This window comes from Lonchura striata, chromosome 4A (genome assembly GCF_050655825.1).
Source record: "Lonchura striata isolate lonStrDom1 chromosome 4A, ASM5065582v1, whole genome shotgun sequence".
Classification (NCBI taxonomy): Eukaryota; Metazoa; Chordata; class Aves; order Passeriformes; family Estrildidae; genus Lonchura; species Lonchura striata.
Genome location: NC_140742.1, coordinates 5659064 through 5729500, shown reverse-complemented (window position 1 = coordinate 5729500; position 70437 = coordinate 5659064). Strand labels below are relative to the sequence as shown.

Genomic DNA, 70437 nt, shown 5'->3' with positions numbered 1-70437 from the left:
TCAACCCAAACCATTCCATGATTCCTTTTCTTTCTTTGAACTCCTTTTCAGACCCTGCCAGGCTCCTTTCCCCAGGGGCTGATCCAAACCTCCACCCATCACCTGGTCAAAACCTTTCCCTAATTCCCGCCCTAAATTAATTCTTCACCAATTTAGAACCATTTGATTTTGCACTGATATAACCACTGGAGTTAAATGCCTTCCCTGCCTATTTGTCTTTTTCTCCTCCAAATTTCAGGGGAGTGGTTCCATCTCTTCCATTTTGTGGAGCTGAGCGAACCTCTGTCCCTGCATCCCCTGTCACCAGGCAGATCCGGTGACACGGAGCTGGAATGAGCTCCCTGAGCCACAGGCAGGCGCCTGCAGCAGCCCAGGCTCAGCAGGGTCAGGTCCCAAGTTGCTCTGAGCATTCACTGCCCTAGTTCTACTCTGCACATTTATCTCATTTGCAGCTGGGCAGCTGATCCAAATGCGAATGTACCCAAAACGGCCAGTTCAGCATCCCTGCTCCCTGGAATGGGGCTTTTCCTCGTGCCTGTGCTGCAGAACAAGGGATTGCAGCTAACAGAGGGCTGGGGAAGGCCCAGGCAGAGATAAAGCACTATTAAAAAAACCCAAATGATCTAAATGTTAAGGGAGGAAAAACTTAATATATTAAATGTAAATCTATTTTTGTTACATCTGTTCAGATCCTTTAAGGAGCTTTAGGACAGCTGTTCCTATATCCCATTTAATCTTGATGTTATTGTAATGAGCTAAGGCTTGGGGGCTGAGCTGATTGTCTCTCCAGGCGAATTCCTGAGCACCAGTGAAAACGCTGCTCCCAGCCTCCAGCCACTTCCCCAGCTCCCATCCCAGGGATGGTTGGGTTTTTCCAGGCCAGGAGGGGCTTTGCCAGCCAGCAGCCCCCCAAAGCCCAGGGCACACAGGGGGGATGCTCCAGGCCTGGCTGATGAAGTGGGGACCCCCCACCAGTGCCCGGGGCTGAGCTCCAGCCCCACTCCCGCTCCTGCAGGCAGGGAGCGGAGGGCAGGGCAGGGGAGGCAGAGCTGCAGCCGGGTGCCTGTCCCAGCCTGCACAGCCAGCACACCCTGGGGGGCCAGGGCTGAGCCCCCCACCCTGCAGGCTCCCTTCCTTCCATCCCTCCTTCCATCCCTCCCTTCCTCCATCACCCCTCCTGGGCCAAGCTGCGGCTGCTCCTCCGATTTCCTCGCCCCAAGTTGTCACGTCCCCCTTCGCTCCTCAGCTCTTCCCCCACTTTGCTGGCAGAGTTATTCCTCTGACATGAGAGGCTTTGTTTTTAATTTCCTAAATTACAGCATAATTTAGGCTAATTATTGCTTTGTCCCTCTGATCTTATTAAACCTTTAATCCCTCGGTGATTCCCCACCCAGAGCAAAGTCTGCTTTTCTCACATTCATTCCTGCTCTGGGTCTGCTCTTGCCTCTTGCCCGGGGCAGCCTCACCTCCCAAACCGGCTGCCGGTGCCCTGGATGTTCCCTCCCCTGACTCCCTGTCCCTCCAGTGCCAGGGGAAGCCCTTCCACAGGCAGAGAGAGGCTTGGCACGAGGCAGGAACCCCTGGGAGGGATGTGCCCCCCCAGGCCGGTCGATATTCCTGGCACTGTAGGTTTAAACCTCCCTGGCCATTTTCCTGTGGGATGATGTCCAGCTGCCGTTTGATCCCAGGCCCTTTGGGGTGGCACATCCCGCTGAGCTCCATGGAGACCTCGCTGCTCCCCGGGGTCAAGGCCAGGCTGGACAGGACTTGGCCCAGTGGAAGGGGTCCCATGGCAGGGGGTGGAATGAGATGAGTTTTAAGGTCTCTTCAAACCCAAACCATGCTAGGATTCTATGATGAACAGCTTCTGGCAGGGATCAACCCTATTCCCTCCACACCAAGTCTACAAACAACTTTTAATAACCCCTTCCTGCCCCCCACCCAATTTTTATTGACTTCCCAACATCTGCAAGGCTCCTGTGGGCACCATCTTCCCAAATTACCCAAGGTTTTTCCATGCTGGGATGTGCAGAGAGTGTCACCTATCCATGGGCACCTGGGGTCACCCAAGCCGCTGCTTCCCAAGGAACGAGGCATGGGACGAGGGGAGACAGCCTTAAGCTGTGCCAGGGAGGTTTAGTTGGATTTTGGGAAAATTCCGTCGTGGAAAGTGTTGTCAAGGCCTGCCACAGGCTGCCCAGGGCAAGGGGGGTTTAAGAGATCTGGGGGTGTGGCACTTGGGGACACAATCAGTGGTGGCTTTGGCAGCACTGGGGAATGGTTGGACTCGAGGATCTCCGGGAGCTTTTCCCTCAGGTGACCCCTGGTTGAATCCAGCCAAGGCGCCAGCACAGAATGCTTACCTTCATTTGCTTGGGCAAAACAGATGATGGAAATTTACTTTTTATAGCTACAAAGTTGAAGGATTTTCTGACCACAGGCTGCAAAAATCCCCTTAATGAAGCCCCAGAGCTCTCCAGGGCTTTGGGAAGAGCTCTGGCCCCCGGCCCCCCTTTTCCACTTGAAGTATTGTTTCTGTCTTGAGTCTCCTGCCAAGAATCTCTTCAGCTCTGCAGCTGGATTTGATACAGGGGTGGGGAGAGGAGCTTAATCACAGCACTAAAGAGAGAAGCAGTTCTGGGGGAGTCTTTCAAGGAGCTGAGTTGAAAGAGTCCCTGGGAGTGAAGGGGCTCCCACTTGCACTGCCCAAACAGGGGGAAAAAACCCACCCCAGAAAGGCCAAACAAAACCTCGCCCAGGCTTTGCTGCCCCTAATTCATCACGGCCCTGGATTAAAAGTAGGTCATTAAAGCAGCTGTGGGAAGGGCTGAGGGCAGCCCTGCCTGTGGCACTGAGATGATGATTGTGGTAAATCTCAGCCCCGCCGAGGCTCCTGTGCCTGGACAGGAGCCCAGATCCCAGTGAGAGGCACCGCTGCAGCCCCAGCCCTGGGAGAAGGCACAGGGTGGGTACAGCCACGGAGACCTTCCAACATCCATGGCCTGAGAGGACCAGGAGGAGGTGGGGCCATGCAGGGATCAGCTGGGACTGAGCGATGGAAGCAGGACAAGGATGCTGTGACCTGGTTTTGGGGACTGAGCTGGTGCTGGGGCTCCAGAGACAGCCAGAGCACTGCTGGCTTCTCACCTCCTGCTCACCTGCACGGGGCATGCAGCAACCTGGGATAGTGGGAAGGGTCCCTGCCATGGCAGGGGGTGGAATGGGATGAGCTTTAAGGTTGCTTCCAACCCAAACTATTCCAGGATTCTACAATTCTATGCCCTGGCATTGCCCAGTGGCCCAGGCAAAAGCTGCTGCCCAGAATTGCAGGGTGGGATGAGGAACGCTGGTCCCTCCTCACAGGATGCCTGGCACTGGCAATGATTTCCAGATCCAATGAGCTCCAGCTTTGGTGCTGCCATCACCCAGGGCCAGCAGCAGCCAAACCCAGAGAATGTGGGACAGAACCCCTTTTTCTGCCCCCAAAATCACTGCGAGACCAGGGCTGCCTTTCCCACAGCCACATGAACCCTCTCTCCCCGCTCTGTGCAGCCCCTCCTGAGTTTTCCCTGTGTCCATCCTGCCCTGAGGGTACCAGCAGGATCCATGTCTGAATCCTGCTCTGGCACCATCCATCCTGGGAGCAGGACCCCAGCACCAGCAGCAGGGCAGGCTCAGAGGGTGACAACGGAGCAGCACGTGGCTCTCCCACATCCATTATTGCCACCAGAATTCTTGTGCCCCAAGAAGGACTGTGACACCTTTGCAGCCTGCAAAAGCTGAGGGGGAACGTGTTCCCTGTGGTCCCTGGGATGGGATTGGCACCTCCCCACACAGGGGGCTGTCGGGGCTCGATGACCAAGAATGTCACAGCTCCTCTTCTCCCAGGATGAGCAGAATCCCAGGGAGCCCGAAAGGCAGAGGAGAGTCAGGGGAGGGAGAGGACAGTGGGATGGCTCAGCCCCAGATCAATAATAATAATAATAATAATAAAAAAATTAAAAATAAAAATAAAAATAAAAAATAATAAAATAATAAAATATAATAATAAATAATAATAATTCTTTGCCTCAGCCATAGAAGGAAGTGCCTGTTGGATGCCATCAGCTGTGGCGCCCAGATTCTGGACTGGCTCCGTGGAGCTGCAGGGATCAGAGGAGAGGCTGAGATTCCCAGTAACACTGATTACAGTGAGCAGGGAGCTGGGGGAGGTGCAGGAGCTGCCACATTTCCCAGGCCTGCTCCAGGTCTCTCACCCCCCTCACCACACGCTGCAGCCCTGGTGAGCTCCGAGATTGGCCATGAAAGCTCCCAGCTGGATCTTGCTGGGGCTCAGAACCCACAGGAGTGGTGGGTCCTTGATGCTCCAGCTGGGAGCTGGACCCACTGACAGATGGATGAGACCCCATGGCACAGATGGGGACCACAGCACGAGGTGTCCATGTGGGAGCATTCTGCTCCTCGCCTCACCCAGAGATGTCAGCAGAGGTGGGGTGACTCTGTCCTGGGACACGATTACTCCCCAAATCCCCCTTGCCAGTGCCAAGAGGGCCAAGCCCCCTCCCCCAACCCCTGTGCAGGTGCAAGACATCCCAGGTGGGCAGACAGGATCCAAACTGCTCCAAACCAGGATGATTCCTGTCGTCTTCCAGGTGGCCGAGCTGCCAGCCAAGGAGGATGCTGAGATCTGCAGGACCCTTCTGCTCTTCCCGGAAGGAACCCGCAGCCTCCCACCAGGCCCGAGCATTTGGAGGCCGTGGAGGAGGAGGAGGGCTGTGGGGGCTCTCCGTGCCTGGTGCCATCCCCCTGTCCCCACTGTGGGGGACACAGCCCCTTCCTGCCCCCTGCCAGCTGATGGCTTGTCCCGTGGCCACCGGGATGGGGCTGCCTCCAATGGATATTTCATGCCAAGTCCAACCAGGCATTGAGGATCTTCAGCTGCCCATGAGCACTCCCCTCACCATTCCAGCTCCCCACCCCCTGCTCCGCGCCTGCCGCCAGCCTGGGGCAGGAGGATGTGGGGACAGGGAGGATGGAGATGGCTACAAACGCTTCCCTGAACCTGGAATGGCTTGGAGGTGTCTCTGTCCCAGCCTGGGGGGTGATCCCTGCCTGGCTCGGGGGTCTCTCCCGACCGAGCTGTGCCAGGCTCCAACATTCCAGGAGCACCGACAATAGCGAGGAAGAGCCGGCTCTGCTGGCGCCGCGGATCCTGGGCTGCCGGACTCGCCACCCACGGCACAAAAGCAATTAAAAGTTGCACACAGAGGCCACAGTGAAGAATGAGGACACGTCGCTGTGTCACCACCGCTCCGTTCACGCCTGTCACACCAGCCCAGCCGGTCCCGGGGGACGCACAGGGCACAGGGATGCCGGGGAGCTGCCGCTCCAGCCGGGCCAGGATCTGGGAAGTGGTGAGAAGCAGGGAAAAGGAGGCCTTGGACAAGCAAGGCTTCCTCCCCACCATCCTCTCCCTCAGCCACGGCTCGCTGCTCCCAGCCCGTAAGGCCAGTGACCGGCAGAGCATCCGCAGTGACCGGCACAGCATCCCCACGGAAAACCCCACGGAGCGGAGCGGGACGCGGAGCAGCCGGGCAGGACGAGGCACGGGGGTGTCCGTGGGGGGGTCCCGGTCCCCGCAGCCCCGGCCCCTCCCCAGCACAGCCCATTGTGTAACGTGGCCGGGCCGTCAGGACGCATCTCGTCACCGGCGGCGGCTGCCAGGACACATCAGGCACGGCCTGGGCAGGGACTCACGGGGGGAAGGGGAGCAGGGGATGAGTCTCAGCTCATGCAGGAACCCCCCGTTTGCTCCCCATGGAGAACCACCCGCCACCCAGCCCAGTATCGACACAGAATCCTGGAATTACTGAGCTTGGAAAAGACCTCGGAGATCTTCCAGAGCGCCCTGAGGAGAGGGTGAGTGGGTGGTGGAGCAGGACATCCCCTCAGCCTGGGCACACACACACACACACACACACCCTAAAACACCTAAAAAACCCCAAGGCACACAGCCCAAAAACATCCAACCACCCCACAAGGGTCCATCCATGGGAAGCGATGCCCCAAATCCCTCTTCCTGTTGGTGGGTAACAGGAAGGTGCTGGAGGAAAACCCACTGCAACAAGAGGTATGAAAATAAAGGATTTGGGGTTTCCTTCAGCCAGCAAATAATAACAAAACCCAAATCATTTCAAAGATCTCAGAACAAACAAGAAACACCACAAAAGCAAACGCCGTGGTCTGCATGAGGATAAACAAACAATCCCACGTTAAATACAGCCAGAGAAAAGGCCAAGTTTGTTTGGGAAGGCAGAGTTAGGTTGGAAAAAATGTTTTTAGAAGTGCTCCCTATGGCTTCACCTGATCTCCCAGTCCTGACTCCAAAGGCAAAGCCAAAATATTTGATTTAAAAAATGTTGAAGTGAGACATTTTTATATTTTTAAAAATCCAGTATTTTGGCCACGAACCCAGAACGAATGAATAGTCCAGGCCAGTCCAAAACTGCATATTTTTGTTGAGCACAGCATTAATCGGACACGTTTCACCCCACTCTGGTAAAAACAAAGCCACCACAGCAGAGCCAGTTCCAGGTTTGGTGCTGGAATTGGGGAGCCAGGCATGGGACAGTGGGCAGGACTGGCCTGCCCAGAGGATGCTGTGAAGTGGGAAATGTCAACTATGGGACTTCTAGGGCGAAACCATTCCTTTAAAAACCTGCTGCAGGGGAAGGAATGGTTTCCCCATTTTGTAGATGGAGGGTGAAAGCCAAGTTCCCCCAGGCCCTTCCAGTGCTCCCCAGCACCCCCCAGCTCCGGGGTGAGCTGGGAGCATTCCTGGCTGCTGCTCCTGCTCCTGGCAGGGTGAATCCCACACGGCTGAGGAGCCTTTTGCTGTGCCAGCTTCCCCTGATGATGGAGACAGGAGGGGCTCCACTGCCGAGGTGCCCATCCCAGCTGGAAAACCCCGCTCACAGTGGCATCCAAAGGGGCTCAGCAGATCCCACCGTGCTCCAGCTCCATCGTCCCTGCCCGTCCCGCCAGGGCTGCGGGGCCTCCCCCGGCTGCGGCCGCGCTCCGTGCTTGGCTGCACTCCCTGAAAGGGCCTTTCTCTCATTCAGGGCAGGATTCGCCCGCCCGTCCCTCCCCGCCTCTCTCCCACAGCCAGCGGTGCCGCAGGGAAGAGTGCAGGGAGCACGGGATGCAGTGGAGCCGGAGCATCCCATGGAGCATCCCATGGGTCATTCCATGGATCATCACATGGATCATCCCATGGGTCATCCCATGGGTTATCCCATGGATCATTCCATAGATCATCTAATGGGTCATCCCATGGATCATCCCATGGATTATCTCATGGATCATCCCATGGAATATCTCCTGGATCATCCCATGGAACATCTCATGGAGCATCCCATGGATCATTACATGGAGCATCCCATGGATCATCCCATGGAGAATGTCAAGGCAGGGCACACCCAAGACCCACTGCCCCTCCTGAAGAACCTTTTTTTGGCTCCTGCCAAGCCCCCTGTCCATCCCCAGTTAAATGAGGGTGTTCCAACATGCAACTGATCCACTTCATGGATCATCCCATGGATCATCCCATGGAGCATTCCTGGTGGGAACTCCTGCATCCCCCTCACACGCACAGGGGTTCTGTATTTGGAAATCCACCTCCAGCAGCTGGGATCACCGGGAAGGTATAAAACTGACTCTGGGAAATCCTGCAGGATTTTCTTCACTGAAAGGGTGGTCAGGCCCTGGAACAGGTTGCCCAGGGAAGCGATGGAATCAGCGATGAACATCCCTGGAAATGTTAAAAAAACATGTGGACTTGTCACCTGGGGATGCAGCAGTGATGGGAAAACAGTTGGACTCCATGATCTCAGTGGGATTTTCCCACTTTAATGATTCTGTGATCCTGTGATAAGATATGGAACAAAATCCCCATCCCCAGGCTTGGCTGCCTCTGCCTGAGCTGTGAGAGAGGTGCTCATAGCCTGGGAATTCCTGGGATTGGGGTGACCCCCCTCGGCCTCGCTGCCCCGTCACCACCCACCCCACGGCCCCCCAGCCCTCTGCACCCCCCAAGGACACCCAGGCTCATCTTTCCCGTTTATTAGGAGCTAATTACCCCTCTGTTGGTTTTGAGAAGGCTCTCGGGATGTTTGGAGGCTCAGCCTTCCTTAACCCTTTCCCCCCAGGCTGGGACGGGTTTCCGGGTGACCCGGGGGGTGCAGACACTGCGCCTTTGTTCGGCTGCTCCGGCTGCCGGGAGATCGGGATATCGCCTTACGAGCCGAGCGCTCCGGCCCCACTCCCGCGTCCAAGAGCAGCAAAGCCCAGCCGGCACCGGGATTATTGTTGGAAGCCCAGGGAGGGCGAGGAGAGCTGTCAGGCTCTGGCACAGGGATGGACACCCCGGCAGAACCCACCTCTGCCTGCTCAGAGCTGCCTTCTCCCGCTGGGATGAAGCTCAGCCCTTCCCATCCATCCCCTGGGAAACCTTTGCAAGTGGTTGCATGGTCCCCTCAAACCCAGCCCCTGCAGGTTCCCCCAGCCTGGCTCTGTAAAGTCCATAATTAATGGCCAATCCCATTTCACACCAAGCAGTGCGAAGCCACAGTTCATCCTGCATCCTCCTCACGAGCTTCTCTCTCGTTTCCAGCCAGGACAAAGTGATGGATGTAGGATGGGAGCTGCCATCCTTCCAAGTTCCTGCAGCCCTGGCACTGGAGTGAGCTGGGCATTGGCACAGTCACAGTTTGGGGGACACCAGGGGGTCCCACGAGCCATGGGAGCCCTCCACCCCATTTTTCCAAGGGCAGCTTTCCCTGCTGGGGCTGGGGCAGTGAGAAAGGTCCTTCATTGATGCAGAGGGAAATAACCCCACAGGCAGCGGGGTTAGCTCTGCTCCTGGCTGCAGGGTCACCCACTGGTTCATCTCCCCAGATATTCCCTGTATCCTTTCCCACCTCCACCTGCACCAGGAGAGGCTCATCTCCAGCTGGGGCTCCCTGGGAAGCCCTTTGCCTGCTCCTGGGCAGGACTGGCACCCCACAGCACCCCATCCCCTGCCACGGGGATGATCCCACCCCAGCTCGCAGCAGAATTCAGGGCTTTTCCCACCCCACTCCAGACACCAGCTGGGCCATGTCCCCACCTGAGCTCTTCCAGCCCCCAGGTGGAGGAGAGTGGAGTCCCCCCCCACAGCCCTTCAGAGTCTCCAGCTCTCTTTTCCTTCTGGCTCAGCTTCCCTACAAAGACCCCAGAGCCACAGCCAGAGCCAATTTCCAGCAGGAACCTGGCGCTGGGCTCGCTGGGGAGGATTACACCAGGCTGCAGGAATTAGGGGGGAGCTCGGCTGAAACCGAAGCCTCGCTTGGCCCTTCCCAGCCAGGGCAGGTCCAAGGCTGGAGGCGATCGCTGGGATGGGAACAGGAGCTGCAGGATGGGAGCAGCAGCCCAGCTTGTCCTGGCTCTGCCCAAATCCCATCCCTGAGCTCTGGGTGCTGGCCCTGGGACACGGGAGCTGACAAAGGCTCAGCCACATCTCTCCACGGGGCAGGGTGAAGCGATGGGAGCCTGGATCACACCTTCCCCTGGACACATCCACCCTGCAGTCACGGTGTCCTTATTCCCTGTGTCCTGGGGAACAGGGGAGAACAGAGTGATCAATGAAATGGGGCAACCTCCCAGCCAGACCCTGGGAGAACCCCTCACAGGGTCCTGGGATTAGTGAGAGGCAGAACAAGCCCTGCTGGGATCCCAGGATTGCTGAAAAGCCAGACAAGACCCGGTCAGACTCCCGGGATTGCAGAGAGGCAGAACACCCCAACACTAGTGGGATCCTGGGTTGGCTCAGCAGCAGCTCTCAGGGTGGCCCCAGCACTGATATTTCCCATTTTTCTCTCATCCTCCATGAAAAACAAAAGGAAAAACTCTGTGTTTCCTTCAGACCCCCTTCCAGCAGCTGGGGGACCCTCTCCAAGGGTTGAGTTTCAGGAACATTAAAACCTTGCACATAATTAACTGATGTTTGCTGTAGAGCCGTGTTCATTCCTTCTTAACGAACCAAAACCTACAGGATTTATCCCGAAGCTCCCTGTTTCCCCGGGACAAACTTTCCTCCTCATCCCTGCATGGCTTCCTAGCGCACTCCTTTGCCTTTCCCAGCCCTGTGACCCCTCCAGCCCAGCCCTTTCCTCTGGGTTATCCCAGCGGGTTGCTGGCAAAGCCAGGGAGGTCATTCACAGCAGCCTCTGCACATCCCGGCTGGCTGGGATATGACCAGGGAAGAGCCTTTTCAGGATGCTGGAAGCGCTGCCAGGGGAAAAAGGCTGCAACCATCCCTGCTGGCTCCGGGCCTGCCTGCGGAGGAAAAACCTTGGCAGCGCGTGATGCTTTTCTGCGAGCACTTGAGCTCCGCTGGGTCCGACTGCGGGGCCTTTGTGCGAGCGGCGCCGGGCCTGCTCCACCCGGATCTGCTCCGCCTCGGGCACAGATGGCTGCCCTGGCACAGGGATGGGGCTGGCAGAGGCACAGGAACACAGGGAGAGCGCTGGAGCCCGACCCACTGCCTTGCCAGCGCCAGCTGTGCTCTTTGCCTCCTCTTCTTCACCTTCTCCTCCTCCCATCCCGTTCAGCACGGAACACAGACACCACGGTCCACATTCCCACCTCCATCCCATCCCCTGCCTGTCCCCATCCCTGTCCCATCCCATCGCATCCCTGTGACAAACAGCCCCCCGGTGCATTCCCGTTATTGCTCTTATTATGGAGCCCGCGGGACTCGTTGCATTCCACGACAGCCTAATGGATCTTCCAGGCTCCTCTCCCTGGAAACCAGGTGCAGGCGAGCCAGTGGATGCGGCAGAAAGCCTGGCTGTGGGAAAAGCCCAGCGCCTCAACCAGGAAAACCTGTTAGTTATTTTGGATACACTGTAGGGAAAACAAGGATAAACTTCCCAATCCTGGCGGCCGCAGCTGGACCAGCCAAGGTTTATGAACAGGAATTGCTGCTATCCAGCCCCTTCCAGGCTGGGGGGTTCAGATGCTCCCCTTGGAGTGGAAATGCCAGAGAAAGAGGCAGAGTGTGCTGGGAAGGGTCAATGAGGCCCAGAATGGGCTGCAGCAATGAGAGAATGGGGTGTCATATTGGAAGGGAAACCTGGGATGCGTTGTCCTGTTCACCCTCAATCCTGCTGAGATCAAGGGAATCCAGCCAAAGCTGGGAAGAGCAGAGGCTGGAGGCACTGGTGCTCCAGCTCCATCCCTGCTGCTTCCCAGGGCCAGCTCGTCCATGGATGGGCAGCAGCAGCTGCTGCTCAGGGCCGTGAGGGGAGTGGGAAGCTCCAGGGATGGCAATGCCTTGGCAGTGCTGGGATTAGGAGGGAGAGGATGAATGGAATAGGGAGAGCACCCTGTCAGCACCAGCGCCACCAGCACAGCCCCAGCACATGGAGCCAATGTTCCAGGAATCCTGGGGGTGTCCCTGCCTAGTGCTCCTCTCCTGAGCCCCAATGTCCCATTCCCAGCTGAGCCTGGTCTCAAACTGGAGCTAGCAGTGCTGCAGATCCATCATTCCTTGCTCACCTTCCTCCAAGGGGAGCTTCCCATCCCTTAACCAGGTCATAAAGGTGCTTCCCGTATGGGCTCCCCCTTCCATGGGGGTTCCCTGGGCATGGCACACAATGGCACTGCTCCTGCACCCGGGGTGACCCTGGCATCCTGATCCCCAAGCACTCCTGCACCAGGGACATGGTGCTCCCCAGTATCCTGATCCCCCAAGCACTCCTGCACCAGGGACATGGTGCCCCCCAATATCCTGATCCCCCAAGCACTCCTGCACCAGGGACATGGTAACCCCCAGCATCCCAATCCCCCCAAGCACTCCAGCTCTGCTGGCCTGGCAGCCGCCCCACTCCCGAGTGGGATCCAGCCAAGGGCGAGTTAATAAACTTGACAAAAAGTTCCTTTATGTGAAATAATTAAAATAACTCCTCCAGTCCTGATGGACATCCAAAACCATCGGCAGCTCTGCAGCTTTAATGAACTTTCCAGATCCAGAGGCTCCTGGGTAGGATCCTGCTGATCCCTCACTGCTGGCCAGCCCCTGGGAGCGGAGTGGAGCCCCATGGCCTTGGCTCCCATGTCCCTGTGGGCACTGGCAGCAGGGTTTGATGTCCCCTCCCAAGCACAGGGACAAGGGAGCTCCCAACCAAACCCTTCCCAGCACGGGGACTTCTGCAGGATCTCACACTGGGGTGGGATCAGGACGAGAAGCAGCTCCAGCACATCCCTGTCCTATGGAGGGATGGAGCACATGGAGCACCAGGAGTGATCCCGTGAGGTTTGCAGGCTCTGCACCCCCCAGTCCGTGCTGGTCCCACCTGGAGAAACCCCAGAGCCGGGGGGACCCTCCCGCGCTCCCAGCCGGGGGTGGGTTTCAGGAACCTGTTAAAGCACTTTTCCCTCTGCTGGCAGGTCCCAGCACGTTTGGCACTTCCAGTTCTCCCCGCAGGCATCAGGGCCCAGCGAAGCTGTTTAGAATTAAAAGCCTTATTTCATTCCCACTGGGATCAAAGCACGCAGAGAGGGAGGATTTTCAAACCAGCAAACCACATTTGAGCCTAGCTGGTGCACCCCAGGGCCCCCCCATCCCGACCCCCATCCCGGCATTCCCCGCTCACTCCAGCAGGTTCTTGGCGTGGTCCTGGAGGTTCTGCTTGAGCCCAAGCAGCTCTGAACAATCCCACTGTGCTCCATCCCCATGGCTCACCTCACCCTTCCAGGCTGGATGAGTTTTCCCCAGCCTCTCTTGGTTGGTGCCTCAGCCCCACTTTAAGGTCCCATAAACCAGATCCATTCCCTCCCATACCCCTGTGGTCACCCCAGAATCCAGCACCCACAATTCCTGACAGGACACCCTGGACTGGAGCAGTGTGGTTTGCACCAGGCAGGAACTTCCATGAGTCCATCCTCTCCTAAAGCAATTCCAGAGGGAGAAGGAGCCGGCCTCGCTCCCTGCCTGTGTGGAGCAGGCTCATTCCTGCCAGGAATGGGACATCCTTGTCCTGTGCCACCCACCAGCAGCTCCCAAGAGGCTCTCCCTGCTCCACAGCACAGGAGCAGCCCCTCAAGCCTGAGGGGAATTCAGTGTTCCCCAGGAGCCTCCAGCTGCAGGGACAGAGCCATGGAAACACAAAATCATTTGGACTGGAAAAGGACTTTAAGATCACCAGGTTCAACCATGTCCATGGAGTGCCCAACCATATCCATCCATATCCAACCCTGAGTTCATCCAATACTGAGTCCATGCTGTAAATATTGGACAAAAAACTCCAAATTTTTTCCTGACTAAACCAAATCAAATAGGTCCCTCCAGGACCATCCGGTGAGGGTCTATCCCAGCCAACTCCTTTCCAGATCTCTTCAGCTCAGGCTGCAGTTTCAAACCTAGGGCAGGAATAAAGCACACGGGAGACAGCCAGGATTCCATAGGAAAAAAACCCTTTTATTTAACAATATATCAGGTTCCATCACGGCTCCATGGAGTTCAGCTGCCACAGAGCTGTTACCGATGCCGATGATATGCTACTGGGCGGGAGAGCTGGGAGAAGGCGAAAGGAATCAAAACCAGGAACATGACACGAAGAAAGAAAATCTGCGGCGCCGGGAACGTGGCCGAGGGGATCCCGGCACCGCCGGAGCCCCACCGGGAGCCGAGGAGAATCAACCAGCATGGGGATGCCAAGGCTGGAGCCAGGATGTGCCCTGCAGCCGAGGAGGTGCCAGCACGGGGAGCCTGGTTCCCTCCGTGCCCGGTTCCCCGCACGGTGCCCAACCGTTCCCGCTCGGCCCCAGCCCCATCCCGCGTGCCCCACACCGGGATCACACCCGGGCTCCAGCTCCGTGTCCACCCCTGGCTAAGGGCAGCGGAGGGGGGACAGGGAATTCCGTCAGCCCGGCTGCTCCGGCGGTGGCACGGGGGTGGGGTGGGGCAGTGGCAGCCCCGGCTGGTTGATGGCAGGGCCAGGCCCCTCGGGACAGGGACGGGATGTGACGCTGTGGCATGCGGAGGTGGCACAGCTCTGAAATGTGGGAGTGCGGTAAGGACGTGCTGGGGCGCGGCGCTGCCGGGATGGAGAGAGGGATGCCCATCCCTGCTCCAGCACCTCTGGAACCTTCCAGAAACCCTCTGTCAATATAATGCAGGTTCACAGCCCACCTCCTAGGAGCAACTGGGAGAACTGGGGGCTCCCTGATGCCTTCCAGCTGCCCGTGACACCAGGGATGGCTCCAGGCATGGCCACCACCCCTGGGCAGGGACCCCAGGCCATCCCAGCCCAGCACCAAGAAGAGATAGGGCCATGGTGAGCTGGCAGTTGGCAATCAAAATAGGCAAATGCAAAATGGGATAGCTGGGAAAGGGATCTGCACCAGGAGCAGCTCCACAGGCCCAGAAAAGCAGAGCAGGATCTCAGGATGTTGCATTGAGTTCTGCATCCCCAAGTCAGGGATTTTTTGCTTAAAGATAAAAAAGCAGGTAATTTTGATGTACCTTTAGATCACCATGTGTCCCCACGTCTCTGCCCGTGGCCAGGACAGGGCTCAGAGCTCTGGGACTCACTGGGAATGAGCCACAGATTCTGGGATGGAATAGAATCCCAGATTCCTGCCTCATTCTCTGCTTGGAGCCCATCTGATCCTGCATTATACTGAGGGCAGGTCCCCAGTCCCAATCCCAGCAGTTCCCACACTCCAGCACAGCCCACAGGCTCCGGGCTGAGCTCTATGACAATGTTTTACACCCGTTCTTGTGGTTAAAATTTCTTTTTTTTTCATCTTTTTTTTTTAAGTTCTCATTTGTTTTTCTAAGAAAAAGCAACCAGAAAATAATTCGGAGTTTATACAAAACATCTTTACATTATTTCTTCCAAAAAAGACTAGTATTTACACAAACAAAAGGGGGAGGAGGGAAACAAAAAAATAAAAAAAAAATTTAAAAAAGGAAAAATCAACCAAATTTCAATGCTTTCCAAGAAAAGAACCCGAGGGACACACTCTGATCCAGGACCCAGCAGCCCGAGGTGCTCAGCAAAAACCAAGAGTTCTGATTTCACCCTTTCTTCACATATTTACAAGATTTTGCAGCTGTTCCCAAGCAGCAGGAGTGGGACTGATGGAGACCTCAGCTGGGAACAGCCACCATGAGGAGCCACCGGCACTGTCAGATCACTTTTGGTACAACCTGTGGCCAGACTCTGTCCCTTCTCCACCAAAACCAAACCAAAACTACATCATCCCCTCACTTCCACCTCCACTCCTGTCACTATTCCTAATGGATTCCACTGCCACTGTCACCATCACCACTGCCACCACCACACTGCCAGGGCTCTTCCCACTTCGGGAAACACAGGCTAAGGTTTGGCAGAGGGAAGAGGGAAAGGGGGTTTTTTTAAGACACAATTCTCTGGGATTTCCCCATCGGGGAATGGGGGGTCCTGGTGGGGGCGGCTCCCAGGCCAGGACAGGCAGTGGATCCCACAGAGGAGAGAGGGATGGAAGGTGCTACATGGGGGAAGCAGTGTTGGGATAGGGAATAGGGGAAAGCACCCACTGGGGTGCATCTCTCCCGAGGGAAGCAGCTGGTTTGGGGCCCTGGAAGCAGAACCACCTCAGGATGCCAAGGGCAGGAGGGGAGCCGGGACACCCCGCTCCACTGCAGCCCAAATTCCTGCCCTAAACCCAACAGCGTGACGCCACAGGATGCTCCCATCCCACTCGGGGCCAAACCCCAGTGCAGCAGCCGGGCCACTGGATCCCCCCCAAATCACCAGATCCTCCCAGGCCACGGGCCCCTGTCCCTGCTGTGCCCCCGCCCCCGCCCGCTCCATGTCAAGGCACTTTAGCAGAGCAGCTCCCTCGCTCTTTGGGCACTTCCTAACGCGGGATTTGGGGCCCTGGGGACAGCGGGAACAGCCCGGGCAGGAACAGCCCCGCCGGCCCCACTCCTGCTCCCTGAGCAAAAGCAGCTACTGCTGGAAGGAAAAGAAAGTGAGGAAGGGGGGACAGCCCGAGGACAGGCAGTGACAGGGCACCACGTGTCACTGGCACCAGCCACGGTGCTGGCGGCTCCTCCCAGGAGGAGGAAGCTGGGAATGATCCCAGACAGGCTCAAGCCCTTCCAGTTTTGGGCAGGAGATGGGCAGGGCAAGGCAGCCCGGGCTGTGGGACCCCCAGGAGGTGGCAGGACAGGGAATGCTCCTGTGCCAGGAGCAGGGCAGGGAACAGGCACAGCGGGGGCTGGTCCCCAAAGCAGGTCCTGCCGAGGGGCACTGGATTCTTCAGGTAAACCAGGAGGGTGGAAAAGCCTTTGGCTCAGCTCCCAACCAAGCCAAGCCTGGTGCTCCAACCTCCTGGGGGTTTCCAATCCCGAACACCAGCCTCCTCCTGACACCCCTGGCACAAGCTGCAAGTCAGGAACCTTTTGTTTTCCAGTTTTCCTTTCCAAGGACAACCACCTGCAGTATGCCCAGCTTGGGAGGGGTCTGCAGCGTCCCCCTGCCACCCCCTACTTTGCTTCCAGCAGGCTCAGCCCCAGCCCAATAGAAAGCCAAAGGCTTTTTTCCACAGTGGGATGCTCCAGAGGGATTGGGAAGAGCTGCCAGGCCACGACTGCTCCGCGTGGGGCAGGAGCAGTGTCCAGCCCCTCGCGCACTGAACGCTTGAGACAGGGTGGAGATAGAAATTTTTTTTCTTTCTTTTTATAAAGAGACTAAAACAAGAGTCAACAGCTACGAACACAAAAGTTTCCAGGGGCAGTGGGGGGAGCGGGATCTGCCCCGTGGCCGGCAGGATGATGTGCTGGAAGGAGGTGATGGCGTGTGCCCAGAGGCGGCGGGCCGGAGTCCCGCCCGGAATTCACAAAAATAAAAATGTTACAAAAAAATTAAAATAATTATAATAATAATAATAATAGTAGTAGTAGTAAATCGGGTTTGCCAGCTTCCTCCCTGCACAGTTGTCTGCATCTTGGCACCATGGCAAAACATCCTCCTCCTCCTCCTCCTCATCCCCCTGTGCGCTCGCTGCTCCTGGGACTGAGGCCCCGGCGTCGCTCCAGGCTCCGGGACCCTGCAGCGCTGGCGGGCACTTTCCACAGGGCCGGAGTGGGGAAATCCCAAACCACAAAGGGAAGGTGGAGTCTCCGGGTTTGCCAGCGGTGTCCCGAGCACAGAAAGGCACGGCGCCCGCCCCCCACGGCCGGCCACAGTCTGGAGAAGAAGAGGAGGAGGCTGAAGGCTCACCCTCAGAGTCTCGGGATTACAAAAGCTGAGAACTACAAAACTAAATACAAAGGGGAGAATCAGCACGTGAGCGTTGAGCCCTCCGCTCCCCGGCGCCGCTCCCGGCGCTGCCCGCGCCGTGCCGGGGTGGGGACGTTTCGCTTCCTCCCTGCGGCGCCAGCCCCGCGCCCGGCGCTCCCGCGCTGCTGCATCGGCCGTTCCCAGGCTGCTCCTCACACCTTGTAGTAAATGTTGGCTGGGCTCTGCGGGGGCATCTCCTGCACGATGTAGACGGGGTGCCCGTAGTCCCCGCTCACCTTCTCGTAGTGCGGGCAGTAGTTGTTCTCTGTAGTCCGTAAGGGGATGATGATGTCGCTGGGCTCCGAGCCCGCGTTCCCGCTGCATTTGGGGCTGGCCAAGGTGCTAAGGGACAAGGCTGCGGCTCGCTGCTGCGTGTGCTTCCGGTGCCGCTTGCGGATCTTGATCAGGAGCACAACGAGGAAGATGATGATGAGGATGAAGATGACGCAGCCGGCGCCGATGGCCGCGAACACGGCCACCTTGGAGCTCAGGAAGCCATCGCTGGGACCTTGGGTCTCCTGGCCGTCCTGGTTGACGGAGCCTGCAGGGCAAGGGGAGACAGGGGTCAAGAGAGGCAGCAGATCTGTGCTCTGTCCATGCATGGATCACACCTGTGCAGCAGGGGCATGAGCTGCTCATTGGAGCCCCTCTCTGCTCCCCAAACTCAGCACAACATTCTCCTGCTGTGCTCCCAAGGAGGGGAGCTCCTCACTTCCAAGGGGATGGCACTTGCTCCCCACCTTCCCTCCCCAGTCAGACCCACACATCCCTGGGAAGGACTGGGCAGGGCAGGCAGGAGCCCCAAGCATCCACAGAGGGGGCACCACATGCCCTGTTCCCCATCCTGCACCACTGCTCCCCTTCCCATCTCCCAGCCTATGGAGCAGTGTTGATCATGCCCAGGTGACACCATTCCAGACCTGGGGAGCCTTCACTCCCCACAACAGACCAGGATGCCCTGGGGAAAGTGGGCTCTGACACCCAGAGTCCCCCAGTCTCCAATTACTGACCCCTGGGCTGGGGCAGCTGCAGCCCCTGCAGAGGCAGCGCTCAGAGGCTGATCCGGGCAGGAAGAAAGACTTCCCAGCTTCATCTGATTCCACTTTGCTCTCAGAGAGGTCAGGAACTCATGAAACCACCTTCAAAGGGCTCTCACACCCAAGGACCTTACCTCCCTCAAGCCCTCTCAGATGTACTGTGAAGAACACATGGGAGAAGGAGGAGGAGGAAGAGTGCTGAAACAGCACTTCCCTGCCAAACTCTGCCAGGAGCAGGGGAAACAAACCTGAGCTGCTCTGCAGGCTGGGACAGCAGCAGGACAGCCGAGATGAGCACAACACTTAAAGCAAACCCATCCAGATCCCGGATCCAGAGAGTCTGGTATCCCTGTGATCCATGCAACAAGCTTAACTTGGAAGTGCTTCATTGGCCCCTCGGCAGGCAGAGCCCCATCCCTCTCCAGGGGATCCCTGGAATACCCACCTGGCTTGCCGGGCTCCTCCACCGCCGGGACCTTGCTGCGTGGGCTCTGCGTGACAACTTTCACGGTGTCATCCGACTCCTTGCTCGGCCGACTCGTCGTCAGCTGCTCTGGGATCACCGCGTTGGGATCTGGGAAAGGGGAGAGGAGGGATGGATGAGAAACCCTGGTCCAACCTGGAAGGCAGCAGCTTGTTCCCCCCTAAAGAAGTGCCCCCAGTTGTCAGCCACTCCCACAGGGCACTGGAGCACTGGGAGATGCCAAGAGCAACAGAGCACAGCTGAGCTGCTCCAGGGCTTGTGGGAAGCAGGTCCCTACCCTAACTCCCTGGTTTGCTGTTTTCAGAGCTCCCATGCGTGGGCTGGGACAGGTTTCTTGCTTGGGCAGCAGGAGGAAAGGAAGGGAAGGGCAGGCAGGAGGCCAAGGCTGCAGCACAGCTTTGCCTGTTTATTATAAATATTGGCCCTAACGTGCAAACACAATAATGAGAAGCAGAATCGGGAGCTGCGCATCCGAGTCGGGGCTGAAATGAGTCCGGAGCATCACTGGGAAGCAGCTCAGGATGGAGGTGGTGGGGTGCAGGAGCTCCAGGAGTCTGTTAGTGATATCCCTGAAGTCCCACTGAGCTGAGAGCCACCAATCCCTGATGCCTGGCCAGCTACAACCCCCCCTTGGATGCCTGGGAAGTCACAGGGGCACTGCCCGTGCCAGCCCCCCCGAGACACTTGCAGGGCTCATGGGTCCTGTGCCGAGCTCACTTCCCGCCGGGATACGGCCCACGAGGTAACTGGGAACAATCGCTCCCTTTCAATCCCAGCGCTCCGCACATGCGCCATGTTGGCAAGAGAAAAAAGGCAGGAAGGAAGATCCTAAAAATGAAATTCTGTTGAACTAACCCAGGAACAGCTGGCCTGGCCTCAGTTTCCCTGGAATCTTGAACTCCCACATCCCCCAGAGGAACAGGGACCCTGGCTCCCCAGGGAACAGGAGGACTCACCCTGCCCCACTTTCATGACAATCTTCATGGAGCGTGTCTGGCAGACCCCTCCTTCCCGGTTCTCCAGGCCATCCAGCGTGCCGTTGGAAGTGGCTGCAAGAAAAGAGAGGGAATGTTAGACAGGTTTCTAGGAGCTGGAAGGGCACTGCTGGGCAGCTCTCTGCTGTTCCCCGGCATTACTGTGCAGGTCCTCACTGTCCCCTGGCACTGCCAAGCAGGTCCCAGCTATCCCCTGGCACCTCCTACCTCAGGGATTCACTCCTGACCCCCCATTACAGCCACATCTTCACACCCCTATCTGGAGCCCTCCAAATTCCCAGCTCCTGCCCCTTCCAAATCTGCCTGCGGCAGTGAGGACATGATCCCTGCAGCTTCCTCTCACTGCCACATCCACACAAGTGAGCCATTCTCCATGCCTGCACCCTCCTCCCCCTTTAATTCCTGGATAATTTCCTTTGCTCCTGGTGCAGAATGGGAACACTTGCATATGCACAGTTTAAATTATACATCTCTAATTACACCCTGTGCCTCAGTGAAGAATGTAAACTCAGAGCCCCAGTGGACTCTAGGGGCTCTAATTGCAGGGCAGAAGTCACTTAAATTCACATTAACTTTTCGCTGGAGCCGGCACGGAGTTTTCAGCCCTCGAATCCCATGGGAGCACAAGGAAGGTCCCCCATCCTCCAGCTCTCTGCGGGGCTCAGGGCAGTGGGGACACAAAAGAGAATAAACCCAAACACAAGGATTTCAGGATTAAGCACCTAAATGGCAGATTCTGCTAAACAGACACAAAAATTGGTTTCTGACCCCAGCAGGGCCCTGGATGTGGCCACTGTGCCAAGCACAGAGCCAGACCTGCCCAGGGACCAGGACGGTTCCCATCCCATCACCTCCCTCCATCATGGCAAACACAAAGCATCCCAGTGCTCCACCAAATCTAAACACAGGGATCAATTCACCCAGGGAAGCAGGGAAACCTGGGAGGAGTTCAGCAACAGCTTGGGGAAGGCAATGTGATGGAGAATCATGGAGCCCAGGGATAATTTTCCAGACACAAGGCAGGACTTGGCCAGCACAGTGCAGTTAACACCTCCTGGAACCTCAAGGCAGAAGCTCAGCCCTGGGGTTTCAAGTTCCCTGTGCAGCCCAATTCCTGTCTCCATCCTCCAAAAAAGCAGGTCTGGGAGGGCAGGTGACTGACAGGAATCTGGGATGAATCCATTGGAGCCTGCTGAGTGTTGGTGAGGGGACAAGAAGAGGCTGGAGTACAGAGCAATGTGTTTCCACATTCCCCTTCCCACAGCAGGAGGTTGGGTGCCTCCATGAGCTCCAGGCTGGGATAAACTGGAAAGTACCCCTGGATCCCTCCAGGAAGCAGGCTCCAAGTCCATCAGCACCTTCCAAACACCTCTGTGCAATCCAGGCTCTCGCCTGAAACCCCAGCAAATGTTTTCCTAAGCAGAAAGTCCTTGGGCCATTTGCTGAGTTGTCACCTCTCCCGCGGCAGGATCCCCTCTGCCAGCGGCTCCCGGGATGGAGCCGTGCATCCAGCTGGGATGGTGCATCCAGCTGGGATGGTGCATCCAGCTGGGATCTGCTGTCTGCCCTTCCAACAGCAGCACTGTCAGCACCAAGGCCCACGCAAATGCCTGGGAATGTGGAGGAACGCCCCCAACAGCCCGCACGAGTTCTCTGGAATCCAAACAGGATGGACCTGAGCTCAGACTCCCCATAAAAACACATCAGGAGCAAACTCCAGCAGAAAGCTCGGCAGCCCAGTTCTCCCAGGCTGGAGGCGCCCGTTTGGGGGTGAAATCAGCAGATACATCCCAGCTCGCAGCCCTGAAGCAGCTCCTTGAACAGTTTCCAGCTTCCCAGCTCCATGCCATGGGTTGTTGCATCTCAAAGAGACTCATCCATCGAGGGAGAAGGCAGCAGTCTGTAAAAACCAGTCTCTGTGAGGCCTCATGAGGTCTGATTTATAAATAATTAACTGATTATAACAATATGTGGTAACAAGCAAGCATGGTTCAAGTGGGAGAAACCAGAAGACTCCATAAAGGCAGCAGTTCCTCCAAATAACTATGAAAACATTCCATCCACATACAAAAGAAAATATTAAAGGTCCAAAGAGGACAGAGGGAGCAGCTGGAGCCACAGGGATGGCAGCTGGAGCCACAGGGATGGACAAAGGGACACAGCTGAGGAGTCTTCTTCCCACCCCACAGTTGGACACAAAGTTTCTTCTTGTTCTAGCCATGAAAATGATGAGGGAGAAAGTAGCTTTGAGAGGGAACCATGTGGAAAAATGAAGCTGTTGCTTGAGGGAACAAAAATAAGGCAAAACATTTGTAAAACCCACAGTGATGGTCTTGGAATGGCCTCTGGAAAGAAGGACATGAGCTTCCACATTCCGTGTAAATCCACAATGGGCCAGAGAGAAGCTGGATGCTCCATGCAGCTGGTTAGGCTTCCAAAAGTCAAAATTCTAAATCCACAAATTCATCCAAATGGTGCAGAGTCCAGAGAGTTTGATGTGAACATGTAGGGCAGGGTGATGTGAGAGCAGCAGGTCCCGGATCCATCGGGAAAGGCTCCTCCAGCACAATTCCCTGAGAAGCTCAGTGATGAAGAGCTGCTCCTCCCCTTTGTATCCTGCTTTCCCAGGGGAAGAAGCTCCAGCAGAACGATCCAGGCTCAGCTCAGCCCAGCTCCAGTGGATCCAGACTGGGATCTGGGTGGCACTTGCTGGATTCCTCAGGTGCCTGTGCCACTCACTGCCACGGTTAGGGTGAGCTGTGGTGACACCACCAATCCTCAGCTGCCGATGGAATCCAGAGTCAGTAACCCACAGAGGAAAATGTTAAATCCACAGGCACGGCTGCAGGAGAGCTGGGAGAGCCCCGAGCTGCAGAGAGGCAGCTGCAGGGCAGCAGCAGGAGGCAGAGCTGTGACACAACAAAGGAAGCCAGGCAGGGAGCTGGGAATACCCATGGAATAGGAAATGGCAGGTCTCAAACAACATTTCACCTTCCTAATCCACACCAGCAAGGTTCAATCCAGCCAGACACGGCAACACTGAGCGTACAGTACATGGAGCATTTTCCTGCCTTATTCCATTTTGGATGGATTTGCAGGTTGGCTGTAGGACTGGGAGAGCAAAAATAACCTCTGGCCAGTGACTTCCAAAGGCTGACTTCCAAAGGCTGCTCCCAGCCCAGAGAGCCACGAGATGCCTCTGCCCTAATGGAGCATTAAGCCCCGGGCTGCTGAGTGATGAGGATTTAACAGTGATACCATTAACCATGTAATTGCTTGTCAATTTAGAGGAGATGCTCAGCCACCATGGAAGCCAGGCAGGACCTCCACTCCTGGAATCCCACACGCCCATCCAGCCCAGTGACACACACCACGGAGCTGGGACAGATGGCTGAGATCCCCAACAACCCCATGGTCCCGTCTCCAAGCCAGCAATGCCATGTGCTGTCCCTGCTGCCTCCCCAGCGCCAGCATTCGGTGTCACCAGAGCTTTTCTCCCTCCCCTAAAAATATTTCAAAGGAGAACTCGGGTTTTGGCAGATGGGAGACGCTGGAAGTAATATCTGGCAAGAGATGAAGGCAAGGGTCTCTTAAATGGTCAGCCTTGGCCAGAGCGAGATGTTTGGTTTCTCTGCTGGATTCCCTCTAGCAGGGCTGCGTTATGATTTGGGCCCCAAAGCACAATTAATGTGCTGAGACTGTAGCGAATCCAAGTCTCTTTCCTTTTATTGCTCTTAATCACTCTTCCATCTGTGCAGCTCAGCACTGCTCCAGCCCCAGCCAGGCACGGCGTGGCCGCAGCCCAGCCACCATCCCCAACACCCCCCCGGCCCCCAAACCTGCACAAGGTTCGTGTTTCCATCACTTCAGGAGAGGTGGCAGCATCCCACCGGTGCCCCACAGCCTGACCCCGATCCTGCCAGAACCACAGGGGCAAGGGGCAGCTTGCAGAGCAGCCTCAGCCCAGCCTGGACACCCCTGGGCTGAAAGCCCCTCCTGGCACAGGGGAAGCCCCTACAGGTCACCCTGGAGATGTGCCTCCCACACCTCTGATGTGCTGAGATATCCTTGCAGGAGTCCACAAGCAGACTGCACGTCAAATAAAATCCCAGCTCCTGCCACCTCCCCTCTCAAGATCTTTCAAGCTGTTTTACAGCCCCTCGGTACCGACACAGAGGTGCTACACTGGAGCCCAACCCACCACGGGCATTGAGCTCCTTCCCTTCCATCCCAACAGGGCTGGCACTCCAGGGGACACGGAGCCACTTCCAGGTCACAGAGCAGAGGCACCCGCCTGCTCCACTGCACACCAGCTCCCTGGAGCCTCCGGGAGCACGGCTTGGTTACAGCCCCTGCTCCTCCTCCTGCTGCTCCTCCCAGGCATCAGGGCAGCTCCGGCTCAGGGCATTATTGGTACTATTAATATTAATATTGGTGTCACTTCCTAGCCAGCCCCACTGTGGGGACACGAGCCCCGCACCCCACATCCCCCAGCGCCTTTCCTGAGCTCCAGCACATTGACTGGGGATGCTGCCAGCGCCGGGGCAGGGGCTGTGTGGAGGGAGCCCACCCCACGCTGTCACAGCGCCAGCGGGGCCGGCAGCCGCCTTCCAGCCTTCTTCCAGCCTCTTCCAGCCTTCTCCCAGCCTTCCCGAGGCAGCTGCGCCGGGAAGGGGCCCTGCAGCCCCTGAAATGCCTGTGTGAGCCAGCCCGGCCCTGTCCCGTCCCCGCACGGCGCAGGAGGTGCAAGGCTTGGGTTTCACAGCCACTGCTGCCAGCTCCGGAGCTGCTCCAGAGCTGCTCCAGCCACTCGGTCCGGCACAGAGAGAGAAGGGCCACGGGGGCTGGGCCCCCTCCGCTCTCCTCCGTGGCACCAGGGCACTGCCAGGCCCATGCCATGAAGCCAGCTGGGATCACCGTGTCCCTCCCCACAGCTGGGAATTTGGCCACACACTCCCTGCTCCAGCAAACACAGTGGGAAAATCACCAGTTCAGATGCACTGCTGGGAATAGGAATAAAAACCATCATATGGGGTTTGTGTGAGATGGGGTTTGGCTTTCCATGGCCAGGGTCAGCACTCTCAAAATCAAAATAAAGGGTTAAATTAGCCCCATTCTTTACAGAGAGCAGAGGGATGAACACAGTTACAGCTGGAAGAAGGGAGGACACCACCCACCACACTCATCTTCACCACCTACAGCTCCATTCTCTCCCATTCTTTCCTGGGGCAAAGGGAGAACAGGCAAACACTCAACTATCTACTAGAAAAAGACACTTTAACCCAAGTAATGCTTAAGTGAAAAGCTAATTTCCCATTAAAACAGCTTTCTGGTGGAAAATTATAACCAGCGCTAATTAGTGTCATAATTAAGAGTCACTGCTGGATTGCAGGGAACCTCATCCAGGCTGGAAAGCACATCTTGGCTGCAGGACCACAGCTTGTGACTCACTCAAGCCCTTTATCATCAACACTGTCCATGTGGATGAGATGTGGAAACTCCCAGTGTCCCCATCCTGCTTCCTGCGCAGCTCAGGAGGACCACAGCCCTAAATAAACCCTTTGTCTTCAGGTCTGTCCATCCCTTCCAAAGAAAGAGCACGTCATTGGGAGAGGAAGGTGATTTCTGCAGTCTCTGTGGTCGCCCCAAGCAACTGGAGATGCGTCAGGATGGAAGTGCCACATAATTCCCCACCTGATGCTCTGCCAGAGTCATTTGTGGGCCCTGCTGGGAGCAGGGGGAGGAAAGCACTTATTGCCTTTTAACAGGGTGTAAATCTCTCCTGTTAGGTAGCAAAACCTCTGGGAGATGACTGAGAAATCCTTTGGGAAGGGGATGGAGACAGACAATGCCATCCCCAGCTGCAAGGCTGATACCAGATGCCCACCTGAGCTCGGGCTCCACCTGCACACTCAGGGGCTCAGAGAAAACTTCAGGTGATCAGGGACAGAGAGGCTGACAGAGGGACAGATTCACGTGCAAATCTCCTGGAAGCTCCAGGTGCCTGGGAGAGCTCAGGGAGCCAAGGAGGTGCCAGGCAGTGGGGAGGGACAGCAGCCCTGGCTGCTGTGGGACAGCCAGGAGGAAAACCCCACTGCAATTACAGGCAAACTTTGCATAACCACCAGGAACTTCTGGAACTGGGCAGGTGACATAGGTGAAACTCCTGGCCTAGAATTGCAAATAATCCCCTGCCTGCAAGAGGAACCAGCCCAGGCACTGCTCCCACTGTGACCATGCACCCAGCAGAGCCTGGCTCAGAGTAGGATCACCTGTGGCTTCCAGTGCTGCACCCCACAACAGCTGGAGCAGGAGATGATCCATTGCTCCTGGGGATTGCATGGCAGGACCTCAGGAGCTGGCCTGCTCCAGACACCAGTGCACGGACCAAATAGTCTCCAGCAACACTCGTTACAGGGTTTGGAAATTTCCAATAGATGCCACATAAACCCCTAACTCTCCAGACAAGGATTTGCCTCCTCGCTGAGTAATTGATGGAGGAAGGGGACTCTCTATCCCCAGATTAGAGCTGATCCCACTGCAGCTGCCCCCAGATTCCACTGCTCCTGCAGCCCCCTCTCTATGAGGTGTGTAACTCCCACTCCAAACTGCCAGGTGGGATCAAAGAGCTCAGGAATATTAAAGGAGCAACAAAAACATCAATCCCAGGGCAAAGAGACTTTGAGTGGAGGATGACATCAATCCTCCCTGATGAAGGTGCCACACACCACCTGGGCTGGCCTGGCTGAGGGGTGGATAGACACAGATCCCTAGAAATTAGGGACGGAAAAGGATGGCATGTCACAGTTCATTAATGTCAAACTCTGTACCCTGCACGTCTCAGGGTCCAAGTGCAATGGTGCTTCCTGGAGACCCTGTGAGCTCTTGGTCTGACAGACAACACCCACCACATGCCAGCACCTACCATCACACACCCAGCACCCACCATTACACACCACTCCACACCAGTTCAGAGCTGCAGTAACACCAACAAACCTCTTCCCAGCACTACAGGAGCAGTGGATTGCAATATGGATTACTGGAGAAAAGTCCAGGGAGAGCGTTATGATTATTTAAAAAAATAGGCCAAGGAAGTAGCTGCCTGCAGTTATCCTTGCACAGCTTCCCAGTCACACCAGTACGCCAGGATTTGTTTTAATTCCTCATCAAGCTGAAAATTCTTTCTGCCTTAAGAGTCTCCTACTCAATGTTTAATCCAAAAGCAGCCAAGTTGAATCGCTTCCAGTGTCCCAGAGGAAGTCCTCAGAGATGACCACCACTGAAGAGCCAGGTCCACCACAATCCATGCAGCTGCAGCTCCAGGAGATGCCCTGGGATTTGCTGCTGACATTGCAGGAGGAGCAGGGGCTGGAAGAGCCAGGGTGAGGACAGGGAAGACGGGATGCACTAAAAAACCTGCTCCAGTGTGATCCTCCCACCACAGCTGCCAGGAGAGCCCTTTTAGGGGGGGACAGACAGATTCCCAGTGTTCCAGGAACAGAGGGCAGAGCAGGACCAGGCAGGTGATGCAGGGGGAGATGTCACCTCTTCACTGCCATCACCCCTGCACACCATCTCTACTGTCACCTCAGTGTTCAGGAGCACTGAGGAGTTAACCATGCTTTGTTTTCTCCTAATGGGTCATGACAATGCTAAAGGGGTCGTGACAGTACTAGAGATGCTCTTGCAAATAATTTCTCCTGGGAAAGAGCATCCTGAGATGCAGCCAGCCCAATTTCCCAGGCAGACAGCACCCAGTGCCCAGCTCCAGAGCCCTCTGCTGTGCCAGGGTGGTAGGCAGAGCTGGGCTGCCCAGCAGCCAGGGGAATGAGCGGGCATGGGGACCCCTGGGTGGGTGGTTATGGCAGGCAGGGACCCCTGGGCGGGGGTTTGTGGCAGGCAGGGCCCCCCTGGCCCCAGAGCAGATCAAAGCATGGGGTATTTACCTCCCGGCTGGGCCCGGGACACCGGCCCTTTCTGAGGGGGCTTTTCATCCCTATTAGGGCCATGAAAGGCTGAGCCATGAGATCAGCTGCCAGGGGCTGTCCGGGGACAGCACTGAGCCGAAAAGGTCAGGAGGGGGGAGGAGAAGAGAAAAGAGGCAGAGGCTTAAGGGACAGGGCTCAACAAAATCACATTTACTGTGGTCACGCTCTTCAGACAAGGCTCCAAGACAAGGAACGGCGTGTTGTCTAAGGGCCATTATTTGGGTTTGACATGGCCAGGGCCCGGGCTTTGAAGTCAGGAGCAGGACACCGTTAGAGCCATTTGTGTCCAGCCACTGGCTCCCATGCGGCATCACCTTCCCCTGCCAGCGGCTCCCAGCGGGATGGGGATGGAGGAGCAAAGCCCCAAAACCAGATGGATGCCACCAGGCTGGCTCTGCTTGGCCCGAGTGTGTTGCAAGCTGGGCCCTTTGGGTGAAGAATGAGGAAGCCGCTTAATTGGAGTTTTATCAGCAGAAGTTCACAGCTCCCATCATGGCATCAAACGGCCCTTGGGCTTTCAACTCCCCTCCACCAAACAAATTGTGGGAAGGAGGATGAGGAGCACATGAAAGTGGCCACATTCAAATGGCATCAGCAAAGAGCTGGCGGGCTGACAAAGCCCCCCCTGGCACAGCCCCCAGCCCAAGGAACCAGGGAGGGAATTATCAAATCCCAAGGAATGCAGGAAGGAGCACGAGCGGCTCCGCACACATGCACTGGCACGGGCTGAGGGCTTCCCAAACCAACGGAAGCTGGAGGAGCACAGCCAGAAAAGCGAGTATGGCAACGTGTCCCAGAAGAGCTCCCAAGGAGGAAGGATGATCCTGGCAGCTGGCAGGGTATAGGTGACCCCCTTCCTCGTGCTGAGCTGCAGAAAAACGCTGACAGAGTGTGGCCCGGGGACGAAGCCACATCGCAGCAGCAGCGATGGTTTACAACAAAAACTCTTGCCAGGTTAAGACTAATTGCATCTAAAAACAGAAATGCAAGACAAGGGCTTTAACACAACACTCAGGGTAATAGATCCGCTCTCACTGCATCCCACTGCCAAAAAGCGTTGGATTGGATTACGGATGTTATTACATCAAAAATGGACTGAAGGGCTTAAGGACTCACAATAAACAGCAAATGTCTCGGATTTATGAGGAAGCATCTACTAGGACCTTGCTTTTTCTTCAGCATTGTCATCAAACAAGGGCTCTCTGCTTTAAAGAGGCTCATGGGACAGGTTGGCCAGTGAGGAAGAACACCTGGAAGAACACCTCAGCACCACCACCACATCCACAAACAGCTGCCTGGAGTGCACCCTGAGGCTGAGCGAGGTTTGCCTGGGGTCTCCACACCCCACTTAACACAGAAGGGGCTGCCAGGACCACCACCAGGCCCAAAAACCAGAGAAAGAGCTGGAAACTATGAGAGCCCATCCAGTTCATCCCCTGCCATGAGCAGGGACACCTTCCACTAAACCAGGTTGCTCCAAACCATATCCAACCTGGCCTTGAACACTTCCAGGGATGGGACATTCCAGGGATGGACTAGGTCATATTTAACAGTTCCTTCTAACCCAAACTATTCTTTGATTCTCTGATCCAGAGCTCTGGGATAGCAGGGAGCCACTCTGGGAGCTCCTCCTCATGTCACCCTGCTGCCAGGACACTGGGATTAATGGATCTCTATCCAGGCACCTCATTACCAGAGATAGTAAAACTGGAGCAAGTTCAAAGAGGAGCAGCAAACGCAATTAGGAGCGGGAGTGAATTAGGAGGGGAGGTGGAGGGAGTTGAACCAGCAGGGCTGGATAAGCCATGGTGGGACTGGAGCTGCCCACGACATCCCAGGAGTGCGGGCACCAGGCAGGGGGAAGGCTACTCCATTGGGAAGCATTTTGAAGGGAGGGCACAGGACACTGGGGACAGGGAATCACACCCAGACACCAAAGGCAAGCAGGGAAACATCCAGGAGACCCAGGGATGGAAGTAACGACAGCACATCATGATATAAAACACAAAATTCCCAGATTCTCATCTCCTTCATCCTCTCAGCACTTCATCCTGGGGATGGTGTCCACGTCCTGCTGGAGTCCCACGTGCCCCCCCAGCCTCTGTCTCCAGTGTAGACCTGCAGGCAGATGCTGCTGCATCTTGTTCATTATGGAAAGCCTCAGGAATAAGCATCACCTTTTTTATCCACCCCCAGGAGCAAAGATGCTTTTAATGGAAGCCGGGACCTGGTGTGGAGGGGGTCAGTGTGAGGCTCCAGAGAGGACGGGGACAGGGAACAGCAGCTTTCAAAAGCCTTTTCATTGCTAAGCCGAGGGCTGGGACCGTGTCCCTCCATGATAAAAGTGTCCCTAAACAAGGCTTGGCATATCCAAAGCGATGGCAAGGAGGGGTCCTGAATAGGAGGGACCCTGGGAAGCCCCCTGGCTCCGGTGAGCAGGTTTTCCAACTGCTGGAGAAGGTGGGGGATGAGTGGCACACGCCCTTGTTCCCCTCAGCTCCAGCGTTGCTTCCCCGGCTTAGAAATGAAAAGGGAGGAAAAAAAACCTTTTGTGTGTCCAGGCAAAGCTTGGGGAAAGGGAGGGAAGAAAAATTGGGGGGGGGGGGGTGGAGAAAAAGACAACATGTGGGTGGTCTGCTCAGGAGACTTTTGACTTTGTTTTTTTGGCTATTTTATTTCTTGGCAGAACGAACTCCTGGGGCTGCTCAGCAGAGGGTATGGCCAGATCACAGGAGCATCCTCAGCCCACCCAGGGGCCAAAGTTCAGCTGGCAGCTCCCAGCTCCGAGGGGTTTCGCATCAAAGCTTGGAGGAGTCAAGAGAAATTAAAGTCAGAAACGGTCCAAGGCAGGGGCAGAGGGCACTGCCGGCCCCCTGAGGAGAGGAGGGGCATCCCACAGGGAAGCTCCAAGCACCCTGCTTCCTGCATCCCTATCCCTATGCAGCCTGAAACTGGGAACAAGAGGATAAATAGGATTTTATATTTAAAAATGAGTTTAAAAGGCTCAGCCCAACATCCAATGGGACACACAGCCGGGGATTTCCCAACCTGGGCTATGCTGTCTTTGCAAAATCCTGGCTGCTCGTCCCATCGGATCCGAAGCGAGCGGGAGCCGGTCACCTGCAGTGACCCAGGTGTGCTGGCAGCCTTGCAGGGGAGCTGGCATCGGCTCAAAGCTGCAGGGGCCCCGCGGGAGCCGCGTTTGGAGTCGGCAATGCACCGGCGGCCGCTTGTGAAAGCACCTCCCAAAGCTCCGGGAGGTTGATTTTCACTTCAGTTTTCGTGTGAAATGCAAAACAGCTCCTTAAAATTTGGGTAATTCAGAGGCTGGTAAATCCTTCTGCCTCCACCTTCCTGATGGACTTGGTTACCATAGGAGGGATCCCATATTTCTTCTTTTCTGTGCTTTGTTCACCTCCTGAGCTCGTTTTGGGGAATCTCTTTGTAGCCTGAGAGGACTCTTTGCAGCCTGAGAGTCCCATGGGCTGTAGCTCAGAGGACCCCAATTTCAGCCCTCATTAGCTTGATGACCATGTCAGTGCTTGAACTTGACCCCCCAAACACAGAGGAGCCACTGACCAAGTGCTTCAAGATGCTTGGCTGACCCAAACCTGCCACTTTGGCCTCTCTTCCACGTTTTTGCCCACTGCAGGCAAAGCTTATATTCAATCAAGCTTTCCATCAGCTGAAGGATGGCAGAAGGGCTGAACTTTGCCATCCCAGAGCTACCAGAATGGTGCAGCTGTGGTAAGGGAGATGGGAGCCTACATGGGAGTTGTGCCAGGGGTTTTGGCATCCCCATCTGCAGCATCTAGGCTGGAACCAGGGTGTCCTGCCCACACTGGCTTCAAAGCTGATGCCTTTCAAGTGACATAGGACAGACATCACCATGTCTGGACAGTGACGGTGACCATTGCTCTGGAAGAGTCTGGCCCTGCCACAGTGACTCAGCCCTGCAGAGCCCATGGTCACTGCCAGCACTGAGCCAAGCTGGCTCTGCAGTTTGTGGTGCCAGGTCGTCCCTGTTGTCACCCCTCCTGTTAGGGAGACTTCCCTGGCTGACCATCCAGGAGCCACTTTGGCATCGCTACGGCCACACAGGGAACAGAGCCCCCCACGAGCCCCTGTCACTACCCAGCAAAATTTGCCATGACAGAAGTGATGAAAGCGTAAGGCTGACCTGCCAGAGCTGGGCCCGGCTGCTTCCTCTGCATCAGGTTTATTCCAAATTATTCTGCAGCAGGACTCCAAGAGCCCCAGCCAGGTGCGCTGGGGACATCCAGACCACCACAGCACCATGCTACAACACAGCCCCCCTGTCTCCACTGCCTGCCATGGCCTTGCTGCCCCCTCCCAAAGATTCCAGGCTAAAAATACCCTGCTTCCAGCCAGGAACACACAGCTCCCACAGCCAGGAGCTCGCTCCCACATGGGCAGTGACCCCTGTGCCAGCCGCTCGCTGCAGAGCCCACGGCACTCAGCGAGGGGAGCTGAGCCGTGGCCACCGTGCCCTTTGCAGTGCAGCCAGCCAGGCGGGGACAGCCAGGCTGAGGAGGAGGGGAGGGGACAAAGAGAGAGCTGGCAGCACTGCCCAGGCATGGCTGAGCTCCCCCTCCATCCACAACAGAGCAGGCACAAGGGGATACATTTCTGTGCAGCAATCCCCTGCATGCACAGACCACAGGCTCCAAGAAAATTCCAGCCTCCTCTCTCTCCCCTCCTTAAAATGCCATGGTGCACCAAGACACAAACAGAACAAGCCAGCGTGCAGAATTTTTTAGCTACTTCCATCATATCACACACTGGACACCACCAGCACTTTCCCGTGCTGGGGCTGCTCTTGGAAGCAACACCCAGGAGTAAGGACAAGCATCACCATTCCTCTTTCTTGCCAGCCCCAAGGCAAAACCCTGCAACACTTCCAGCAAAGATGGCAGCAAAAAATAGGCTCCAGGCATGACAGTGCTCCAGGGCTGACCCCAGATGGGGATGTGCTCCTGCTCCCAGCCATGAGCAGGGCAGGGGACACAGCACAGCAGCCAGATAGGGACTGGTGACCCACTCGGCCAGTGACACATTCCTCCCCCTGCTCCCATCCAGCGGGACACATTTTCCATCCGTGTCAGCTCTCTGCACCGGCCAAGTCACACACAAGCGCCTGGTGACACTCTCCAGGCGCCCGAGCCCTCCCAAGCCAGGGCTGGCAGCAAGGAAGAGGAGGGCGACTCACATGTGATGAAGTAATCCTGCTGCCGCTTGAATTCCAGGCCCATGTAGTTGGGGCTGAACTCCTGGAACTTGATGGTGAAGCGGATCTCCTGCTCGGGCCGGTTGCATGTCACCAGCACGTTGGGGTCCATGACGGTGCTGCAGGCGTCCGCCTGCTCCTTCCTCACCAGGTACAGCTTGTAGTACTCGTAAGGCTTGGATGGCTCCGCTTTGGGGCAGATAATGTCCAGTTTATCCCCAATCTCTGGGTAGATGACCAGCCCCTTCCCAGTCATGAACCTGGAAGAGAGAAGGGTAAGAGGTTACCACGTGCTGGAGCAGAGGCCACACCAGCCCGGCCCACCCCACTCTGACGCCATTTTTGTGCTTCAGCTCTGCTGCTCCCCCTCTGTTAGATGGGTTTTGACACCAAAACCAAGTTCTCCTCTTCCCTCACCATCCCGGCCTGTGCATGGAGCCAGTAGAGGCTCCTGCTGACAAAATCAGGGATGGCTTGGGTCAGTCCCACTCGCCAGCCGTGATAAGGGTGGGTCACCTTCCCAGCCCCAAGCCTGGCATCCAACTGGGAATGAGTCTTTCCACAAAGGGCTGGGAGACGCCGCAGCTCTGCCCGACGGCCAGGCAAGGAGCTTCCTGCAGGGACAGGCAATAATTAGGCATAGGGAGAAGTCCTGACAATGGGGTGAAGGGAGGGATCCCGTCCACGCCCTTGCTCCCTGAGGAATTCCTGTCCTTAAATGGAAGGGAAGGAAGCATCCTGCAGGACAACTTCTACTGAGCCAGGCTCAACAGCATGCCCAGGAGCGTGGGAGGACCGGATGGAGAGGAGCAAGGAAGGAGGAAAGCTATTCGGGGCTGGAAGGCAGGGCATTGGGAAGGGTAGGAAGGCAAGATGCTGATAATTAGCGTTCGGATCTCGTTATGGTGGGGCAAGGCACTGATTAAGTTTTTTTCAGCGTGAAGGAGAGGATTAGGGCAGCAAGGAGGGAAGCAGCAGATCATCTACTTTGATGTAGGCAACTAAATGCGTTCCTGATGGGAGATAAGGTGGGAATGGATTTTCCTGCAGAGTTATCTCTGCTGCAACTCCCTCACATAATCTGGGCACGGGAAAATGCAAAGTGAGCACTTTGCCAAGGCTGCACGGCCATGCTTCCCCTTCTGCTGTCGGACACAGCCCATCCCTGTGCCAGCCCACCCCAGAGACTGGATGGGGCCAGGATACCTTCTCCTCCAGCCAGCTGCTCCGGCTGGAGCTGCAGGCTCCATGCAAGGAAGATCAAACACACAAGACCAACCTGCTCCGTGGCTCCATGCAAGTCTTAGCAAGAAGCCACAGAGCTGGAACCAGCACCAGGCCTTTGGCTGCAGGAGCCTAGCAGATCCACAGGCTGGGCTGGAGCAGGCAGGCAGAGCCAAAGCCCACGCACCCCTAAGTGCCCTTGGCACAGGCTCTGGAGCTCAGTGCCAGCTGTAGCAGCAGGGCAGACACGCAGACATCATCTGCACCTCACTTGCAGCTTGCCAGGTCAGAAGAGCATCCCAGGCAACCAGAGCACAGCACAGGGATGGCGGGCACAGCCCCATCAAGGAGCTGGGTTTAGAGGGGTTATGAGTCCATCCTCCCTGCCCAGCTGCAGCTCCACCACATCAGCTCTAGTAGTACCCAAAGCAACACAACGGGGCAGTTGGGATCATCCCAACCCCAGCACCTTGGCCACGTGAGGCTGCAGGGAGTTTTGTACAAGTCACAATTCAGAGAGAAGGTGACCAGGAGACAGTGAAACTTGGCCCCTGGAGGGTCTTTAGGGACACAGGTGGGATGCAGAGCCTGACTCCATCCCAGCACTGCTGCCAGGTGAGCCATGCTTTGCTTCACACTACCAAGTAGGTCACCTGGCCAGTGGCCAGCACACCCTTCCAGAGGCTTGGGAGCGATAAAGGCTTCCCCACCCACGGCCGGAGCCCTGACGCAAGGCCGGAGCGGGAGCAGGAGGCGGGAGCAGCCCCTGTCCCTCCCTCCCTGCCCGGCCGCAGACACGCAGCGCAAGTGAACACTTGCACGGGTTCCCACCCCGAGAGGCAGCTGGATCCCACACTCCTTTCTCCACGGTTGGGCTGAGTCAGAGTCTTCCTGGCACAGGACTCTGGAGTGACTCAAGCTCCCTCCTCCAGCTCCTGCCAGCTCCCTCCTGCCCAGAAGATGCCAAACAGGAAGCCACAAACAAGTCAAGCAGATGTCTTGCACCGCCGGAGCAGGAGGAGAAGGCTCCTATCCACCCTCATCTCCATACCAGGAGGACCTATCACACCTCTGTGGCCAAAACCTTGGCCAACACCTGCAAACCAACCGGTCCCTGGGCCACCAGCCTGTTGGGATCAGGCCAAACACATTTGTAAGCAGGGGAGGGGCCATGAAGCAACCGAGGGAGCTGAGAACCTCCCAGTACCACATCCTGCTGGCACCTCTTCATCTCAGGAACTTCAGGACCAAAGTCTACCTTAGGTTTATGTAAGGATAAAACAAGGAGGCAAATCCCCTCCACGAATGCTCAGTCTCAGCTCCAGAAGCACACAGCTGGGGTCTGGGAATTAGCTCAACAGCTTCCAGATCCACACAAACATGGAGCAAGACAGAGCCACTTCCCCGTGCATGGAGCTTTTGCACTGTTCCCTCCAACCGCTGTTCCCCACCTGCACACAGACTGTTTTCCCTTTGTCCTCCAATTTTCCTGATTTTTTTTTTTCTCCTCCATTTCTCCTCTTCTCCAACAGCAGGGCTGTTTGCAGATGCCAGCCTGGGCAGCACAGGCAGGGAGATAAACCTGAGGCATGCATCTCGAACCCCTCACACTGCCCTAACACCGCTCTTCCAGCTTTTCACCACACACAGAGACCTTTATTTTCCCCAAAAATTCTGCTTTGTCACAAGGACAGCTTGTGATGATCATCCTAGGGAAGACCAACAATAGCTCCCACTATGCCAGAAGCTGGTTCTCTGGGAAATTCTCCTTTAAAATACACAGTGAAAAGCAACATTTATCACAAGAAAAGGAGAGGGAAAAAACGTCCAAAAATTGTCACATGTTGCCTGAACAAAGGATTTCAGCCAATTCTTAAGACAAGGTATTTTAGTTCCAAGGGATGGTTGAAGACAAAAAGGAATTACACTCTTGACTTGTCTTCACAAGGACATGTCTTCAGATTTATCTTAACCCGGAGGAGTGAACAGAGCAGCTCCTAAATTAATAGGGAAATTCATCGTGCCCTCAGAGCACCCGCTGTAATTTCAGGGAGGGAAGGGGGAATCTGCTATTCCTCTAGAAAATACAGCCTGATTTCCCTGTTTTAAAGTGGGAAGATAAAAAAAAAAAAGAGACAAACTAAAACTTAGCTTAATCTTAAGGTTGAAACAACTCTCAGCCTTAAGAATCACTCTCCTCTTACCTTGTCCACCATGCCAGAGGAGGAGGACCATGGCTCCAGCCTTATTCCTGCCCCGTCCCTGAAGTGTCCAATGCAAGGCTGGACAGGGCTTGGAGCAAGCTGTCATAGTGGAATGTGTCCCTGTCCATGGCAGGGGGTGGCACTGGAAGATCTTTAAGGTCCCTTCTTTAAGAACGCAAACCATTTTGGAATCCTGCGATTGGCACCATCACCATTTCACAGGTAACATCCCAGCATCATTTTTCCTGGTGTCCAAGGGGGTGGGAATTATTAACTACAGCCACTAAAGCTTAAAACAAGTATTTTTTTTTCCCAGCTGAGCAGGTGGAGAGGTCTGACAGCTTCATCCCTTAAAGATCCTGAGGTGATTTTTGGGTGGCATCCATGGCTGCCCACCTGCAGAGCCAGGGGACCATCCCAGCCAGGCATCCCCATCCCCAGCGCCATTCCAGGCCCCCAGCTCTCGGCCCCGCAGGTTCCTTGGGAGCGATCAGGTGGCAGCGTCCAATTTCCTCATTGTTTCAGGAGGTGTTTTCTGATGGGAAAGGTGAAAAGGGGATTTGTGAGCCTTGTAAACCGATTCCTCTGAGTTGGGTAAACAACGGGAGCTCTGTTGGCAGCAGGATGCCGGGATGCCGGAGCAGGGAGATGGGATTAAAGTGCAGCCTCTCCTGTGCCCTGAGTTGGGGGGCTGTTGGTGGGGCCCTCAATCCCTTGCAGAGCCCTCCTCACTTCCCCTTGGGGGTCCAAAATTCTGATGGAGGGACTGGGGACTACAGGTGGGACCTGCTGGAATTGCCATGGACTCAGCCAGGGCCCAGTGTGGCAGGCTTCCCAGAGAGGGTTTGCTGGGACAGGAGGAAGAACAAGCTAAGGAGGAAAACCAAGCAAGTTTGGCCAGAGCAAGACTGGGAGCCATACTGGGAATGATACCCCACTCCTCCACATCCTCCTCCCATATAGGCGCCTCTCCTCCATGTGGCACACATGGAAAGACATGGATGAGCCAACACATCCCCAGCAATCCTGCAGACACAAGGATCCTGCAGAAAAGTCATCTGGAACCTTAAAATCCAGCAGTCTTTCAGCTCTTCACTCGGGAAGATCAAAAAATGGCTTAAAAATACAATTTTTTAAAAGAATGGGTTGACACATTTTCCAACTGCTCTCCCCCTGGATCCAGGCATTCCTTGCACCGCATCAACCACAAAATCTCCAAGGCAGCATCACCTTTCCCCACGTCCACAGCATACGATGCCCCTCACCTGATTTCAGGCTTGGCAGAAACAGAACAACATTTCCCAAGAACCTTCTCCTTGGAGAAGATGTTCTAAAGCTGACGCTGACATACATATAAGATGACATATGCTAAATGCTGTTTGCTTCAAAGAAATCCAAAAATAACTAGATCTTACATGGAGGACGTGTATGTCTGGCAGGGAAGGCTGACAGTGCCCAGCAGAGCGAGACCTGCAGGAGCTGGGAGGTTTTCCTGGTGTCTGGGCAGCTGAAGCCCCCATGGGCCCAGCTCTCCACACCAACAGAGCATGTGAGTCCTTCCAGATGGATCACAGCTCCCACCCACTGGGAATCTCCTCAAGGAAGGGATGGGAAAGGGCCAGATCCAGCAAAAAAGCCAAAGCTCCATGTTCAAACTGGGTGTGGGATCCTGCAAAACACTCCGAACCCTGCGATTTGCTGGTGCCCAGCCACACACCAATCCAATCCTGCCCACTCTGCCTCACTCATCCAAGCTTCCCTGGGACCCAGCAGCCATGCCCAGGCACTGGGGACTCTCTGCCAGAAGAATCAGTCCTGTCCCTGAGCTGTTTTCCAGACCCCGATGTCACAGAGACACATCACACTCCTGCCATTGGAGGGTCCCTGCACAGCTCGTCCAAAGCTCCCTTGGTGACACCCAGACACCTCTGCCCCTGCTTCAACCTGTACTTTCACCAAAAAAGCTAATTGAGAGGTTACTAGTAAAAACTGGAACCTAACTTAGGTGAAGTGGGATGTCACAGGTCAAACAGCATTACCAGACAGGGACAACCACATGGTCCTCAGGGAGTTTGAGAGGAGAATATCAGCCACCCCCTGTCACAGGGAGAGGTTCTCCTGCTGACACCAGGAGGTGTCAGTGAGACAGTGCAGCCCCCACCTCCCTCACTTCACCTCTCCAGAGCAGAGGACAATCAAACCACAGGAATTACACCTAATCCCAAAGGCCCACCTGAACCCAGCACACCACCAACATCCACAGCCCTTCCCCAGCGTGGTGCCAGTACACAGAGGCACAGCCCCTTTCTCCTATTTGACTCCCATTCAGCTCTTGGGAACAAAGATACTCCGTGGAAGGAAGTTAATTACAAGTGGAATGAAAAGGTTCCTCCTTCTGTATCTGTCGCCTTCTCACTCGTCCATCGCACTGCTCATCACCACAGAGGGTAAATAGGAGCACACGAACCCCCACGCTCTCAGATCCCACTCCTTTCATGTGCTCCTCTATTATTAGTCTCCTTTAGAACAGCCTGCCATCTTTTTTTCCCCCTGCTAATCTATGGATAATTATTTTCCTTGCCCTTCAGCAGCCCTCTTCTATTTCTGCTCTATCCTTTGGAGCTGAGGTGGCCACACAGAGCCAGCAATTCCAGGTATCTGAAAGCAGCTCATATCTCCTTCACTCCTTTGGTCTCTGCTGTTCAAGGAGATATTTTTCACTTTCCAGCTCCCCCAGCTCCTCACCATGCTGGGAGAGGGAACAGCCTCTGCTGAGCCCCTCCGGGGCCGGCCCGTCCAGTCCCCCTCCCAGATACACTCTATGGCCCTTTTTTTTTTCCTCATCTCGGGTTTAATGAGGCCCATTCAACCCTCCCAAAGACAAAAGGCCCTTCTCGTTTCCAAACGGATTTACACGACGCATCAGTGAGGCATAAACGGGTCTCCATGGCAACGCTCACCGACCCCCCCAACCCCCAGCTCTGGATGCCATTTTCCAACTCTGCTGCTCCCCAAAACCCTTTTGTTGCTTCCCTGCCAGCTGGGAGGCTCCTCACAAGCTGGTAACCCCCAACCCCACACCTCCAGGTACCAGGAGTGACATTTTTTGAGGTGAACTTACAAGACGCCCAAGCCAGTGTTGCCCTGGCACAGGTGCCCCAGAAAGCTCCACACTGTGACTGACTCCGGGTCACGGTCAAGCCAGGGTTGGGATTGAGAGGAATGGATGGAAACATCACATGCAGGGGAAAACAAACCCAAACTGCCCCTCTCTGCCCAAAAAGGGGGGTGATGCCCAAGGCAGCGTGGTCTGTCCATGCTCAAACACCAGCCCCAGTCACAGCGTGGCTCCCAGCACCTCTCCACAGGAAAACCGGTGGCTCTGGGGATTTCCATGGCTTTAGCACTCCAATGCTCCACACAAAGGTTTGGCAAACAGAGCCTCATGTCCAACATTGGACTGTAACTCTCCCCAAGCAGCCTCAAACACTGAAGGCTGAGAGAGCACCTTGCTTACCCTGAGCAGCCCTGGAAGCAGGAAAGGTGAGATTCAGGGAATGTGGGATGCGGAGAAGGTCTCACTGTAGCTCCCTGAACTTTGTTCACATGTTGTAATCACTGCCATAGCTCTGAAGACCAAGCCATTACCCAGCATCTGGGGGACACACCAGAGAGCCCACTTTTTCAGGAAAATACCCACCACTGCTGGGTTTCTCAAGCAGGAAGTCAGGAACAGGATCCTGGTTTCAACTGCAAACCTGCAGCTTGTGGACAGGTCTGCTTTCCCCTCCTGCAGTCCAGACCCCTTCTCCTACCACCAGCCAAGAGCAGAGGAGGGTTCCTGACATCAGGATGCTGACAGAACAGGTCAGCAGGCTTCAGGAAAGCTGGCATGGATGCTGTGAGATGCCAGCCACACCTCAGCACCCACAGCCAGCGGCTGCCACCACAGCTGGTGACATCCCTGGCCCCAGTGACTCAACCCTCCTGTGGCACAGCAGGGCTGCAGGAAGAGCTTTCTCCCTCAGCTATCCCCATAATTACAGCATGGCCAGGGAGAATATCCAAGTGCCAGACTCCCCACCAGCCCCAAGGAGGGTGACAGATCACCACCACCAAAGGCAGCGCCCACAAAAGGAGAATGCTCTCCTTTGTCCCATTGCAGGCTCGGCCAGGATGTATCCTGATGCCAGTCCATCACTGCCAGGGCCAGCTGCTGACCACCCTCATGCCCCAAGGAGGAGGAAGAAGAGAAGGGGGAGGAGAGGGAAGGCTCCCAGCCCTCAGAGCAGCCAGGCTTGCCAGGAGCAGCCATGTGCTGCTCCATCCTCCCAAGTCCGCGCACACTCCATGCACCCGGGCGCTGCACCAGAAAGATCTCAATGCAAACCTAGTGAGGGGGGGAACAAAACCTGCTGCTAATTGAGGGATTTTGGAGTAGATTTAATTAGGGCCAGAGCACTGGCGCAGGCTGCTGCTGCCACCTGCAGCACTCTCCGCAGCCGCTGGCGTGGGCTCTGGGGACCCCAGGCTCCCGCCCACGCCCGCCTGGGGTCCAGACAGGGAATGAGGAACACCGGGAGTCCCGCAGGCTCACCCCCCTCACACACCCACCCCTCCAAACCCGTTATTTCCCAGCACAATAAGCACCTCCAGCAGCGACGGAACCAAGGGCTCGGCCAAAAAATAAAGAGGAAGAAAAGCCATATTTTCTCCCTGGAGTCGGACCGTCCCGATCTCCCCTCGGAGGAATCAAGAGGGGCCGAGTTATCTAATTAATGCTGGCAGAAGCGGGAGGCCGAGGGCTGGGGGGCGGCGGCGGCCCACAAAGGCGGCGTGGGGAGCGGTCTCCCCGCCGCCGCCGCCGGCATCCCCCGGCAATGGGGCCCCACGCTGGGAGTGAGGTAAGAGGGGATTCAAAGGGGGGTTTGTCAGGGGTTTTGTTTTTGGAAACGGGGGAGGGGAAGGGGACAGGGCTTGACAAGAGCTGACAGACAACTGAACAAAACCATAAGGGCCATGAATGGCAACACGGCGCTTTAATTGGCGTAGGAATGGAGAGAGAAGTGAGACAATGAGGCTGGGCGGCGGCGGCAGTGGGCACTCACCTTCTCCTACCCGCACCGCAATCCCTACCCCAACAGAGGTTGGCTGCTGGAGGCTGCGCCGTGACCCCCGTGCCGAAAAACACCACCTAAAACCCACAGGGAGGACATGGAGGCAGAAGAACAGAGCCCGGCACACGTCAGGCATCACAAAACCCTGACGGCACCAGGAGCGGCACAATCCCAGCCCCGGGATGCTGCAGGTATTAAATGATCCATCGGAAACAGCTCGTGTTCCCGCTCGGCTCGGTGTGTTTTCCGGCTTCGGTTTGGCCACTCGTGCCCTGGCTACAGCCCCGCTCATCCGGAGGACGGGGGCCGGGAGGGGGAGAGAGGGAGAGGCAGGTTAAAAGGGAACACGGTTGGATCAGCGGGGTTCCCACTCCTTCCCTGACCCCTCCGAAATAAAACGGAGGAGATTTCGTCTCCCGGTCCAAAGCAAAGAATTACTTTGGCAGGGGCTGCGGCGGCGGCCGGGCGCCCACTTGGAAGGGAAAGCAGCAGGAATATGCCCAAGGAACCCAAGACAAGCCCTCCCCGCCAAGCCCCGCTCATTGTCATGCAGATCAACCCCAGTCGGGACAGAAAGGAGGCAAATTGCAGCCCCCCCCCCTCACCAGAGCAGGGCTGGGGGCACAGGGAAGGGCGGGTGGGGGGTTCAGCACATCAGATCTGACACAAAACCTGGTGTTTTCCAAGATCCCCCCTCTTCCCACCTCTCACTTTTCAAGTTCAGTTGGAAAAAAAAAGAATGGAAAGCTAAGAGCCAAGAGCTGAAGTTACAGCTGGCCTGAGGAGAGAAGGAGCCCCTTCCTTCCTGAGCCCCAGGACCTGACACCCCACATAACCCTGCACCCCACAAACACAGTTTGCAGCCGGGAGTCTCAAAATTCCCCATGGGACAGTAACTGGGTGCTCCTGCTGCTGCATTCCAAGGGGTATAAGAGGGCTCCCCAAATCCCTCAACTTCCCACTTTACTGGCCACCTCCCAAAGCAAGGGAGAGAAGCCACCAGCCTCACCATTTTTCTGGGAAATACCAGAAAAATAAAGCCCAGATATGTCCTGGGGAGCAATAGAAACCACAAGGTCTCCTGGATTTCCCCTAGCTCCCAGAAGTCCCTCACTGTGTCCCAGGGCTTGGGTTTCCATGCCTGGAGATCCCATTGAGGGCTGGGACACAGCTCCAGAGCACCCACCCAGGTCCCTGGGGCTCTGGCTCAGCCCAGGGATGCAATGCTGCGGTTTGAAGGATTAATCCCAATGTTAGGAACTGGGCAGGGAGGAGCAAACCCTGCGGAGGGTTCCCCGTCCCAGCTGCGGGATGCCCTGCCCTGCCCTGACAGGTCTCCCGGGTTTCGCCAGCCCTGCCAGCCCCTGGTCCCAGGGGAGCAGCGTCACCCCCACCGCGCCGCCCTGACTCACAGCGGGCCCCTTTGATCCCCCGGCTCCGGAGTGGCCAAACGAGTTCTGGCATTCCAGCTCTGGCTCCCGTCTGGAAGCACCATCTTCCCAGGCAGCTGCAAATCACCAGCCCTCAGCCCCAGCGTTACCGGGAACTTGTTCGGCTGCCACCGGCACTGGGGGGTTATTAAGAGCTTCCCAAACCTCATCCCAACACAGGCCATGTGCACATCTGCCCACAGCTGCCCACTCCAGCTAGAAGGGACCCTGATGACCATCCAGTTCCAACCCTGCCATGGGCAGGGACACCTTCCACTAGCCCAGGTTGCTCCAAGCCCCATCCAGCCTGGCCTGGGGCACTTCCAGGGACCCAGGGGCAGCCACAGATTATCTGGACACCTCTGCCAGGGCCTCACAGTTCTCACAGGAAGGAATTTCTTCCCAATATTTCATCTAATCCTGCCCTGTGGCAAGTGGGAAGCCATTCTCCCTTGTCCCGTCTCTCACTCAAAGTCCCTCTCCAGCTGTCCTAGAGCCCGTTAAAGCACTGGAAGGAGTTCCAAGGTCTCCCTGGAGCCTTCCCTTCTCCAGGCTGAACCAGGTCACCGCATGTTCCTCACTCCCACACCAATCCCACCACCGGCTCACTGCACGCAGCTGCCCCAGACCTTTGGCATAGCTCCACAGGGCTGGATGGGGCTGGGTTAGGTCTGGGAGAAAAAGCTGAAGATGAGTCACAGGACCTCAAAAGTTCATTTGTTCTCTCCCCTCTTGTCCTCCTGCGCGTAACAGCCATCACCAAAGCCTGGAAAGCCAGCTCTGCAGGGAAGCTGGATCCAGTCTCCTCCTCCAGTCCTGCTCTAGATGTCACTCAGCAGGGCATAAACTGCCCCTTTTCCCCCAGAACCTGTTCCCAGTGCTGCCCACACCCCTCTTTACTGGGAGGTCCTGTTCTGGAACAACAGCCCAAATTTTCTCCATATCTACACCAAAAAGACCCTACTAAAGGTTTCAGCACTGGAAGGAGTTGGGACACTCCTGTGGTCCCCCTCAGTAGCCCTTCCACTGCTCCCAGTTTACCCAGCTGAAGGCTGATGGGAAGAGCAGCAGCTGAGGGAGGGGCCAGGAGAGAGGCCAGAACAGCACAGGAGTGTCAGGTTTTAATCCCTCCTCCAGTACAAAGTGATATGGCTTGTACTTGCTTTTATTTTTAGGCCAGATTTACATGTACAGCTGAATTTCAATCCAATGTAAAACTTCCAGGTGGGAATGGGAGAAGAGAGGAACCAGAACCCAGCCAGTGATCTCAGGACTGGTGCTCCTTTCCAGCTCCAATGATGTCGCCAGACTCTGCCGGGACACAGAGCTCCCACTCCCAGAGGGAGCTTTCACAAGGCACTAAGCAAAGCTCATGTTTAAACCTAAAAATAACCCAGCCCTTGGGCCTGGGGAGGAGGAGGGCAGAGCACCCAGCCTGTCCCGCTCCAGCGCCAGCAGTTTCCAATTGCCTGCGGACGGGGAGTGTTCCCAATCCTCCCCCCGAGACGAAATCTTCCGCCTTGCCACCCACACTCATGGAAGAAAACTGGCGAGAGCCGCAGGAGAGACCAAAGTCTCCCCCAACCACATCCTGCCCCCCTGCTTTGCTGCCAGATGCGATCCCCCAGAGCCTTGTCCCGAGATCCCGCTAGCTCCAGCGTTCCCAGCAGCGCTCCTCGCCCCACTCAGCGTGTGCCACCGGGCTGGGGCCACGTCACAGCCATGCCACCACGCTGGGAGCCTGACGGGGCTGAGGCCACCACTGCAACAGGAGTTCATTCCAAGGCTGGTGTCTGTCTGTCCTGCTGAGGCAGAGCCCGCTCCCAATCCCCAACACAGAGAGATCCTCAAACCCAGCAGAGCTGTGAGAGCAGAGATCAGTCCCCATCTTGGAGCAATAGTTTTGGGGTGTCCCCTAGAAGAGAGGGTCCTTTATCCTGGCTTGGGAAAACCCCAAGTGCGCAGCACCAGTGCTGTTGTGCCTCCCTGCCCTGCCCTGCAGCCCCTGTCAGGACTCACCCACACAAATTCCTCACCAGACTCCAAATCTCCATCCCGACCCTCAGCTCCTCCATCCTGCCCTGTGGCTGCCAGCCCCTGGCAGAATTCAACCCACAAACCCCTCGCTGTACCCCAAATCTCCTCTCCGGCCTCCAGCTCCGCCATCCCTTTCCTGCTTCCCTCTCCCAGGAAAGCCCTTCATAGGGCTCCTCTAGCTTCCAACTATCCCACTTCACTCCAACTCCCTCAATCCATTTAAGTCTTTCTTTGCATGCAAGATGTTTCTTTCTTTGCCTTTCTCTTTTTTTAACTTATTAAGGAGAAAGTTCAAACCATTGGCAGTGTCTGCGACGCACTAATTTGGAACTTAGTGTGGTGTCGACATTGCATTAAGTATTTCTGTCAACCATGAGGACACACCATGTCTGTGTAAGAAATTACACCAGCAATTATAGCTAAAGAGGCATGTAAAATTTAAAAAAAAAAAAATTAATGTATTCAGAAATGATAACTGACATTCTTATTAGGATTAATCTAATTTTAGTAGACTCATTTATATCCTGCCTCTGGATAAAAAATGAGTTTCAATTTTAAAACCTGGATAAAAAGTGGCATTTTTTAAAAAAGTACTTTTAGAAGTCACCCTGCATGATTAAGCGGGATGATAATGCGAAGAAGCTTAACAAAAAGCTGTGCCATTAAAGGAGATATTTGTTAAACAAAACAGAAGCAGAGATATTTATCAAGCCCAGGAGATTATTCCAGGGTAACTCTGGACCTGGCACTGCTGGGTGTTGCTTGCGGTCTCAAGTTAATGGAGAGAAAATTGGGAATGGCAGATAACGGGGAAGGGACAGGAGTTTTGGCGGGCACATCCTGCACCAGCAAGCCAGGGAATGGCAGCACTGGGGAGAGCCATCCATAGGCTGGATGAGACCATGCCCCACTGGACATGGATAATACTAAGGCGAAGCACAGGAGTCACTCCCAGACTGGGAAGAAAAACCCCGAAATGTGAGTCAGTTCCACATATCCAAAAAAGAAAGAACATGAGATGGAACACCAAGGTCCTTCCTGAGGTTTGCCGAACACCAAGTGGGGCATGGCCCAGACCCCCTCCATGGCACTGCCTTAGATGGCTGCTGGTACAAAATGTGCCCCTGGCCTCAAGCTCTGGTGTTGGCATGTTTTAACTCCATGGCAATGGATGCTTTGATTGGCACGGGTTCTGGCAGAGTACAGGAGTGTCTCCTCCCTGTGCCAGCCCACCACACACTTCCTGCTACATCCATCTCCAGCAACACCTCACCAACCCACCAATCTCCTCATCCATCGAACCAGCCATCCCACGTGAGAAACCAGCCAAGAGGCCTCCTCCAGGCTCGCCTGTTGCTCCACGTCCCCACATCAACACCCCCCACGTGTCCATGACCACCACATCCCGTGGGACACTGATGAGATCCCAGCCATCCCAAGGTGCAGGACACGGAGGCAGGAGGGCACAGGTAGCCTGCACAGCCAGGATGGGAGTACCCACAGGGCTGGGCTCCCTCCTCTCACCCACATCCCCCCACTACAAGGGAATTAAGCAAAAAAGCAAAGCACCAAAAGATTAAAGAATATGTGGAAAGACTCAAAAGCCGAAGAGGAAAAAAAATCCCAGGCTGATTATTTTATTTTCTCCTGACAGTTTGAGCCACAATGGCCAATAAATCCCAATTACGGATTTTAAAAATGCTTCCTGCAGACACTTAGACCATCAAGGCAATTCTGGGCTCCCATAACTCCTGGTTTATGATGGTCATACATGTCAGTTTTCCACAGAGCCCAGCATTTCAATAAAATGACCATAAACCTAGATTCGAGATTAAAGGACTGACTCAGAAGTTGTCAGAGGAAGAAACAAGTTTTCCTGCAATTGCTTTGCCATTTTTACTGACCAACAGTTTGGCTTTTTGATGGGTTTATGCCAGCAGTAAATTTTGGGCTGCTGACAGCTCGGTGTGTGAGACAAGTGAAGGCAGCAGCACGGAGGTGCGGGGAGGACATGAGCCCAGCGCAGGCTCAGGCGACAACCCCGAGATAAGAAGTGACAGGGCTCCTCCTGGGCTCCCCAGCACTGGCACGGGAACACGGATGCCAGCTCCAGCCAACCTTCCTGGCCCCCCTTCCCAGCCCCCCGACCTGTCAGACTTCTCTCCAGGGAGCAGCTCTGTCCTCGTTTCTCCTCTTCCCACCTTGGCAGGGTCAGGAGCTGCCAGCACACGGGGAGGTGACCCCCTGAGGGCTCCCCACTGCCAGCACATGGGAAGGTGACCCAGGAGGGCTCCCCGTGGCCAGGCACGACCAGGGACCCTGGGGACAATGCACAGGGAAGCATCCCCCAGCAGCAGCTGCCTCTCTCCTCAGCCTGTCTCAGCAGCAGCAACAGCTCAAGGGAGACGCCTTTGAAAGGATAAACGGCAGGCGTTTGTTGTGCTCCCGTTTCCTGGATGAATGCGCTGCTTCCTTTTACTAAGTGCTCTCTTAGGAGAAGGAAAAGGGAAAAATAAAACAGCAGCAGAAAGGAAGGAGGATGACTCACGGTGAGGCCACATCTCCACCGACACGCGAGAGCTGCGAGACAGTGCCAAGGACAAAGGCTGGGATCAAAAGCACGAGAGCGGATCAAACGCGTGCCCTCCCCGGGGAGGGGGAAGGTTTCAGGGAGCTGCCCGGGGGAAGGAAGGTGGGATGGAGCCGAGCCCTCCTGGCCGCCCATGGGCTGCAAGCAGCCATCTCCCTTTCCTGAGCTTCAGCCACTGCTTTCACATCTGAACAGGAGCTCCGGTTGTTGGAGTTCGGTTAAGACACGCACACAGGGCTCCACACCAGGACACGGGCAGCGATGGGGATGGAGAGCACCAGGAGGAACTGTGGCTGCACTCAACAGGAGGTGAAAAAATGTCCTTTTCCTGAGGAAATGAAAGAGCTGAGCCCGGAGCTCAGCACGCAGAAGGGGGCCTGTGCCCTTTCTGCCGGTGTCTCTCAAAGTCTATCAAAAAGTCCCATTTACATCAAAATGCCCTTCCAGACATGCTTCGATTTTACTTTTCCCCTTTCATCTCCGTCCCCCTCCCGCCCCACCTCGCAGCCCCATTGTCCTCGCAGCACCAGGAGCGGGCCGAGCGCGCTGCCAGCGGGAAAGAACAGGAGAGAAAGAAAAGAGCTGGAAACTAAGAGAGAAGCCGGAATTGCTGCTGGTCCCGCTCCAGCGGGAGCTGTGACCCCATCTCCTCCTGCCTGCTGCTTGGCGGCCGCCCCGGGGGACGGCGCTGGCCGTGTCCCCTCCGCGGGGACGGGGACTCGCTGCCCCGGCCTCTGCTGTCGCCCGGGGCTCTGCTCAGGCTCCGGTGGCCGCCGATGGTTTCAGTGAACTTCAACAAAAGCCTTGGGCAAGGGCGCCATCCTGCTCCGCTGTCCCCGGCCAAGCAGCACTGCACACCCTGCTCCCAGCACCGAGGACACTGGTGGCACTGGGAAACCCCGACACAGCGCTCTGGGCTTGGTCATCACTGCACATCCCAACTGGAAACGAAGTGGATCGAGCATAAGTGCTTCACTCTGCACAGCAGAGTCTTTAAAATGCCAGGGGAGCTGGAGCATTTCCACAGGTGACAGTACCAGACCCAGCTCTGTCCCACCTGTCCTCCTCCAGCAATTTGGATTCACTGAGCCGTTTCCTTCCCCAACCCTGGCCCCAGCAGTGCCACATCCTTCCCTCACTTTTCCAAGCCCCTTAAAAGCAGAAGTGCTTTCCCCAGCCTGCCGGATGGACACGCAAGCCCAAGACTGAAATCTGCTCCAGGTTCCAAGTACAAATGAGGTTTGACTGCAGGTTAACCCAGTAAAACTCCACTCTAGCAGTGCACAATCCCAATGTTGTTCACCAGGCTCTGTCCACCTTGCCTGACACAGAGCTTTTCCAGTCCTCCTGTCCTATTGTCAGCGTCTATTTTTAACCCCCAGCATTATTTCTCCCTGCGTGACTTCAGACACTCTCTGGGGATGAGGTGGAATTGCTGAGCTGGTTCCAGGCAAAGTGACTCAACTCTCACCTTCAGAAGCCACACAGGAATCAGAGGATAAGTTTTCCTCCATTCACATTTTCCTTTCTCTCTCCCTCCAAGCTCTGTCTGGGGCTGAAAGCAGGGGAAGCTGCAGGGAGGTAAAGCCAGCATCTATCAGCGAGAACATGCGGCAATGCCATTTTCCTCCCTTTTCCTCCCTGGTACCTTTATAATCAGCTGGATTTACCCTAGGAAAAATCCTGCATCAACTGCTGGTGTATACAAAGGTTAGAAAGGTAACCTTAACACAGGTGTTATGAGCAGAGCTCTGAGCTGCCAGGCACAGGGAATCTCACTGAGAGAGGCACCATCCTGGCAGAAGGGAGGGAGCAGCATTCCCCTCGCGGGGCCCTGGGCCGAGCGCCGGTGCCGACGCTTCACTGCTCCCTTTGAGCTGGTCTTGCCGGCGCCGCAGAGCAGCAATTAAGGAGAAGGTCAGCAGCAAAGCCCTTCAAGAATCTGTCCCTTCAGGGGAGTATCCAAACAACCCCACCATTTGCTACCTTCTAATTCCTAAAGCGCACAAGCCCAACGCCAGTTCAACGCCAACCCAACGCTGAGCGCTTGTAGATGCCTCATGGAATGAGGGATGCGTGCGCTGCGTCAGCCAGATGTTGACATTATTTGGCATTAAGAGCCAATAAATAATCATTAATGCTGCTGCAGCAGCCAGGCTCTCTGCAAGAAAGCCCAGATGCCAAAAATGCCGCATTTATGGCACAAGGGGAGGCAGGATCCGGTAGAGCCGCCTGCCGTGCACAATGCAGCCGGCGCTGCCAATTCCAGCGCGCATCCCAGTCCCTCAGCACTCCTGAAGCCCAGTTCAGGGGCTGGCAGAACTGGGAGAGTTCCTGCATGCCAACCTGCCTCAACAGCCACACAGCATCACACTGGCCACCAGAAGCTCGGGTGACATCAGGAGTCGCTGCATTCCGAGCCGACAGTGCTCCAGCCAGCCCTGTTTCTTGGGATGACTCCCTGGTTTCGCTCACTGGAGCTGGCAGGACGCTGGAACACACACAGCCCCGGAGACAAGGGAAGGCAGCATCTGGAAGCAATTATCCCAGCACTCTTGTATCTGTCACCCACTCCTTTTGTAAGGAATCATTCTCAGTATCAGCAATCTCGCAGTCATAAACCAGAAAGGGATTTTATCCCTCATCCCAATGAGGCAGTGGAGACTTTCCTGATGGAGAACAGGGTGGGCAAGGTTCCTCCTGCCAGGTCACAGGAGAACTGAGCACAGCAGGGACATGCACCTTAAGAAAGAAGCCCACTCAGATAAAGAATATAACAATTTGTCTCCTTTGCCTGTGCCCTGGTATCATGCTGCAGCACTTTCAACACTATACTTCTGAGTCTGATGCCTCAAAAACCTCCAACTGTTTTACAGGCATGGATGAACTTCTGGGAGCTCTGTGGGATGGTCCCCATGCCTCCAACGCACCCCGTGCAATTCCATCCTCAAACCACGTGCTCCATCCTAAACCAACACGCCTCCAGCCTCAAACCATGTGTTTCCATCCTCAACCCACGTGCCTCCATCCTCAAAGAGGAAAAACAAGGAGGAACAGGCCTTGTCTAGGAGAGCAGGAGCCAGGAGGATCCCACAACCCTTCCCCACCACCGTGAACACCCCCTCCCCAGGCTAGATAGTCCCTGCATTCTCCCTGGCATTCTCCTCATCCCACACCACGCTCAGGGACGACATGTAGCTTGCATCCCAAAAGGAAAACCAAGCTCAGAAAGGCTGGTCAGTGGGCACCAGGACCTTTTCAGCTGGCTGGCACAACCAGAAAATCCCCAGCACCTCAAAGAGGGGCACCCCCGCCCACCTTCCCGAGCCCACAAACTCCACACGCAGCAGAGGGAGGCGGCTCACGAAGACTTTCGTGCCTCTCTTGGATGTTATGAAACCAGGCAGGGAGCATGAAACTGCCTGCCGTGGGTGGGAGCACCCAGGGCTATATGGAGAGCCCGGAGAATTCCTCCGTGGTCTGGGAAAGCACGTGGGCACCCCCGCCCCGCACACACCCTCGCAGGGTGGGTTTTTCTTCTGGAGAGACTGGGTGAGCACAAATACCCAGCACAGCCCCACATGAAGGGGGTAATTAGGGAACAGCACCCAGCGCTCACCAGGGCAGAGCAGAGATCAAAAGCAGAATTGAGCATTAAACCTCACCAGGATTAGGAGCTGCTCCTGGGAATGGACTCCTGTAGGACACCCCCCACTAATCCCTGTCTCCCAGAACCACTCACTGCAGGTAGGGAATGCCAAGCCAAGGTAACACAAGCAGGCTTTCCTCCATCCCCTACTCCCAGCAAGTCTTCATGTAGCTGAGGGAAGTGAAACAAAAAGAAGGAAAATAGGAAAAAAGCTCTTCTACTGACATTAAATGAGCAGCAGGCATGAAGCTCCAAAGGACAGAGGAGTGGGAGAAGGGGGTGGTCCAGAAAGCACAAGGGACCCTCCTCTCGCCTTTCCTCTCCCTCCACTGCTTTGCCAGGATGTTGCTACCTCAATTATTTCAGTAATTAGTTGAGCCCAGGCACTGCTAATGGGGGGCAGGGGACGGGGGGCACAGGGAAAGGGGGTTGCAGAAAAAAGGGGACACAAACCAGCTTGGATGAACAGCCAGATCTTGGCCTCACAAAATTTCCATGAAAGAAGAATAATACAAATCTTAAACCCAAACACAGCTGAAGGGGAAATTCCAGCTGCCTTCAGCCCTTCACACCTCCAAGCGCCTTCCTGAAACCCCAATCCAGCCAGGCCTCCTTGGCCTAGTGAGAGGGAAGGGGGCTGTGCATCCCCAATGGCACTGGGACAGCCTTTTCACCTCCTGGGGAAGCATCTCCTTCTCCTCCTCCTCCTCACACGCTGCGAAGGAAGCTGGGAACAATGGGATGCACCAGTGCCAGCCCCGGCAGGGATGGACACTCATGGACCACCCACCTGACTGCCTAGGGACAAGGGACAGGCTGGGAGGGACAGCCTGGAGCAGGGGGCACAGGCAGCTGCCAAAAGATCCCCTCCCTTGCTTGGTGTGAGGGGCAGCTCCCTGTCCTGGTGACATGAGGGGACACAAGAGGGACACAGGGAATTCAGCAACTGCAGGCTGTGGTCACTGAAGGAGGGGCTGTGCAGAGCTTGTCCATCTTCCCCCACCCCAGCTCTTCCCACAGAAGAGGGGCTGCTGGCTGAGCCATGGGCCAGACCTTCCCTTACAAAAATAACATTTCATCTTTTTTTTTTTTTAATTTCTTCTTTTGAAATAATTGACTAATTGGCCAAGCCCCAGGTCCATGCTGGGAGTGGATCCCAGGTCTGCTCTTGCATAAAGCGTTTATTAAAGACATCACAGGAGGACAGGAGAGGAGAGGAGGGGGGCCAGGCAGAGCCCGGCAGGCCGGGGCGGTGCCCAGAGCACGCTGGAAATTTCCCATCGCACCCAGAGGGAGGAAGCCCAAAAATTAATCCTGATCATCCCCCGCAGCACAGCTCTGCCCCGAGCAGGGCCTGACTCACCCGGGGCGGGCATCACCCGCAGCGGGCATCACCCAGGGAGGGCACCCCAGTCCCAGCACCCTCAGAGTGGGGCTGCGAGTACGTGAAAGGGAGGGGGTCCCCCTCCTCTCCTCCCTTTAATCCCCAGCCCCAAAGCAGAGCCCTTTCAGGGGAAAGTGTAATGCAATACCTGGAAAATTTCTCCCACCCGTTCTCCGCTGTCGGCTGCCAAATTTAAAACATATTTGCTGCCTGGCCTTGAAGAAACGTAACCTGCTGCCCAATTCCAACACGCTCATTCTTTGGGGGGCAACGAAAAAATTCACAGAGCCGCTGGTGGCTCCTCTGCTTACACCCCACAGCCCTCGGGGCTGGGAGCTGCCAAAAAGCTGCCTGGGAGCCTCTGTCAGCACACACCAGAATGCCAGGAAAGAACAGGAGGGAGGGAGCCCTTGCACACCAAGAGGTTTATGAGTCAATGTCCATGAGCCCCGAGAATCAGCAGGGTTGCCACCAGACAAAAGCCCTTGGAATATGCAACATTCAGAGCAGTACAAACTCCGGGGCATGGGGAATAGGCAGAGACCTGCAGGGAGAGGATCCTTAATGGAAAATGGAGCCACCCCATCTTCCCTCACAAGTGGAGAACTGAGGGAGCAGGTGGATGCACACGCAGCCTCATCCTTCATCCCACCACCCCAGCTCCTCACCAGGAGGAATTTTCTAGCAGGCAGGGGAGGCGGGAGCTGTGGGAAGGGGCTGGGGGAGGGCACAATGTGTTTAGCAGACTGAACGATCCGACAGGGCCCATTAAAGGAAACAATTTGTAATACAATAATTATTATGTCGTTTCTCTGGCCTCTTTCCTAAGCCTCCCTTTAAACAGTTTGAGGCTTGAGGGGCCTCTAGAAAGCATAAATCTGTGGGGCTGAGGGTGCTCCAGTGTCCACATGTGCCAGGATGAGGAAGATGGGATGGACACAGAACAGACACTTGCTAAAAGCTCTCCATGCAACGGGAGCTCATCCTGGTTTGCTCACAATCCTTGAGGAACACACGGAACAAAGAGGAACTGCTGCTCCCCAACTGCAGGGGATCATCAGCAGATCAGGGTTCTCTCTGGGAACACCACTCAATGTGGATCCATACTTGCTCCAACCTGGAGCAAGGCCGGGCCCCGCGGCCGCTCCAGCTCGGCTTTTCTGCTCTGAAGTTCTCGGCCACACATCTGAAGAAAGCGGCAGCAGCGAACAACAGAGCGAGAGCAAGCAACACAAATCCCCAGGATAATGAGCCCGGAGGAGGGAGATGGTGGGCTCTGTCTGAGGAGGGAGCAGTGCTTTTATTGGAGAGGCCTAAAAGGGCTATAAATCCTCAGATTCAAAGGCGAACTCAAGCTCTTTCAAGTCGGAGGAAGGCCTGGGATGTGTCAGCTGGGAGGACTAACCACGCCGCGTCCCCTGCTGAAGTGGCCTCTTCAGCAAAGCCGCGGAGCAGCCCGGGATATTACACCCAGATCCTTTCCATATGCTCCGGGCCGGCCGCAGGCAGGGCACGACGGCATCCCTGCCGGCACCGGGAGCCGCCCGACCCCCCGCACAGGAACAGCGGCCACCCTGCCTTAATGGGGGGCGCCTTTGCGCCCATTCCTCTTCCAAACCCCACGGAGAATTTGCCCCCCGAAATCCCAGTGGGAGTAGGGGGCCGCGTCCCTCCCTCTCGCGTTTGGCTGCGATACTACAGCAAGCCCAGACAAAGAGCGCGGAGCCCAGCACCAGCACATCCCTGCGTCCCTCTGCATCCCGAGGCTGCCAGCCCTGCCTGCCAACCCGCACACCAGGCCGTGCTCCCACGTTTCAGAAATCCATTAACAGGGAAAAATCGGTGGCAAAGAGGAGACGGCGCCGAGCCTCAGCCCCGCGCGAGCAACCGCAGACGCTGCCCAGCCTAATGAGAAGGAAAACGTGGACACGCTCTGGGATCAATGGGTGTGAGGGGGTTTATAGCTCATAAGCTATGAAAAGGCACTTTGCTTTTCCCAAAGTATCTACTTGGAAGAGGTGGGATGGCAAAAGCCAGGCAGGACAGCTGGTACACAGGGTCGGGCTCATCTTGGTAGGGTGCCAGGGGCAAGGAAAGGGAAGTTTCTGTCCCATCACCAGCAGTGACGCAAGCCTGGGTGCCACCAAAACCAGCCAGGACCCCCAACTAGGGAGGGCATCCACTCCAGGGCTTTGAACTTCCTAAACTCTGGCCTGAAGGTGCTGGGACAGCTTGTGCAGTGTCTCCCCAAATTAAAGTATCCCAGCCTGGCACCTCCACACTGGCACCAGTGAGGGCCAATCCATGTTAAACCAGGTGACTGCAGGCTTCTCACCGCAGCCCAGCCCCAGCAGACATGGCACACGTGGATCTCTGTGCAGGCACAGCACCACAGAGGGATAGAGCCTTTGAAAAACAGCAAGGGGAGCTCATGGCTGGACACCAACCAAACCCCCGGCTCTGCCCTCACACAGTCCCCCCCGGAAAAGCCCAGTCCCACGGCCTCAGAAAGGGCAAGGAGCCCACCTGGGAAGGGCCGGCTGCGGGTAGGAAAAGGTTATTCCCGAGCAGGCGAGCCAGGGTTATAAATAGCTGGCATTTTTGAAGTGCAGCTGCTCAGCTCAGCTCAGCTCGGCCGGGGCGGCACTGCCACGCCGGCACCTGAGCCGGCTCGGATCCCGCCCGGGGGCTCCGGCAGGGAGAGCTCACAGAGAAGCCACGGCTCACTGGAACACCACGAGGAACCCCCCAAACCTGTCCCCTCATCCTCCAGCGAGAAGGGACTGGAGGCCCCCGAGCCGCGCTCCGGGGATCACCCGCAGCCGCCACTCCAGCTCCAGCAGAACCTGCTCCACAGAGGGCAGGGGCCAGGCAAACCCCGCTGCGCACAAATCCAGCCTCACCGAGCAGGACGTTTAGCCCTGGCTTGTCCGACTCCTCTGGGACCAAGTCTGGACAGGCTGGGAGAGGCAGGAGTGCCAGGACTCCAAGGCTCAGCCGTGAGCAGAGCACTGGGGCTCCAACCAGGGATGGGATCCTGAGACTCCATGAGCCCAGCACCACTGCTCCGACTAGAGACAGGATCCCAAGGCTCCGGCACAGCCACGAGCTGAGCTCTGACGCTCCAAGTAGAGATGCAATCCAGAGGTTCCAGCACAGCCCTGAGCAGATCAGCAGGGTTCAACCACAGATGGGACCCCGAAGCTCCAGCACAGCCTTGAGCTGGTGACCAAGCAGGAGACAAGCCACAAGGGGCAAGAAAACCCCTCCTGAAGGATGCCGGGACCGCAGCAACCCTCTCCACAAGCAGCACCACCATCCCTCCTGCTCTCCAGAGCAGGATCCTCTGCCACACCACCCGTCCCAGAGCAAGGGATGGGAAGGGAAAAAGCATTGGGAAACAGCAGCAAGGAGCTGGGCTCTCCTCAGCCCCGCACAACAAAAGCCCCACAGCCCGGGCCGCGCATTCCTGCCCAGATGTGACGCCGCGATAGCGCGAGCGAGTCCTGCTCCTGCTCCCTGATCCCAGCAATCATTAATTAGAGACAGAACGGAATCAGCTTTGTTTCTCCCCACCCTATTCCAGCTGCCAGACTCCAAGTAGCATGTGCTACTGATCGCTCCAAGATGTTTTCCCACTGGAGTCCAGCACTCCTTGGGCAGACAAGCTTCCCAGCAGCGTGGCCAGTGCTGTGCCAAGGACAGGGTGCACTGCCACAGGGGCAGTGAGCACAAAGCTATGGGAAAGCTGGGGGGAAGCTGGGACATACAAATCCTACAGGGAAACAAGGGATCATCCCCACTGCTAAGCCTCTGGTTTATAGGGGACAATCCAAACAGCTCCTGAAAGACGTCATGCAAGGGACTACTCGTGCACTCCAGCTCTTTGAGACCTCCCATGATCCCTAAAAACATGGACAGGGCTTGTGGGGACCCCTGAGCCCCCAGTGAAGCTGTTTGGGGGACCCCCTAAACACCTCGTGAAGCTGCTCAGAGGGACCCCCAGCCCACCTGGCCACAACACCAAAGGCACAGGCACATCCCGCCCTGTCACATCCAGCCTGTTTGGGATAAGGATTCAAGGGAACAGCTTAGACCCCAAAGTGACACAGGAGCTCAGGTGCAGTGGAGGAAAGCAGCCCCTGCCAGCCCTTCCCTGTCAGAACTGGCATGGAAGCCCCATCCAGCCTCACTGCCAGGCAGATCCAAGGAGCTGCAGCAGCTGTTTTGCTCCGGAGAAAGCTCCGGCTCCTTTTACAATCAATCAGCCACCCCATCACAGCTCTTTTTTTCTTTTAAAGGAAGCAGTTAAATCCATTTTATGGAATCCAGCGGTATTTACCCGGCTACTGCAAGAGCCGCAGCTCTGCCTTCCCTTTTTTTTTAATTTAAGTTAATGAAGTCATTCCCAAACGACCCACAAGGAGCCCTGGGTGCTCCTTTCCCCCTGGCACAGGCAGAGGGAGAACAGCTCCAGTGAAACGTGGGATGGGCACGGGGAGGTTCTGCCTTGTGGGGAACAGGAGCTGGGAGGGCTCCCAAAAGCCTGGCACCCAGCAGAGGGTCCCCCACCCCTTCCAAAGGGAAACTCCAGCTGGAAAGCAGGCTGTCCAGGCTTGCTTTGCCCAAACCAGCCTTTGGAGATGAAGCAAAGCCCTGGAAAAGCCAAGGTGCACATAGGGGCCATAGGATTCTTAATGGGAATGCAGAATCATAAATCCTGGAATGGTTTAGAATGGGAGGGAGCCTTAAAGCCCATCCAGCTCCATCCTCTGCCATGGACAGGGACACCTTCCACTAGCCCAGGCTGCTCCAAGCCTTGTCCAACCTGGCCTCGGACACTTTCAGGGATGGGGCAGCCACAGCTTCTCTGGGCAAACTGTGCCAACACCTCCCCACCCTCACAGCCAAGAATTTCTTCCCAATATTCAACCTAAACTTCCCATCTTTTTAGTTTAAACCCATTCTCCACCTCTCACCCTCAGGAAGGGGAGTCTCCACAAGTCAGAAACGACTTTTAATTAAAAATAAGCAGCGAGTTTTCCTTATTGCCTAAATCCTGACATCACGAAGCAACTCCTGCGCCCACGGCTCCCGTAATTCCATTCCATCTGCTCCGACAAGTGCGAGCCCCCTGCTCCAGAGCTCCAGGCCAGCCCTTCCCCTCGGAAACAGCCTTCCCGCAAGCACTTTGTCCCTCGTAAAACGGCATTAAAAGAGGCAAAGATCTGCCAGGCTTCAACCCCAGTGCTGACAGACTTCCATGGGACACCATCATGTCATTAACGGCAGAATAAAAATACCACGAAGGATTAGACTTTTGTCTGTCCTTTTTTTTTTTCCCCTCTTTCCCTCACTTTTTTTTTTTCTTAAATAAATGTATTTGTTTGGTTTTTAACAAGTTTGGAACTGAGCAAAACTTTCTGGAAGGGGAAGAGGGAAAAGCAGAGGCGAAAGGAGGCGTTCTCTGGAGCAGCGTGGATGATGTGTCCCATTTCCCCCACCTTCTTATTAAAATACTTTCTGGGGAGGCGAATTCCAGCCTGAAATGAATTTTCCAAACCATATTTTATTAGGAATGTTTCCCTTTAACGCTCGGTACAGGAGCCCACCAGGGTCAATATTTCTCCCAAACTACAGCCGAGGGAGTTGAGAAAGGATTTAGCCAGAATTCCTCTGGCAATTCCCGGCTGTCCAAGGAGAGCACGCTCCCACCGCCCCCCGGCTGTGCAGCAAAGGGGACGAGTAAATCCCAGAACACTTTCCCCAAAGCCCCCCCTGGACACGATGGAATAAATTAAAGCCATATTGCCTCTCCAAGCCCCCTTCCACAGGGCTCTGCAGGCATCCCAAGGAAAGCTCACTCAGAGGGTGAGCTCATCCCAAGCACAGGTTTGAGACAATTATCACTTTTTCCAACAAAACCTTTCCTAGGCCTATTTTTTTCCCTTTCAAGACCCAGCATCCTCACAGTGGGAAGCGGGTGATGATTTCACCGCTGGCTTTGGGACACACACCCAGGAGACGACCTGGGCTTCCCAACCCAGCACACAGCTTAAGACTGACTTAACTCGATTAGGAAATCATTCCATCTATCGCATGTGTTATCAGCATCTCTCTGATAACACCAGGAGCCCCAGACTCGCTGGTGGAACTGGAGCCCACAGCTCCCAGCTGCCCGAAAGGGCAGGAAAATATTTTCCTTATTTACAGCAATCACGCTGAAGCTGGCCGGGCCCAGAGCACCACGCTTACTCCTCGGATCCGTTGGAAAATTCCATTTAGCTGTGTTATTTTTAAAGGCTTTAGCTCTCTTTACTCTAAAAACAAGAGTTAAAGCTCAGCAGAATGGGATGGGGGCTGGCACAGCCCCGGCATTGCCCCAGGAAGGGGCTTGGAAGCCCAAGTACAGTGGCGAAGGGTTTTTATGGATCTATCTGGAAGACAATGCCAATCCAACCAACAGCAAGAGTTTTCCTGCAGCTGGAGCCAGACTTTGCCCAGCACACCAATCCCCTGACTGGTTTCCTCAACTGGGTTTGCTGGGAGCAGCCGTGAGGAGGCTCTGCCCGATGCCACGCAGCCGGCAAAGCTCGGAGCTGGGAAAGACAGCGACGGATCCCAAGGACAGATCCCGGACAGGAGGATCCGGGGATGCTCCGCAGGGACACAGACTGGAGGGATCTGAGTGGGATCACAGCTGGGTCCCAAAAGTCTCCACTGAGGAAAAACATTTCCAAGGGTTTTGCCCACACATGTCCCGGCAGAGCCATTTCTGGGTGGAAACGCCGACGTTTCGGGCGCTTCTCCCTCTCTCCTGTCCCTGTGGGGATACAGGGATGGGGAAGCACCCACAGGAGCAGCCCCACATTGCAGGGCACATTCCCAGAAAGCTGGGTCCAGGACAGCCAGCCTCTGAGCTCCAAATCCACGGACAAACGAGGGCAGAGACCTCCCAAACTCCAAATTCCCAGAGAATGGAGAGCGGGCAACCACCGAGCTCCAAACCAGGGTAGAACTGAGGGTGGCAAAGCACCAAGCTCCAAACTGGAGAACTGAGGGCAGACAAACACCAAGATCTGAATTTGGGGAGAACAGAGTGGGTAACCAACAAGCTCCAAACTGGGAGAAAACTGGAAGCAGACAAACTCAGATCTTTGATCTGGGGGAAACCAAGGGTGGACAACCCCAATCCCTGAATTCAGGGGGAACTGAGAGTGGGCAACCACCGAGATCCAAACTGGGCGAAAACTGAATCCGGACAACCTTTGAGCTCTGAACTAGGCGTGAACCAAAGGCAGAAACTGCTGAGCTCCAAAAACTGGGAGCAGAAAACCACCAAGCTCCCAATTCGGGAAAACCAAGGAACCCCTTGAGCTCTCCCTGGACACCCCACCAGGGAGGGACATCTCCAAGGCTCAGTGGGAAGTCCTGGAGTGTCACCCCTGTGCCAGGCAATGGCCAGGGCCTCCTCCCAGCTTCCCAGTCCTCAGCAGCTTAAGGAAAACCCAGGATAAGGAAGGGAAGAGGGTGACATGGCATCCTCCACCACCAAGCCGGAGCCGCCTCCACCTCCAGCTGCCTTCGCCCAAACAAAAACTCTATTTTCTGGAACCAATTTACCTCATCAAGTTGACGAATCCAGTGGGGCAATTCCTGAGGGAAAAAGGTTCTCTCTGCTCCCAGCCAACTGACACAACTCCCAAAGAAAGCAAAGGAAAAACACACCAAGGAGAATGAAGAGACGGAGCCGCCGTCCCGGCGCTTCCAGAGCCGGGGACACGCAAAGTGTGCCTGCAAAGTTCCTTTATCCCCACCAAGAAACCGAGGAAATAAACATTTGGTTGGAATACGTGTCCAGGCAGGAAGGTTTTCCAAATAGTTTCAGTTCTTTCCAACCCTCAAAACACTCTTTGGATTATTTTTAGGTTTTTTGCCTTGAGAAGTGTGGTGGGGAGAAGGAAAAAAAAAAAGGCAGGCTAAAAGCAAGAATTTTTTTGAAGGGAGAAAGGAGTAAAATAAATAAACATTCTATGATCTACAAGATAAAGCTGAGCAAGGGCCACCGACCCATCCTGACCACCAGCCCCGGCACAGGGGCGACCAAACACCCCCCACTCCTCCTCCTCCTCGCCCTTCATATTGTTCCTGTACAGCAGCCGTGTACATATCCACAGATTTATATAAAAATATACAAATTTATAGAATTTAGGTGGCTGTACAGACGGAGCAGCCCCGCTTTGTTCGGACCCAGCCCGAGGTGGGGGCGGAACGAATCCCCTCGCCTTCCTCGACGGCTGATTTCGGATGAGAAAACCCAGATAAAAAACAGTAATTAAAAAAAAAATATATAATAAATCCAAACGCTGCAGGAAAGCGGCGATCCGGGAGAAAAAAAAAAAAATAAAGAACCCGAGGCGTGAAAAACGAAAAAAAAAAATTAAAAATTCAAGAAACAAAACGTCGTTTTCAAAAATAAAAACTGATTTCAAGAGAGGAAAAGCTGCGAGAAGTAAAAGCATAATTAAAAACGGGGGGGGAAAAAAGGAAGGGAGTTGTTGTTTTTTTTTTTGGTACGAGAAGCAGCGCGGCGCCGCGGGTCCGTCCCCAGCCGGGGGTCGCTCCGTGCGCCGCCCGCAGCCTCCAGGCGCGATTTTACCCTAAAAACCTCGCTGTTTCCGCTAAATTCTCATTTAGAACGCGGTTTCGGTGCCTTTTTCCCCGCGGGGGGTGCGAGGCGCGTCCCTCCCGACCCCCCCCTTCTCTGGCCGCACGTACTTGGGGTTCGCGGAGCTCCACGACACCGGCTCCAGGCTCTTGGCGAGCGGCGCGGCGAGGCGGCACACGGCCAGCAGGACACCCAGCAGCCACCGCCCGCCGCGGGGCCGCGCCATCGTCCCTCGGCGGCGGGACGGGCCGGGCGTCAGGCGCCCATCACGCTCCGCCGCCTCCTCCCGCTCCGCTCCCCACCCGCCGCCTCCGCCCGCCCCGCACCGACTGAGGCGCCGCCCGCCGCGGCAGCCGCTCTACCCCTCCGCGCAGGCAGCGCCGCGGACAGCCCGCACGCGCAGCCAATTGCTGAGCGGAGCGGCGGGGGCCTTGCGGGAGGGCACGCCCATTGCGAGTTCTTAAGGGGAGCGCGGAGGATTTTTGCTTTTTTCCTTCCCCCCCCCCGGTTGCCGCCCGTTGTTACCGGGTTACCGGGGGAGGTGAAGAGCTGACAGCGATGGGGACGAGCTGGCGGAGCCCCGGTTTGGGCGCCGCACCGGCCCGTCCCCGTCGTTGTCGAGCTGGTCAGCCCCCCCCCGTGCGCGCCGCGCTTGGCCTCGCCCTCCCTTCCAGCCGCGGTCCTACAGCGCCCCCCAGCGGACGCCGCCGGCTGCGCCCGAAGCGGCGGCGGCCCCGAAAAATTCCCAAAAAATTCCGAAAAATTCCCAAAAATTCAAAAAAAAACCCCAAAAAATCCCCAAAAAAATCCCCAAAACTTCCCAAAAAATTCCCAAAAGATTCCCAAAAAAATCCCCCAAAATTCCCCAAAAAATCCCAAAAATTCCCCAAAAATTCCTCCAAAATTCCCAAAAAATTCCCAAACAATTCATTAAAAATTCCAAAAAAATTCCCCAAAAAATCCCCAAAAAATTCCCAAACAATCCGAAACAATCCCAAAAAATCCCAAAAAAATTCCCGGGACTGGGAGGGGGCTAAAGGGGCTGCACCGGTTTGGGACATTTTTTCCAGCGGACATTTACATTTTTTTATTAAAAAAATAATTAAGTTTTCCTTTTTTTTTTTTTTTTTTTTTTTTACTTTTTTTGAGGATTTTTCAAAGGTTTTTTCATTTTTCTCCATTTTTGAAATAAATAATTTCCACTTCTTTGATGTTTTGGAGGGTCTTGGAAAGATTTCCAAATTTTTTTTTTTTTCAAGGGATTTTTAAAGATCTTTCAATATTTTGGGGCTTTTCTCGAGTTTTTGGAAAATATTTTACATTTCTGGGATTTTTTTAAGCGTTTTTAAGTTTCTTAAACTTTTATTTCCTGGTTTTTAAAAGGTTTCTCTTTTTTTTATGTTTTTGGGGGATTTTAAAGTATTTTCTGACTTTTTTGACTTTATTTAAAGTTTTTATTGGAACTTTTGGACTTTTTTAAACGTTTAAAAATATTTCTTATTTTACCAGTTCTTTTTAAGATTTGGAGGGATTTTTACTTTTTCACCAGGTTTTAAAATTTTTTTCCCCAATTTTTGATTCTTTAAAGTTTTTTTATTTAATTTTTAGTTTACTGGGTTTTTTTAGTATTTTGATGTTTTTGTCATTTTTTATTTTCTTTTTAATTCTTCCAAGTTTTCAAGGTTTTCTATTTTTTGAGATTTTTGCATATTTTAAAGCTTCTAAAATCTTCTTGATTTATTAACTTTTTTTTTCTTTGCCTTTTTTTTTTTTTTAGATTTGGGATGTTTTTTCAGGGTTTTCTTTTTTTTAGATTTTAATTTTTTTTTCCACATTTTCTTGAATTTTTATATCTTTGGAACTCTTTTTAAACGTTTTAATTTTTTTTTAATTTCCAGAATTGTTTGGAGCTTTTCTTCCTTTATTGTTTTTTAACTTTTTAAAGAAATTATTCTATTTTTGAGGGATTTTGAGGTTCTTTTAAAATTTTATTTAAAGTGGGCTTTCATTTCTGTGGCAATATTTTTTATATGTTCTGGATTTTTTGGAGTTTTTTGTAATTTTTGATAGTTTTTTATTTGGGCCGTGAAGATGGAGGAACCAAAATCCAGAATTAATTTGCTTCCCATTAAGAAAATCTTTGGAGTCACTTCACTTTCTATTACAGGAACAATAATAAACCCCTTTGGATTTGGTATAATTTCTATTAATAAAATAAAAACAAAATAAAATCAAACCCCCTCCCGAGTCTGTTCACTTTTTATTAAGGAAATTTTTTAAAAACCCTCAAGTCGGTTCCTTTCTGTTACAAAAATAAACCAACAAATTTTGGCGTCGCTTTCATTTGTGTCGAGAAAATTGAAAAACAAACAAAAAAATTCACTTTAGAGTACAAAAATAAACCAAACCCCCCCCCCTCCCGAGTCCCTTCAGTTTTTATTAAAATAATTCAAATTAAAGCTCGAAAATTCAAAAAATTGGCAGGGTAAGTTCCATTTCTATTGAGAAAATAATAAAATTACACAATCGGGGTCAAATTGGCTCCATATTAATAAAAGTTATGAAAAATCCACGGGTTTAAATGTGATTTTTCTGTCTTTTCCATGAAAACCGAAGTGGGGTTGGCACGTGGGGTGTGGGGGCAGCAGGATTGGGGCTCTTGGGGCCATCCCGAACCACAGGAGAGGGACGAGGAGCAAAAACATCCAAAAATGTGATTTTTTTATAGATGGAGCACTCAGCTGGGTGCTGGGAGCGGGGCCTTGGATGCCCATTCCCTGCCCGTTCTGTGCCCGTTCTGTGCCCATTCCTTACCTGTTCCCTCTCTCCCTGCCCATTCCCTGCCCATTCCTGCCCATTCCCTGTCTATTCCCTGCCCATTCCCTGCCCATTCCCTGCCCATTCCTGCCCATTCCCTGTCTATTCCCTGCCCATTCCCTGTCCATTCCCTGCCCGTTCCTGCCCATTCCCTGCCCATTCCCTGCCCATTCCCTGCCCGTTCCTGCCCATTCCCTGCCCATTCCCTGCCCATTCCCTGCCCGTTCCTGCCCATTCCCTGCCCGTTCCTGCCCATTCCCTGCCCATTCCCTGCCCATTCCCTGCCCATTCCTGCCCATTCCCTGCCCATTCCCTGCCCATTCCCGCTCTCCTGCCCCTCCATCCCGCTGCCATCGGCCGTTTCCATGGCGATGCGGCTCTCCCGGCTCAGGTGGGGATCGGAGCCCGGGAATCCTCTGGAAAGGAGCAGGAGGAGGATGAGGAGGATGAGGATGAGGATGTCCCCACGTCCCCCCTGTGCCCAACCCCGCCCTGCCCGGCCAGGAGGGCACAGGAGGGCACAGGAGGGCACAGGATCCCCTCGGGAACACTTTGGGAACACTTTGGGAACACTTTGGGATCGGAGCCCCAGTGGGGACCGGTTTGGTGCTGTGGGGGATGTGGATCCTTGGGAGGAGGGGAAGGAGCGGGTGAGGCTGGCACAGGCGAGCTTCCAAAGGTCACCAATTTATGGAGAGTGCCACAGCACGGCCACACCTGGCAAAAAATCCAGGAAAAAACCGGATTGTGGCCTCTGCCCACCCCGGAATGCGTCAGTGACACCAAACCCAACACTCACAAGCTGGGAGAGGCCCCGTGGAACAGGAATGGGAACGGGAATGGGAACGGGTCTCATCCAGGGCTTTGGGACATTTTGGAGAGGTGGGAGAATGGGAAACTCTTTCCCAGCCCTCCTGGTGCTGTCCCAGCAGGAAACAGCTGCCCAGGGAAGTGCAGCACCTGGTTTTCCCACCCGGACACGGGAAGGAAGCCTTGGTGACCAACCAGGGTGATTCCTTGGATGGTTCAGGGATAAAAAAACCCAACAAATGAAACGGGAAGTGGTTCCCTGTCTCAGGTGCACCCATGGCACCGGGATCTGGGCTGGGCTCCAGGTGGGAGAAGGAAGGGATCCGTATCCTGGGGGTTGAGCCAGGGGGCTCTGAGCAGGTCCAGGGGACCACAAACCCCACCCATGCCCAAAATCCCAGGGCATGATCCTTGTGCTTCCATGAGTTACTGGGATTTCCACCTCCCTCCCCTTTTCCTGGGGCTGCCGTGGACATTCCCATGCGGATGTCACGAATTTTGGGGGACTCAGCTCCCACACAGCTCCATCCTGGATCCCACAGGACTCTGCTCTCCCCAGAATCCTCAGCTGCAAATGGTGAGGAACAAGAAAGGACATTGTTGAATTCCCAAATTCCTCATCTTTTTGGGGCCCAGGAGCTGCCTCATCCCCAGTCCATGCCGCCATCCTGCAATTCCCACACCGTGTGGATCCTGGACTCTTGGCTTCCCTCTCCTCTCCCTTCACCTAGAAACCTCATTAAAACATTTTTGGGGATGGTCCGGGCGATTTTCCCCTAGCTGCTCCATTGGAAAAGGACTGGACTGGTGAGACCCAGAGTCATTCCCAAAATTCCCAAAATTCCCTCTCTGCTGGCAGAGTCTCTCCGAGCCAAATCAGCCCCTCATCAAGTGATGAGCTGCAGCCCAATGTATTCCACAGCCACTTCACATTTAAATTACCTGAGAAATTTCCGAGGAGCTGGGAAGGAAATAAAAGAAAAAAAAAGAAAAAAAAAAAAAAAGATAAATGGGATAAAACAGAGGGGAAAAAAAATAAAAGAAAAGAAAAAGAGAAATTCGGCTGAACACCAGGAAAAAGTGCTTAAAAAGTGCTTAGTGCAGAAATCCGGGGGATGGTTCCCCCAGGAAAGCGCTGGAGTTATTTAAAACTCACCTAAATAAAACATCGGTGGGGAATAAACTTCTCTCATCCCACAGGCACCGTGGGACCAGGGAGATATTCCCCCTAAGTGTTTTCTAGGATGAAAGGGATGGGATCCCACCGGGCTGGCACGTGTATCCCCAACACCCTGGCAGAGGCACAGCCCTTCTCCCTGAAAAGTGGTTTTTTTCCAAGGAGTCCTGCAGAGATGGGACCAAAATTCGTGATTAACCCAAATCTCTATTAAAAAAAAAAAAAAAAAAAAAAAAAAAAAAAAGGGGTGGGGATTTTTTTTTTTTTTTAATGGGATGCACGCAGACATCCAAAGAGCCTCGTACCCATGGAACAACAGCCAGGCAAGGCAGGATGGGTGCCAGGGAAGCAGAGAAATCAGAGCATCAAAACCAGCAAGGAAGGTGATGTCAAGGGTTCGCCTTTCCCGTGATTTATCCCATCATTCCCCCGCTCAGGCTCCGGGAATCTTGCACCTTCTGCAGATGTGCTGCCTGATTAAAATGATGCAACATTTTTTGCTGGCTGTGTCATAGGATTTTAATTTAAAAAAAACAAAAAAAAAAGCCTCATTTTCCACCTGGAAATCCGGGATCTTCCCATCTGCCCCAAGGGGAGAGGGAAAGGGGGAGCTGGGAGTGTTTAATCCATGGGGAAAGGACAGAGCAGGGAAATGCAGCAGCACGAGGCCATGGGGCTCCAGAGGAACATTTTATGGGGCTGAGAAGTCGCTGCATAATAGGCTGGGGAAGGAAGTATTAAAATCTTTAACCGGTTTTCAGAGCCGCGATAATTAAGGTGTTGCAAGCTACAATTGCCTGGAAAAAAAAAAAAAAAAATCCAAAGGCAGGGAATAAGATTTTTATCGCTTGCAGAAGTGGCCACTCATGGATTTGGGGTTTAAAAAAAAAAAAAAGAAAATTAAAGAAAAATAATAAAACCTTGTAAGAAAGGGGAAAATTCAAAGGTGGCTGAAAAGGGGTTGGGCTGGAGATGGAAAGTGGGAGCTGGGGGAGCAGCTGGCGGCGCTGAGAAGTCAGGGAAGCATTGTCTGGAGTCCAGCACTTTAATCATGATTTTTAATGGAACTGGAGTAGAGGTTTAATCCTAAACATCCTCACTGGAGCAGCTCCCTTTCCTCCAGAGCTCTGGGAAGGGAGGAATATTGGCTTCAATGAACGAGGCCACAGAAATGGGTGAGAGAGGCTGAATTCCCTCCCGGCTCGACAGGACACATCATCCCCCATCTCCAAAATCCATGATTTTGGCTGTGCCCTGGGAAAGAGCAGAGCACGGCTGAGGGCTGACAAAGGGAGAGGGAAAGGAAAATAAAAACCTCGAGAAAAATCCCTGGCAGGCAGCTGGTGCCACCCTAAACATGCAGAGGGGATCCTGAACATGCAGATATTCCCAGAAAACCAAGCAATGCATCCTAAAAACCCCAGCAGAAGTGAATCAGCTCGTTCTGCCAAGAACAAAGGTGAAGGGTGAGACGTGCCGGGGAGCTGCCTTTAGCTCTTTGACCATTATTGTCGAAAATATCAGGAAAATGCCTCAAATTGGCTGGAGAAGGAGCAGCCCTGAATGGCACAGTGGGGGATTACAAGAAGAATAGGGTGGGAAAAGAAACATATAAATATATATATATATATATATATATATATATATATATATTCCTATGTAATTCTGTAGATAGACATGCGGTTATATGTTTATTACTATATATTTATATGTGGGTATACATGGATTTTATACATTTATGCATGATAAAGGCATTTTTGTATTTTAAGATATTATATATGCCTATTTTATATACGTTTATGTATATTATATATATTATATATTTTCTATATTTATATATAGAAAAAATATATAAATATATAAATAGATCTAGAAAATATATAATATATAAATATATATAATATATTTTCTGTATTTATATATTTTAATATATTTATATAAAAATATATATAATATATTTTATATATTTATATATATTAATATATTTATATATAAATATATAAATATATCTATAAGATATATAATATATATGTATATATTATATATTTTATATATATATATTTATATATATATATGAGATAGCGATATGCCCACTGGCGCAGAACTTGCTGGAGGCGGCAGGAATATCCAAGGGGACACTGCCGAGGTCATTCCTTAACATCTCTCTTAATGACCTGCAAAAGGCACCAGCAGCTCGTTAATGACCTGGCAGCGGAGATCAGCAGCTTGTCGCTGGAATTCCCGCAGAAATTCCCACCGCTATCCCGGTGTGCGGGGCCGGCCGCCCTTCCACAGGCTGGGAGACATGAAAGGGGCCTAAATATGCAGAAAGCAGCGCAGGAAACGCCATGGTTTTGTTCGCGGGGGAAGAAAAATAAATCTAATCGGGTCTATGTGGGGCGAGGGATTAAAAAGTTGTTGGAGCGGGAGAGCGGCGGCGGCACCTCGGGAAGGTCGGTGGGGTTTAATATGCAGCTATGCCGGAGATCTCCTCATCCACCTCTCCCAGGGAAAGCACAAAGTGCACTTTCAGGTCAGCGAGCCAGAGAAAGAAGAAGCCCCAAAAAGGAGCAGAAGCTGGAGGAATGCTGTGTAAGCTGAGATTTTCCAACACATGGATCTGTTTTCTTTGGAGCGGCAGCGGCCGGGGGAAGTCGCAAGTGCGGACGAAGCTCCCGCAGGGCTCCGAGAGCAAAGGAAGAGCGGCGGAGGGTGGCAGGGGAGCGGGAGGTGACCTGGGGCTGTGTCCCACCCCCGGGGCAGTGCCGGCAGCCCGAGGCCGTGCCGGGACACGCGGCTGCCGATGGATGTGCCCGAGGCACCGCTGCTCCCAGGGCTGCTCCATCACCTGCCGTGGTGGGCTGGAAAATCCGAGTGCTGTGCCCCCAGGATCAGATCTGCTGTCCCCAGCACCAGCCCTGCTATTCCCAAGGCCGGATCTTCCATTCCCAGTGCCACACCTGCCATCCCCAGGGCCAGACCGACCATCCGTACGATGGGACCGTCCACTTCCAGCATCGCAATTTCCATCCTCAGTGTCACAACTTCCATCCCCAGGGTCAAACTCAGCGTCCTCGGAGTCAGACCTGCCATTCCCAGGGTCACAAGTCCCATCCCAAATGTCAGACCTATTCCCCAGTGCCAGACCTGCCATTCCTAGGGTCAGACCTGCCATTCCCAGGGTCACAACTCCCATCCCAAATGTCAGACCCTTCCCCAGTGCCAGACCTGCAATCTTTAGGGCCAGACCTGCCATTCCCAGGGTCACAACTCCCATCCCAAATGTCAGACCCTTCCCCAGTGCCAGACCTGCAATCTTTAGGGCCAGACCTGCCATTCCCAGTGTTGGACCTTCCATCCCCAGGCTCAGCCTTTCCACATCCAAGGTCAAACCTGCCATTCCCAGTGCCACACCCGCCTCCTCCAGCGTCCCATCTGCCATGCTGAGGGGTCACAGCTGATGCCCAGTGCCAGACCTCCCATCCCCAGTGCCAGGGCTCATCCCCAGTGTCCCACCTGCCATTCCCCAGTGTCCCACGTGCCATGGGCAGGACCAGAGCCAGGACCCTGGTGTGACAGCAGGTTCCTGCCAGCTGCCTGCCGAGGCTGGGGAACGCTGGCTGTGGGCACACGGGCACGGTGCTGCTGTAAGAGGGACCTGGAGGGAGAGGGGCTGGATGGGCTGAGCTGTTCTCCCCGCTCCCGAGCAGCCCCCGGGGCAGGGTCCCGCGGAGCTCCCGGCACGTCCCCACCCGCGTGGCCCGAACCAGCCGGTGATCTCACGTGAATGAGCTCAGAGCTGGCTGCGTCCTGCCAGGATTTACATGGGAGGCTCCAGAGAGTCTGTGTGTACTCGCAAGCCTCCCGCCGAGAGCCACAGCTCTCCCCGAGGGGAGGAGGAGCGGGGCTCCCTTTGCTGCTTCCCCACCTTGCCCTGCCAGCCCCGGCTCCTGGCAGCCGGCCTGCTCCGGGCCCACGCTGCTTCCCGGGCGGCTGCGGGAGCCGGGACGGGGAGATCCAGCCTCCCTGGACACCCCACTGCTGCAGCCCTGTGCCCTGCACTGCTGCAGCCCTATAGCCCTGCACTCCCGTGTACCTGTGGTCCTGAATCCACGGGGTCCTGGATCCGCTGTGTTTCTGCATCCCTGCATCCTCAGTCCTGCACCCACTCAACTAAACTCTTGTAGCCCCTGCAATCCTGTG

General features: G+C 54.9%; 1 protein-coding gene and 1 long non-coding RNA gene across 2 annotated transcripts; one reads left to right on the top strand and one right to left on the bottom strand.

Annotated features, from left to right (window-relative positions):
* Positions 1-13498: 13498 nt before the first annotated feature.
* EFNB1 (ephrin B1) lies at positions 13499-61732 on the bottom strand. The gene is made up of 5 exons (XM_021537743.3): positions 61541-61732; positions 33110-33387; positions 19853-19945; positions 18858-18986; positions 13499-17916 (listed from the first exon to the last, which is right to left on the bottom strand). The coding sequence occupies exons 1-5, from the start codon at positions 61654-61656 to the stop codon at positions 17528-17530; spliced, it is 1005 nt and encodes a 334-aa protein (XP_021393418.2). The 5' UTR covers positions 61657-61732; the 3' UTR covers positions 13499-17527.
* LOC116183646 (uncharacterized) lies at positions 33116-61209 on the top strand. The gene is made up of 2 exons (XR_014952522.1): positions 33116-41459; positions 41700-61209. It is a non-coding gene; the product is annotated as an uncharacterized LOC116183646 (long non-coding RNA).
* Positions 61733-70437: the final 8705 nt, after the last annotated feature.

Coding starts and splice junctions, on each gene's coding strand:
- EFNB1 (XM_021537743.3), bottom strand. CDS start 61,656: ATGGCGCGGCCCCGCGGCGGGCGGTGGCTGCTGGGTGTCCTGCTGGCC. Junction 19,946..33,109: donor GCAGGATTACTTCATCACAT/GTGAGTCGCCCT, acceptor CTTTTCTTGCAG/CCACTTCCAACGGCACGCTG. Junction 18,987..19,852: donor TGTCATGAAAGTGGGGCAGG/GTGAGTCCTCCT, acceptor CCCCTTTCCCAG/ATCCCAACGCGGTGATCCCA.